Raw genomic sequence first — 60,948 nt, 5'->3', positions numbered from 1 at the left:
CAACATCCTTTCGTCACTGCTATACACACTTTTCTAAAGTGCTTTAAGGAGGCTAATATTGTAGAACTGTGTTGAATAAAGAGAGAAAAGACAGAAACCAGCGGTGACAGCAGATGCACACACATATAACTATAAATCTTTTTAATTAAGCCGTCTCTTTTTACTGAACTACTACTTGGGTTTCAGTGGCAGTCTATGGAAATCTTCATCAATGCAAAACCAGCATAATATGTGTGTGAAAGTCAATCATCTCCAAAGGTTTATTGAGAAAACAGTAAAGTAAAAGTCCAGCTCTATAAAAGTTATATTTGGGTTTATATTTATTATGCACCAACAATAGAGCTCTGTGTGCTGGTATGTTTTTTTTTTTTTATTATTTTTTTATTATCTTATTTAGATATCTTATTTTACATCATCTTCAAGCGCAGTCAAAAATTTGCTTCTTTATTTTAGTTTGAAGCATGAAATCTTAGCGCTTCTTGGACTGCATATTGTGTTTACAGATTTAAACATTTTCACAGTAAGGTTTTGTCTTGTTTGTACGTTAGTGGATCAAACAGCTCGTTATTTACTCAGTATGTATTTCTCACATTAGTGTGGAGTGAGAATCTGTTTTGTTGGACATGGATCAACTACACTGAGAATCTGATCTCAGTGAAATTTGTTTTTCAGTGCCGTTGAGCTGAAACTTGCCCCACCCCAACAGGTGCAGCAAAACTAACAGGAGATTCAACTGGATGTCAGCCAAGTACAACTATTAGTCCAAGCAGTTCTGCAGAACAACTGAACCTTTACCAACAGAAAATTACCTTTTATAATGTAAGACGTAGGTGTGTATGGGGTGTATATGGCCATGAAACATGCCCCTTTTTCCTTTCTACCATACTTTTGGTGTTATTTTTAATGGTGTCAGACCATTGCCTTATGTTTAGACAATGGTGTCCCATTCAGATAAGGCCGTTTTCATTGGTCTGCTGTATAGATGTCCCCTTAAGATGCCTGAAGTCCCCATTTGCTCATATGGTATGATTCATATGTAAGGCTTTTTAGTCTCCCACCTGACCCAGGACCACCACAAACTGATTACACTCTATGTATTCATCATAATGTACTCCATGTGTCACCCCCCCCCCCCAAGTCTCTCTATATCTCTATCGCTCTCTCTTTTCTTCTCCTTTACTCTCTCTCTCTCTCTCTCTTTAACCCCAACTGGTCAAGGCAGACAGCCATCCTTCAGGAGTCTGGGTCTGCTCGAGGTTTCTGCCCGTTAAAGGGAAGTTTTTCCTCGCCACTGTCACCAATCACAAGTGTTTGCTCCTGAAGGATTCTGTTGGGTCTCTGTAAACTTAATCTGATTCTGATTTGAATTGATAAAGCACTTTGTGACTCTGTCTGTGAAAAGTGCTCTATAAATAAAATTTACTTACTTACTTACTGCATCTAATGGAATCAAATGTCCCACTGTTTACTTTTTAAAAAAAAATACTATCCGCTGTCCTCATTGCTATCATGACATTCCTGTGAAATTGCATTCCTGTGTAAACATCATCACCTTACAATTGCTATGGTGCTTTGATTTGAACAACACATCTGCTCTGGTACTTTCTTTTGAATAGCTATATTCTGGCGGCTTTTATTTCCAAATTGTAGCTCGGATCCATATATCATGTGGTAGAACAAACTAGAGGTCTGCAGCCTGGTCTAGATGTTCTAGTGGAACCTGCATACAGATCTGCAGAAACAGCTCCTACATTTACCACATGGGAGTCTTTTCAACCAGCTGAGCTGAAACTTTAATCTAATAAAATGATGTACAAATACTACGAAAGACTTTAAATATGTAAATTGAACCGATCAAATGATAAAGAAAAGCCATAATGACCCATGAACTGTTTAATTGCAGTAATATTACCACACAAACATAGCACCATGGAATTAGGACAATATTAGAATCATGACCTTATTTATAGTACTTTAAGTAGAGTAAAAATCAGTAAATATATTTTTGTAGTTTCACTGTCTTCATCTTCACACTCATCAGTAGAACTGAACCTTGTTTTGTCTTCAATTACATTATAATAAAATCAAATTTTATGTCAAGCAGTTTTCACTTCTGACGTTGTCACTGTGAATAAAGTCCATCTAGTGACACCTAGTGGACTTTTTAGGGTCTCAACAAAATTACATTATTTTAAAAAAGATAACGTTCTCTGTTTTGTTTTGTTTTTTAAATACATACTCACAAAATGGAACTTTTCTCTGTAGGGTCAGTATCTGAGCCTCGGGCTGAATGAGATATGATGACAGATGAACAGGACATGAGTCACTACTGAACTAGAACAATTTCATTAAAGCAGACTTTAATTCTCTTTGTTAGACTTTGTTCTGAAAAACAAAATGAAATACACGTGTACTTCAGAGTGGAGACGTGCACTTCAGAGTGCAGATGTGCACTTCAGTGTACAGAAGTGTATTCAGAGTGCAGATGTGTACTTCAGAGTACAGACGTGTACTTCAGAGTACAGTTGTTCTGAATGAGCCTAGTCTTCCTCCATCCAAGATTTTGGGCACAAACGATCCCCAATCTAGACTGCATCTGTTCAACAGTGAAATGAAACACATGCAAAGGTTATGTTATAGAACCTTTAGGACCATGGACAAAGCAAGTCAACTAGAGAAGGAGCTGTCCATTTCGCCGTGGTGCTGAATGTAACGATTTTTGTGGTGTCATAATCACAGTTGAGTTCAGACATAACGAACCTGCAGCAATTAAGCAAAACAACACAGTACAAGGTGAACATAAACCACACCAGCCTTATTTTAAAATCCTCCAGTAATGTCACTAAATCAGATCAAACCTCAGCACTGAGGAAGGACTGAGTCCACAACTCCACCAAGAGATGGCACTAAGATACACTGAACCTGAGATGGAAACAGCACAGACACCGGCCAGTCAAAGCCCTGGGTTGACAGACGGTTTTTACTGATGACATTCACAGAAACATCTTATCTAAACAGGTGTTGCTGAAGTGGATTGGAAAAAAAGCCACAAACTTAAAACTATAGAGGTTAACACGTTTAATCTCACATTCTTTTAAAATGGATTCAACAAAGATGACTTGAAAAGAGAACTGACTAGGAACCAGTGCTGAAAATATCACAATTCTATCACCTCCAGGACCGGGCACCGAACACCATCAGATGGGTCGAGCTGGTACCGCTGACAGTCCTGACCTGCCGTTGAGCGGTTATGTCTGGATCCGGGATGGTCCTGCAGCGGAGGCCACGAGGCAACAGCAGTTTAGCGTCGCAGTCGGAGGAAGAAGGCATGTCTGCACTCTGTGCTATCCACAGGATAGTATTTATCGTAGAAGTCCAGGATGTACTCCTCAGCTTTGAAGCCAAACTTCTGATAGAGCAGCATGGCGGGGTTACTTGCCGACACATGGAGCGTCACATCTTTGCCCATACACGTCTGAAAAAAAAAACAACATATTCATGTTATACCCTGTTTGAAAGATTAGATTCTCTACAGTTGAGTCCAAGTTTATTTTACAGTATTCATGAACAACTAAACATATTAGTGAAAGAATCACCTGCAGAGAGATGGAAGCTAATGGGACTAATGTATGTAGTTCAGGTTGTATTTTATCCACAAAATAAAGAAGGAAGAGATTATTACTGTTAAATGAGGTGTCATTGATTGATTTTGTCCTTGTGGTTCTTCAAATATAAGCCTTGGAACTTGGTAAATAAGAGGAAATTAACACTAGTTACAGGGGTCATATTTTGCTAAATGCACTTTAATTAGTCTTCGGTACATTTATTTGTGTATTTGGACCCTAACTCAGGGATTAAAGCAAAAATTTTTCATCTGACTGAAAATTTTATTCTGGTCAAAATCATTGGCCACTTTTAAAAATGATGCAATACAATACTACTGTAGCGTACAAGTTTATATAGTCAAATTTGGCAATACTGTAAAACACACTGAATGGGGAGAGTGTACAGGTGTAGAAGATTAGTAATATGGATAGAAAAAATGTCACGAGTGGTATTGGTGGGGGGTCTGGGGGTCCTCCCCCAGAAAATTTTTAAAGCTTCAGGTCAATTTTGGTGCTCTCTGGTTAATTTTAAAGGGTATGAAAACCTTTGAAGCAAGTGAAAATAACTAGAAGAAAACCTTTCTGCAAAAAATGAGTGAAAAACTTTTTGTTTGACAATTTAGGAAGTCCTAAAACATAACTCCAACAGCACATGAATTTTGGGGAAAATGTCTGTGTAAATGTATCCCTAACCAACTAATCTTCAGCTTCTCAGATTGATGGCGGATCAGGATTTTTTTTACCATTGGAACCAAACAGAATTTTCTTGTGGCAAACTACGCACATGCACGCACCAGGCTGCTTCATTTTTTTGCACCATGATCTAATTGGAGTTCCATCGTCTCCTTTCTCATCAAGCCATGCCCACCTCCATCTATTTTTCACGCATCTCTCAATAGTTACCACTTCAGCACCTTCCTCTACAAACGTGTCCATGATGTATATGCTAGCCAAAATAATCTGTACGTGGTCAAACCTGCGTCCACAACCCCCTCCCGCCAATATCATGTTCTCTTTTGATTGGAAGAAATTACGTCAACTGAAACAGAAATTATATTCCGTTACATATACTCTCTGAGGGTATTTAAAATGCAGTGGCTTTGCAAATACCAAGGGTGTTACTCATTCATTCAGTTTTATCTTCGTAGTGTACCACACAGATAGAAATAAGATGCTAAACGGGTCAAAATAAAGCACCTATGCAGTCGGGCGCGTAACCGCGTAAGGCCGCGGCGCGCACAGCCGCACGCACGGCAAGGGCACACACACACACACACACACACACACACACACACACACTAGTCATATACCGGCAAGAGGAGATAAGCTATGAACCCAAACATGAAGGTACATGTAGATCAGTTCTGTCTTCTTCCCTTTTCGCTGTGGTTCTTTCATAATGAAAGCTACTTGTTAGCACTAAAGTTAGCGTCTGGAGGCTGAACTTCGGTAAAGCTGAACTTGTCCATGTGTTTCTGAGGCACAGAATGAGCAGCGTTTCCTTCCAAAGATAAATAGTCATCAATCTCTCCTCCCGACATAAAAATAAAGAAGTCATCTTATTATCATCACTGTTAAACCTATCAGACCCCTGTGCGTGGCGTGCCTGTGTTAAACACCTGCAGATTCAGGACAGCAGACCCAGGACAGGATCGCGGTGCCGACTGGACTCCGAGAAACACGTGGGGAAGTTACTTCAGTATGACTTTTTTCCCCCATCAATTTTTCCATTTGACGGAAATCCGTCGTGGTGACGGAGAACTTTAATCCCTGCCCTAACTTAAAAAAAAAACTTGAATTTGAACCCTCCAGGTGCTGCAAAGCTATCGTCGTAAAAATCGAGTGGATTTCTACAACCAGTTTTAATTCCTTCTTAATTTGTTACATTTTAAAACTAGTTACATCACGACATTTGCACATATAAAGTCAAGACTTCTGACGAACATTTCTCCGAGTATGACATAATGGTTTGTCAGCAGCGGTTGTAGTCCATACTGAAAATATGTCCAAACTGCAAGCCGATTACCTAAAATGTTCAGTTGTTGGTTGTATTATTGAACATAAGTGGCTGAATGGGACAGAGCAGCACAGTTAACAACCTGGAGGGGGTGGGGCGTGAAGTGGCTCATTTGCATTTAAAGGGCCACCACTCAAAACGACCTTTCTAATGTCATTACTCAGAAATAGGGTTGAAGATGGACCTGTGGAGTTGAATTAATGAAGAATTCAGACCCAAGTATAGCATTTACAGTTTATGTAGACCACAGGGAAATGTTTTAAAATGCATAATTCCATTTAAAAAAGCAAAATATCACTCCTTAAAGTGGACAGAACAGGTTAAACTAGGAAAAAATTTATTAAACATTCTATTTACAGCAGTAAATTTATCAGTTGTTAAAACTGGACTACTAGTGTCTGAAACAGAGTTTAACCTGAACATTTAAAGATCCGTTAAAACAAACTTCAGCCTTAAAGAGAAAAAGAGATTCATTATAATCTTATTACGATCTGATCGACTCAATGAATGGTCACATTCTCAGAATGTGGATTAACCCTTTGTAGATTAACAGTGGGTCATCAGTGGATATGGGTTTGACGTTGAGACCTGGACCATTTCAGACCTGGATTAGGTGGTAGATCATGAAGGTTCCGATGCCTGCTCTCCTCCACTCTGGATGAACCAACAGGAAGGAGATGTAGGCCTCATTATATTTGACGTCCGGGACCATGAAGCCGAAGCCGATCACCACCTTCTTATAGAGAACGACCACGCTGAAGTCAGGATACTGAAGACACTCGGACAGGTCCACACCTGGACAGGGACAGACATCACACATATCAACCCAGGTCAGAGATGAAAATGGGCGTGTCCACTGAGTGAATACCATTTCCAGCTGACCCGAAGTTGAGGAGTCAGATTTCAACTGTTAATGTGATCAAAAGGCTGTGACTCAGAGTAAAACTATTAAGAGTTAAAACATAATTCTAAACATGAAATAATATGATAAAATGAGAAACACAGTTATGGCTGCAGATGCTCCTTTACGTGGCACCAGCATCACTACAGATTAATTCATCAGAACAGTATGAAATACTGCATCTGAGGTTACATGACACCACTTTTAATTTGGCGTAGATTGAACCCTCTGTGTTTCGTCTGTTACCTATCAATAAAAGAGCATTGTCCGTTTGATGTGTGTTCCTCTGTAGAGACAAGGTTCATTTATTAAACATGTTCATTAATACAAATGGATTCATATTTGATTACATTTTGTTTTATTCATTCACTTGTTATTAACAAATTAACTCAAATTAGCAGTGACTTAAATCATTAAAGAGAATCACCTCTTCACGTTTACTATAGGAACTGCACAGTTAAAGGGGGAGGGGTCCATTACCTGGCCAGAAGCTGTCATGACACATTGCATTGACCGATGGGATGTGATTGGGCCGGACGTAGCAGTAGTCGATGGGGGCGTCGGCTTCACAGACCCAGTTTGGGTCCTTCCTGTGGGAGTACGATCTGATCTCCGCCAGCAGCCTCAGTTTCACTGGTCGACTTTCGTAATCCCTCCTGAAACGATACAATGACAAAGTTCCGGACCGGTCCAGGACAAGAGTCCAGAACATGAGTCCAGACCACCAGAAGGTCACCATGAGATGAAACAGAAACGTCCCTGATGTAGGACTTTAATATGAAGGGCGTTCTGGACCTGCTGTAGGGTTGAGGAACATTCAGTACCTAATGTAGGGCTTCAGAATCCGGGCCGTATATGGGCTCTTGATACTTTGGTCCAAACCTCCCTCTGCTCCCATGAGGCGGTGCCAGAAGGACACCGACTGCTGTTGGACACCTCTGTTGGACACGTTGGTCTGGACACAAACACATCAGACCTAAATCAATCACAGTGAACCAGTTGAAATCTTCCAACTGTGTCTTTCTGTTTCAGTTGAATCCAATAAATCTTTATGACACTGGGTCAAACTGAGGTAAACTGCTCGTTCTTTTACAGAGCAGGATTCAACCACATCTAAGTAAATGAAGACTTTCGATGATAAAGAATTTAACACATCGATTTTTTGTTCTGGTGTCATTTCAATGTATTTGGACAAACGCTAATAAGTGGAAAAATTTATTAGTAAGAACGGACTTCAGGTAAATATATTTAAGACCAACGACACAAGTGAAACATTAATGATGAAGTCAACAGTTTAAGACCCAGATTTGGTAATCCTCAATCTGAATCTGGAGCGCCTTCTCCACCAACACTTCCAGGAGCTTTTATTTCATTTACTTGGTAAAGAATTCCTGTTAATATGTGCAGTTTGTGTTTCCACATCAAACTTCAGGAAATTTATTCAGATCAGACTCAGGAGTTTCCAGTCATCAACTCATAGTCATACTGAATTTCTTCTGATAGTATTCCGAAAATATGACCATCCAGAGTGTATTCAGATGGACAGACAGATTATGACAATGACCTTGTAGGAGACGAATATGGGTCGAATGGACGTTGTCGTCGGCCATTTCTCATAGCTTCTCTTTTTTTGCTCCATTTTCTAAATGATCAAAACACAAACCAAGTGAATCTTGCAAAAATGCCATAAACCACTCTAAACCAATCTATCAGTTTTACTCCAATACACTAGTACTAGTACTGATTCTGGTCTCCATGTGGACCAGGTTTTACCTCCTGAACTAAAACCACTATTTTTGTTTGCGTGTTCTTGCATCTTCACCACTAGGTGTCCCAAAACAGTCTGAACCTTTACCTGGAATCGGTCGAGGACACGCAGCTCCTGGCTGTTGGTACGGTATTTCCCTGTGATTCCGCATCCCATCAGTAGCCCCACCTCCTGGGCACAGTAGATCCCTCCCACCAAGCTGAGGGCGGCACTGACGGCTCGGTCGATGTCCAGCAGGGGGAGCCCTCTCTGTCTCTTGGCCTGGCGGACCAGTAGCTTCCTGTGGAGGCGTTTGGCTTGTGGGGTGACAGCAAGTGCCAGAGGACAGGCATCCAGCCGCCGCAGGAGCATCTTCTCCTCGTACAAGCTGAGGGCAGTGAAGCGAGGTGTCTGTGGGACTCTGCCTCCTTCTGATTTGTCACAGTGAACCATCTTCCTCCGCTCAGGACTTGAACTGCCTCCAGCCAACAGAGGTGGACCTTCACCTTGACCCACCGGCTTCTCAAAGTCATCCTCACGCTCGCAGCCTTCCTCATCCTCGCTCTCAGCTTCACGTTTAATGTGCGGGGGCACTGGGCGGAGCTTCTTACGGGCAACGAGGTTGGCATTCGGGGGAGGTATGTACTCCATTCCTGGGTCGATCATGCCCTCCGTGTCCATCTCCTCGTCATCTAGATATTAAACATAAAGACAGTTGAATTTGAATCAGGACTGCAGTTCATCGATTTATCCAAAACAATGTCATTTAAAAATCAGGAAAAGGACATATTCATCATATTCATATTGACATTTCCTACCATCGGTGTGTATTTAACTATCAGTTAAAGAGGTTTTGATCAGCTCTTCACTTGTTTCTTGGTTTATTCATACTTTCCTCAAAGTCAGTTGAGACTTTGTGCAACTGGTTTATTTTTGTCCTGTGTTGAAAACATCAGTGATACTATGAAGATACTGGGAACACATCAACTGATGCACTTCACAAAAATCACCAGGTGCAGTTTGAAGAATCAGTGGAAAATATGGATGGACAGACACACAGACACACACACACACACACACCTGGTTTCTTAGTTGGTCGTGTCTTTAGGCTGTGATCTACAGATTATCTTTAACTTCAACACTGACAGAACAGCAGATGTTCACCTCTGCAACACATCTGTCCCACATGAACAACAGAACTAATAAAAACAGAGGTTTATGAATATGTGAAAATGAATCAATCAACGTCAAAAATGTAAAATGTCCAATGACCTTGGTTACACTATTTAGACAGTCTGTACGTATTTGGTGTGAGAAATTGACTATTAACTCAATCAGATACTGTTTTATTGTTATGAATAAGATCCTTAACATTATGTCACACGTATCATAACCTCATCGCTCAGACCTGGAGTGAAGGAGGCTATTCTGCTTTCAGGAGGTTTGCGTTGGAGTTTGGTTGGTTGTTGACATCAGTCAACTGTGTTTTTAAGATCATGGTATCAAGGGTTTTACAGTCTCAACTGAGAAGACTACAAAGATTTTTGTGTAAAAACTGACCGAGTCGTCTATTTGTTGACATGGAATTACCTCCAACACAGACCTCATTGATGCCAGAAAGACTGAACCTTTAACACACGTTTCAACTAGGTTTCATTTTCTGAAAAATAGGCCCTGGAATATTCCTACAAATTACAAACTTTTTTATAAAAAATAAGGCTCTAAAATATTCTCACTTTGGGATCAAATAACACACACACTTAAAACATTTGGTTTTCCTTTAGTTTTGATAAGTTTTGGCATTAGTTCAAGTGCTGTTAATTTGGCTTTTATCCGTTACTTTTAGAATCAGAATCAGCTTTAATGGCCAAACATGTGAACACATACAAGGAATTTGGGTTCGTTTTTTCTTTGCACATGTTTCAACATGAACCCAAAAACAACATAAACATAGATCTAAAATAGACAGACATTTGACTAGAGACAAGGACCACAATGGGATGAGATTTACAGTGGATATGTAATATGTACAGAGGGCAAATTAGAGTTTTATACAGTGAGTGGATGTGTACAGGGATACAGTCTATTAAAAATATGTTTATGTATATATTACTGTGATGCAAATTAGTCAGAGTTTTTATAGAGTGCAAAAAAGAACTTTGTGAGTGGGTGAATTGAAGTTAGGGGGATACTGACACTGGATGACTCATAAAGTGTAAAGTGCTAGTTAGTAAAGTGTGTTTTAATTTTTAAACCATTCTTGTTTCTGTACCGTGAAACAGGGCCTGTGGGGGCATGGCGTCAGGGATCAGATCAGCCTCTGACAGAAGACTGGGTGTGGCCGAGTGTGAGGCTGGTGTCCCCGGGGCAGAGAAGTCAGGTGACGGCGATGGTGAGGGGCTAGTGAGTGGCGTTCGATCTGAGGAGCTGAGGGAGGAGAAGTCTATAACTTCCCCTTTCTCCAGAACCAGGTCAGGACGGCGAGTGGTTCCAACGCCGCGGCTTCCAGTCAGTTTGACAGGCGTGGAGGAGGCACTGCGGTCAGTGTAACCGCTCACCGCCTCCTTCTGAGCCCGACGGATGTCTTTGGCCTCCTGAGTGCGCGAACGCTTCTCCTTCAGCTGCATGGCGTTTTCCACCGGGTTCCGGGCGCCGCGTTTCCTCAGACCCTCTACGGTGATGATCGGGTCCACGGTGGGTTTGGACGCTGGGGGCAGTCATTGACATCCTCATCATCACATAATTTAGTTGACAGTTAACAGTCATAAAAACTAATACTATAGACGAGGAGCCGTCTAGTGTCTGTTCAGATAAATATCGAGTCCTAATAAATTCGTAGAAGTGAATCATCTATTCAAGGACAATGTGGTGGCTGTTACCTTTGGCCTTGGTGGTGGACTTGTCAGCCTCTGGACGCAGGGTTGGAGGTCGATTCTGAACCAGCTTCCACCAGCCAGGCTCGCCGAACTCCTGCGCTCCAGACCGGAAGAAGGTGGGACTCCCCACAGACAGACATCCAGCGACAGTGCTCCACCATGTCGACGTCTTCTTCCTGAGGACAAGAAAGTGGAAACGCCTCTAAAAGACACGTCTACAGTCAGAAATAAAGGGGTGGGGCTACAGGACAAAACTGGATTGGATTCAACTCCTTCCTGAATTAATGCCCAACTGTGACGACACTTCAGAGGCGTCTGGGATGGTTTGGATGACGTAGCAATGCGACATGTTTTACTGTCAAGACAAATCTACAACGAATGCAGAGCAATGACCCCAACGATGACATCAGAAAACTGAGGTCAACTGTCATTATTATCTTATATGGTTTTAAATCTATAACCATCTGCATTGGATTACTTTGTTTTATTCAGTTTCCTTTGTAAAACACTTTGGACTTGGAAAAGGGTTAATAAATTATCATTATAATTAGTAGTATATATTATTACTAAGTGAAATGTCCTCAAAGCAAAGACATTTTATTCATGTTTTTGTTTCAAATACAGATAATGCTATTATCATTATCATCATTATTATTATTAGTAGTAGAAGCACTAATGGTAATAGTAGTATTATTAGTGGTATTATCAGTATTATTATGACCTTGTTCCTAGCAGGAAGTTCCAGTGGCGGCCGATAAAGGCGCAGATGTCCTCCTTCCACCTGAAGTATCCCTGTCGACCCGTCCCCTCCAGAGAGAGGTTGTACATCGCCAACATCACCACCTGAAACAGTCCACACTCGTCAACCCAGACACTGAACACGGGATCTGCTCTGGTCTCTGTCAACGTGTTTTTTTTTTTTTTAATTATTATTATTGGTTAAAAATGGTTGAAGCAGAACTCCATCAATGCTAGTTTTTATTCACCACAGTTCATCCATACCTGTTGCCAGGTGAGCCTCATCCTCTCAAAGCTCTCCTTTCCATCCTCTGAGCAGTCAGAGCAGATGAACTTGAAGAAGTTGTCTCCTTTGAGGTAACTGGGCTGCTCGCCACGAAGCTGAGCTGAAAACACAGAAACATCCCATTCAGCCAATGACAGAGCAGCAGCTGATGCATTCTGGAGACACCTCAGCTCACACGGCTTCTTCTGAAAAACCAAAAACTCTGCAGGTTGTACATCTGATCATGAAATCTAATGCAAACTTAACTGCTTCAAAGAAAGTGAATCAACCCTGTCTCAACCTGACCACACATTTTGACTCCAATTAGAACACAAATTGCCAGGAAGATGCTGTGATAACTAAAATTTTTGTAAAAGAAAATCATGTGGACAGTTTAAAAATGGAGGGAAACAATATCTGCATTAAAGTCAGGATTAGCCACAGCTACCCTTGTGAGACTAAAGGACTAAACAGTACAGATAATGGATGGATGGTATCTGCATTACTACTCATGGACTGGGTCTGTGTCTTACCAGCGGGGATCCACTTGTGGCAGCGGTCACAGTAGAACGCCATGTCCTCGCAGGCCCAGGCGCCGTCACCTTCCTCACCCACATCGCTGGTTAGCGAGTCCCCGCTCTGGTCATGTGACAGGTCTACCGAGCCTTGGTCCTCTGACTCCACAATGAGCAGCGTCTCGCCCTCCACCTCACCCTCCTCCAGACCCTCCGAGGCCGACGTGCACGCCGCCTCGTCATCAGCTCCGCCCAGCTGCTCGCTGCCGCTGTCCATGTCCAATCCGTGACTGACACACCTGCACAGTTAGAAAGGTCAACACTAACACAGGACTTGATGGTGTCTATCCCCACAATGTGTCACAAATCACAGATATTTTTTTCTTATTAATCTTCCATGTTCACTGATTAGAAGACTGAACTAGAACCTTAGCAGGGATGGATATCGGTATTATTTAGATGATACTACTACTCTATCAATACTGCTTATTGATCCAGTACTTTACTGTATTTTTTTCAGTTCCAAAGCATCTGGACGTTTGGTTTGAAGAGGCTTCAGTTCCCTGTAAGAAACAACCGGTTGATTATGAGGTGAAGGAGGAACGACATAATATATATGACGCACACTACCATTGGTAAAGGAGCTCACGGATGTTGGTTATGGATCTCCTGGATATTCACATCCTTGTCACCTCCCTCTGATAGACTCTGTTACACTTTGAATGTGCATTTACCTGCGTTAGTGGTGGGTGTGGTCCTGTGGGTGGAGCTCAGACTCTTTGCTCCGCCTCTCCGCCTCCAGTTGTCGGGTTAGAGTCCTCTGTTCCTCCAGAAGCCTCAGATTCTCCTTCTTTCTCTGGACTCGCTCCAGATCCCTGACCACACCCTCGTGGAGACGCTGCACAAATCATTAAACAAACATGATATAGATCGTGCACAGCAACACCAGCACCAAGAGCATTTGTCAGCATTTGTGCATCATGTCACCAATCATCGTACAAGTGAAGGTTTGTCATCAGACTGTGAATGTGCATTAATACATAGACTACACACCTAAGTGGGAGTGTTGTAAGGGTAACAGTCTGTTGAGAGATGTGATTTTTTTTTTAGAACCAGATGGTCTTTAAGGCATTTATTTAACCTACATGTATGTAATGAGTTAATTTTCTTCAGTCCTATGGAAAGTGACACAGCTGCATGTATTTCAAACATAATCCTACTGTTACTACTTAAGGACAGACTTCGATCAATATTAAGCTTGTTATACCAAATGTGTACATTCATATATTGAGGACTTGCAGCTGACGTCACTGGTCATGTGAATGTTGTTTACACCGCCATATTGGTAGGCACGCTATCTGGATCCAGAAAGTCAGAACTGTTGCTTTATATCGTGTTTTTCTTTGGACTCGTGTTTGCGCGTTTCGTCATTTGCGAGTATGTCTGCTTGTGATAAAGCCACCATAGATGAGTTTCAATGTTAACTAACAACAGTGATGCCCGCACAACTCGGAGGTAAAAACACGAGTACCAGCTACCAGCCGGCCCACATCAGCCGCGTACACCTCCAGGCTCTCCCTGGAACTCGTGAACAAGCTGATATGTTAGCGCTAAAACGGTCCATTATCTGTCTCTGTCCAAAAGCCGATCCCATCTTCTCCTTCATGGCCGCATAATTTGACTTGACCGCATCGGGAACGCTGTCCCATAGTAGAAAAGCAGACTTGCACAAACGGGTGGGGAGTATTGTCACCAGCTCCCCACTGAACTCACCGGTGTCGCCTGCCGTAGCTCCAACTGCCACTTCCAGCTGCTTCACCCTGCTGAGGAAACTCTGGCTGCCATCGCCGGCAAAGGGAGCAGGTAGATCCACAACCACTCTCTCTCTATAGGGTGATAGGTCAGGGGAAGCCCTCCTGGTAGGTTTAAAGGGGTCTTCACCACCGTAGCACATGATGACAATTCTTTTTTTCCACGCCGCTAAGCGCAACGGACACGCAGGCTAACTATACTGAGAAGCTACGCTAACCGCGGTAATAACTATAAACAACGGTCGGCAGAACAGAACCACTGCTGCCACCAATGGAACCGAGCGGTCTTTATGCCTAACTTATACTTGGTGAAAACTAAGTAATAAACGGCACACAGGAGTTTAGCAGGTCCATCGTTTAACACGTTGTACGATCCAAGGAAAGCTTGCCTACCAATATGGCGTCATGAACAGAAAACCACGTGATCATGTGACATATGTGCAACACCTCAATAAGTTTCTCTCAAACTCATAAACCAAATGTTTTATTACCTGTAATGAAAGAAAATTATCTTCAGTGTGGCTCATTCACAATCAGACCGCAAGCTTACAGAGATGACTTACAGAATAAAAACTGTTTAAGATTGATTCAATATCAACTGCTTAAACTAAGAACTAAAGAAAAAGTTCACTTGAGCAATAACACACTACAGCCATCCTAGTTAACTGAAGAACTCTTCCAAATCAGTAGTCCTAAGAAACTAACATCCAAACTGTATTCACTCATATCCACCTTAAATAGTACAGTAACGCTCCCAACAGTCAAGTGGGAAAATGATCTGGCCTTTTCTCCCAACCCCGATTTCTGGGAAGAAAATCTGTAAAAACACTTTCTCCATGACCACTAACACCACCTTACAGCTTATACAATATAAAACCATTCACAGAACTCACATCACTCAAAACAAAATGTTTAAAATGGGACTGGCCAACTCATATCTGTTTACATTGCACATCAGGGAGCACAGACAACTACTTTCATGCCATCTAGCTTTGCCAACCAGTACACACCCTTTGGATAAAGGTCACTGAAACACTATCCACCATCCTGAGTTCCAGAATCCCAGCATCAGCACCACTCTGTCTTCTTGGAGACATATCCAATGTACACCTCCCATCCAGATTCAAAAACCCATTACTCATTTCTCTAGGTGTCGCCAAAAAAGTAATCCTCCAAAACTGGAAATCCAAGAATTCATGTCATATCACTCACTGGACCAACCTCATGGCTGACTATATTTCAATGGAAAAGAATAATGCTCTCCAGAAGAAGCATATGTCAACCTTTGAGAACAACTGGAACCCATTCATGACTTTTTTTACAGCAAACACAGCCGAAAACTGCATATATCATCAGAACAGAACACAAACCCCCTTGCCCCTTCTACTATTAGCCCCCCCCCATAAAAATTGATTTAAGAATAAAAATATAAATTATGAATTAAAATCTACATCATACTCTTGTGAACGATTGAGTTGATGAATAAATAAATAGAGGCAGAAAAAATTTTCATTTAGATTCTTTATGGCAAAGAGAAGAAAAGAGTTTTTGTATGTATGTTTCCAGGTTAGAGAGACTTTATAAAAGTGACAAAAACCCATTACTCATTTCTCTAGGTGTCGCCAAAAAAGTAATCCTCCAAAACTGGAAATCCAAGAATTCATGTCATATCACTCACTGGACCAACCTCATGGCTGACTATATTTCAATGGAAAAGAATAATGCTCTCCAGAAGAAGCATATGTCAACCTTTGAGAACAACTGGAACCCATTCATGACTTTTTTTACAGCAAACACAGCCGAAAACTGCATATATCATCAGAACAGAACACAAACCCCCTTGCCCCTTCTACTATTAGCCCCCCCCCATAAAAATTGATTTAAGAATAAAAATATAAATTATGAATTAAAATCTACATCATACTCTTGTGAACGATTGAGTTGATGAATAAATAAATAGAGGCAGAAAAAATTTTCATTTAGATTCTTTATGGCAAAGAGAAGAAAAGAGTTTTTGTATGTATGTTTCCAGGTTAGAGAGACTTTATAAAAGTGACCTGATGACAGGAGCTGAAGGCAGTTGGACAGAGGATGCATTCTATATCAGTTTAGTCAAAATAAATGTTGGCAGCCATGCTTCCGTCAGTCTGCCCCAGGGCAGCTGTGGCTACAAACATAGTTTACCACCATCACAGTGTGAATGTGAGAGCGAATGAATAATGGATTAATAATGTAAAGTGCTTTGGGTGCCTTGAAAAGCACTTTAGAAATCTAATCCATTATTATTATTATTATCATCATTCATTCTGTTAAATTAACTTATTTGTTACATATACTGCACATCATAGGAATGTTCAACAGTACCATGTCTTGTTCTGTTTATTTATTTTGAGGAAACGATCGAGATCTGCATGTTACTCCATGTGTTTCAACCTGATACCCAGTGTCGTGTCTGGATTTAGGATCAACCACTCTGGACTGGGCTCTGGAGTACTACAAGAAATTATTAGATACATAAATAAAATCAAGAAATGATAAAAGGACCATTGTGACTGTAAAAGCTGAAGATGAAAAATCATCAGTATCCAAAAAAGTAATTTTACTTTGTGACAGTGTTTTAAAATAGAAGGAAACCTTGCTAATAGTATCTGTTAATTTAACATCTTTTGTCCATAATCAGGATACTTGTCTCAGTGGAATTATGCTATAACTGGTTGGCACTGAGGACTTTATTATTTTCGATTTGTGTATTTTGTACATTGATGTTATTGATCCTACTCATTACATTGTCTTTGTATAACTGCATGTGATGGTATATAACCATTTTGAACCTCTGACCACTTGCCTCCTACAAATCTTATATTTTATAGAAAGGCCCATATTTTATATAAAACTATTAACTCAGAATGGACTTTTTATGTTTAGATATGGCTCATTATCTAAATTCGGATGTTAGAAAACAATGAAAACAGTTTAAATTTCTCTCAAAAGTAGAACTTCCCTAGCTGCTGAAAAAATCTGCAGTTTCTTGTTGTGAAGGGATTAATCTTTTAATTTTAAGTGAAAGAGTCCGTTCGTTGACTCTGTGACCTCACTGTTAGCTCTGTTAGCCGCAACGTTAGCTCTGTCCGGCTCGGCTCGGCTCAGCTCGTCTTGGCTCACCTCTCTGTCCCAGGACTGTTTGAGGTGCACGGCTCCCACGGTGCTCAGAGTCAGAACCACAGAAACTCCCAGAACCACTTTGGAGGTTGTGGACATCACGTTACCTACAGCCGCTAACAGAGTTGCTTTCAGCAAAGCTGCGGCTCTTCTTCTACGCTACAATTACTTCTTCTTCGTGGGTTTGAGGTGTTTGTGTCTCATCAGCGCCCCCACTGGAGGTGAGTTGTATCTGTTCAACCGTCAGTCTTATCGTGTTGGGGCATTCCACTGAATGAGTGCCATTTCCGTCCCCAGGACATTATATGTATAAATGTGCATGAAAATGAACTCTAAAATACATTTAACTGTTAAGCAAAGTGTCCTGCACATTGATCTAATTGCAAATTTCAAATATTTATTGAAAACATTAATAAAAACTACCTAGAACACTGAAAAATAGCATCTGTTGCCTGTCCCCATTCTGTAATGCCACACTTTACTATGAAATATAATGATTAAAATACTTCAGAAATGTTTTTTTTTTTGTATTGTTGTGTGACTCCACATTCCATCTATGCTTTAAATATATTTTTTTCATGAGAAATCCATAATATTTTTGTGAAAATATACATTTTAGTCATGTCCCTGGGTTCTCACTCAGTCCTGTTACCTTAACACATTCTCCCCTCTGAAAAATTTTGAATATTCCACAAGTCCCATGTTCAGCAGGAAGTTACATCAGATGGATTTTCTGAAGGCCATGGGAAGATCAAAACTAAGTTCTTTCATTTTTTTCTATTATTTGATGATATTGTAACTGTGACTGAGAAAGTTAATCTCAACGCTTAGTCCTGTTACCAAAATTATTTCTTAGATGTTATTTGTTTATCATAAAAATTACATATTTTTTGCAAATCACAAGAATGTGCTCAGTGTCATCATGCTATTACCATGAATGCCATGTGGCTGTATTTCATGAACTTGCTAATTCTGTGCTAAAAAGTCATTCCTGTTACTTTCAGTCCTGTTACTCAAATAAAGAGTAACAGGACTGAGTAACAGTAATGGAAGTGAGTAGCATCCTCTGGTTTATTGATTTATTAGTGAATTTTAGTCAATATAATACTATTCACTTGATTTTAAAGTTTTACAGTTGAAATTATTATATTCATTTGGCTAGTTATGTTATAGTATATAGAGCAATCTGCACATGTCTGTGCAACCTCTGAATATTAATTAATTTGCATAAAATTTGAAATTTAAAATTGGTAATTTGGCCAGATATGGAAACAAATGCAGGGTTCTAATCCAGAGAATCTGAAAAAAATATTTTTTTGGACCACTCTAACACACACACACACACACACACACACTCCTGTTACTAAATAACTTTTTCTAAAAAATAAAGATAAACCACTGGATTTTTTCAATTATGTGTGGTCCATTCTTTGTCCAAGTATTTAATGAATTGCATCATAAAAATTTTGATAAATTTGAGGTTTGGGTCTCCTTTAAAATGAAAAAATGACTTTGCAGTTTTAAGAAAATTACAACTTGCATGCATATATAGTGATTTTTTAGTCACAAATATTAATTATTTTAACATGTGAGGAAGAAAATTTCTGATTTGAGAACACAGACAGCACCCTTTTGTTTGAGAGCACAGAAGGCACCCTTTTGTTTCATGTTCCCTGTCGAGCTAACCTGTTTAGCATTAACCAGTGATGTTTTGATATGTTAAGATGTCTCCACCAGGTCTGACAGACTTACCTTCTTTTTCCCTTAATGTGAATGCCCCCCTCCCTTCCTGGAGTGTGACCCCCTCCCCTTTCCCTTGAATGTAAATTCCCTTGGCTCCCTCCTGAAGTACAACCCCCTGTTTTTTCTTTATTTCTTTGTTTGTCTTTTGTTTTTCTATTGACTGCTTTGAAGTAACTGTATAAATACCAGCTGAAAACGTAGATTCGGGGTCAGACTACTGAAACAGACTCTGTCTGCATCGGTACTCTCACCATGTTCCGGAACACTAAATAAAGCTACACTCATCACAGCAAACTTTGAACCACGTTTTGTGATTTTTCTTCAACACATGTAACCAACCATTTCTTTAAAATGAACGCTTTGTTGAGAGAAAAACAACGAAATTAGCTGACAAGCTTTTAAGTGTGCTTTTAAATGTCACGAGTTTTGGTAACAGGACTGAGAAAAATGCAATCATATTCTGCTTAAAAACCTTGTAAAAAATCAAATAAAGTTGCCTGAGATGGACCAATACACATTTTGAGTAGTTAAATATGTGTTATTAGATTCAGTGTTGAAAAAAGATAAAAAATGAAGTTTAATTTGGAAGAGTTATAACAAGCAAATGGCACCCATTTGGTGGAATGGCCCTTTCATTTATGTACATGTATTTTTAAATATAGTTTTATGCCCTTCCTTGGTTTTCATTATATCGTTCATCAAGTCATATTTATATCTTTAAAATTAATCTGACTTTCTTCATATCCAAAGTCACTCTCATTCTATTCACACAAGAGAGAAATTAATTGACATAATACTTTATATAAAATTGGTTTTAGTCCAAACCAAACGCCAACACAATAGGGATTTTACAAAACAAATTGTCACTGACAGCCCCCAGTTCCCTTATGACTATTAACACCACTGTTGCCTTCTAACTCCTCCTTCTGCTCTTGGTATTTCTCAAGCTCCTTGTGTTCCTTCTTCCTGATTTTGCAATCACTCGGGATTGCCATACAACCCCTACCTCTGTCTTCTGATCCTATTCGACCATCACTATGTTAGGCTGATTGGCCATCACCATCTTGTCAGTCTGAATCTGGAAGTTCCACAGGATCTTGGCCTGTTTGTTCTTGATCACCTTTGGGGGTGTCTTCCATCTTGACCCTGGGACCTCCAGTCCATACTCAGTACTACAAATGTTCCTATCCACTATGCCTGCTACCTGGTTATACTGCTCCATGTATGTCTTGCCTGTCAGCATCTTCCACCCTGCTGTGATGTGCTGGACCGTCTCAGGGGCTTCTCTTCACCAGTGGTTCTCAAATCCGGTCCTTGAGAACCCCTATCCTGCATGTTTTAGCACACCTGGTTCGATTAATGAGCAGCTCATCATCAAGCTCTGCAGAAGACTGACAACGATGTAATGGCTTCCAGGTGTGCTGGAAGAGGGTTAGGGTTAGTATATCAAAAACATATCTAAATATCTAAAAGATGCAGGATAGGGGTCCTCAAGGACCAGATTTGAGAGCCACTGCTCTACACAGCCTGCACCTAGGGCAGGGGTCAGCAATCCTGGTCCTAAAGAGCCACTATCCTGCATGTTTTAGATGTTTCCCTCTTCCAGCACACCTGACTGTCATTATCAGGCTTCTGCAGAGCTTGATGATAGGCTTATCATTTGAATCAGGTGTGTTGGAAGAGGGATACATCTAAAACATGCAGGATAGTGGCTCTCTAGGACCAGGGTTGCTGACCCCTCTTACCTAGGGTCTTGTCTGGTGTGGTAGACCTACACCTGGGGTCTTGTCTGGTGTGGTAGACCCCGGCCGCTATTGCTCTGGTGTTCAGGGCCTGGTCTTATTCAGCCATGAGTAGTGTCTCTGTGTTGTCTTTCAGTCCAGCCTTTTCCAGCCAGTGGTATGTTTTCTTGATGTCAGCCACTTCCTCAATTTGCCGGTGGTACATGCCATGCAAGGACTTGTCCTTCCATGATAGCCCCACTGGCTCCTCCTACGTACTGAACTTCTGTTGCCTGAGGCATTCACTCAGCAGTAGGTCACTGGGAGCCATCCTTTTGATATATTCGTGGAGGTTTGCCGTTTGCTCCTGGATAGGAGCTCTTTCACTTAGTAGTCCTCCACTTCCTTTTGCTTTATGTACAGCCTCATGATGCTGGATTTAGGGTGAAACCCTCCATGCAGGGCTGGTTGTAGCCATTTTGGCGCCCTAGGCAAGATATGAATTTGAAATTAAATGAAAATATTGATAATATTTGTATAAACCTTTTAAATACCCTCAAATCTGGAAGATCCCATTAGTACTAAACACTAACATTTCATCTGAAAATGACTGAATATAAACCTTGTGATTTTTTTCCTTAAATCTTTTTTGGAGTTGACAGGTTAAGTCCACTGAACTTCTGAAATCAGTCCTCTTTAGTTAAAGGTTTTTGAGTTAAAGTGTTTTAGTTTTTCTCATCTGATGTTAAATACTGAGTGAAGACACAGACGATGTGTGTACATGTGCTGTCTGTAGATGGTGTTACATAACAGTGTGGATGGAACACAAAGGGTTAACTCTGGTCCTCGAAGACCCAGAACCAGGACCACATCGGATCTGGTTCCAGGGGAGGTGGGTCCAGTAGAAGACCTAACATATCCTGACATCCGTGACCTGTTGGTGTCCGGTGATGTTATTTGTCCTGCTTCTGCATTAATGAGACCCAGACATCTTCAGTGTGAAACATCATCTCCAAACAAACGACAAACACAGATTCATCAAACGTGATAAAACAGATGAACCTCAGTGAAACAGCTCATCTGACATTTATACATCCAGAGAAACACAGAACCAGCAGCGTTTACATCCCAAAGGGCAAAGACCTCAGTTACAATATGAAGCAAATGTAGAAACTTAAAGCTGTAATACCACCCACGGCTACTAGATGCTGCTGTTAAAGCCCTGAATAAACTGAACCAAAAAAAACTAAGTCATGTTTTTGCAGGAGTCAGTCTGGTCTAATCGCTTCATATCCAGGAGAAGCTGATTGACAGCTCATGGCTGCCGTTCAGAGTGAATTTAATGAAACTCATCTCCACTGTATCTGAGTGAACACATTCAGCAAGGATGGAGAATGTCTTCGTTACTCCATGTTTTATCAACTTTATTGTTTTACAATTTATTAAGCTATAACTATTGCTAACCGCATTGGCTCAAAGCTAATGCCTTGATTGTACCACCCTCCATGATATGCATTTGTTTTATTCTCCTGTTAATTCTGCTGCAGTGAACTGGGATGAAATACACATGTCTGAAGCTGAGTCATTTATACAATAATTAGTTTACACTGCATTTCATCACATAATGCTTTATTGTGAAATATAATGTAACCTCTGTTGAGAAGCTCCTTTTTTTGGACTGAAAAACAGAACAAACTGAACAGATGAAGCCTGTTTTATTGATCAAGTAACATAAACAGGACAAAGGTTTCACTGTACATACGACCTGGAGAGCAAATAAAAATAAATAGTGTCACAGCAATAAATTAAATGCATGAAATGGACCAATGAGGACGTCCGCTGGAAGTCATGTGAGATGAGAGGCTGAGTCATCAGTGCAGTTCGATAGCTATTTACACACATTTCACTTTTTACACTGTTTTTTTTTTCTCCATTTTCCGCAGACATTTCACTCGTTTCACCTTCAGTTTTTTCAGAAACAACTTAAAGACTAAAAAACAGAAGCAGCAGCTGCTGAAACAGCTGCATCACATGAATGATAGCTTTAAAACAGTATCAAATACAAAAATACTCCACACTCTGGGGACGGCCCATGGTCAACAAACGCACCAGCAGCTCCCGCCCATAGCCACCTGTTCATTGGCCAGTGGAGTCATATGACCCAACGAGTCATGACTGTATACAAGAAGCACAGGACGACATTGGATTAATCAGCATGTTAAAGATCTTAAAGACCCTGATTACTGACTATTTACAATTATTTACTGATTACTTTGTTTTTACATTTTATTTAATATTTTAGCTACACAACACAAATGACTGTCATTGTTAAGATTCGCAGCCCAATTAGTCAAGACATTTACATTTTATTTCAATTAATGAATGAAAATTGAATTTACGTCATTTTATGATTTGACTGATCCAAACATTTTCTTGAAAATGTAAAGGATTTTTATGTATTGCCATGAAAAAAACACATTTTTGTTAATCGTTTCGTATTTACTGGTTGATGGGATGAATGTGGCTCACTAGCACCCCCTAGACCATGCCACACATGATGTCCCCTTTATCTGCAGATTATTCTCTGCAACCCTGCTGATGGAACCAGGCCACATTTTTCTACAGTTTTCTTCCCATTTGCTCAACAATTTTATGAAAACATGACCAATGAGGATTAGAACCGGGGACCAGAGGATCGTGGGGTCGAGAGCTGCTGAGCAGACCTTTGACCTTTCAGCCATCCTCCTGTTTCAGCTTCATGTGCGTACAATCATGATGTCAGCGTCCGACAGCGACGAACGCAATCTATAGACACAAGCACTGCAGGTTCTCCAGCATGTAGCCTCCAAACCAAGACCTGGACCAGGATCAAGATTGGGGCCGGAACCGGAATTGGAACTAGGACTCTGACCCATGCCCAGACTCAGACCCGACCAGTGACTACAGCTTTCATAGTCCAGCTTTGTGTCCACACAGACACACTCACAATGAGACAGAATCAAATGAGCAACAAAAACTGATGTAAACATTATCTGAGGAAAACAAACACCTGAGACTATTTCATGACCAACGGTGGATCTGAAAACGTTCCCTCCGTTCATGATGCTCCCAGCCGAGCTCAGCTTCCTGTTTCCATGGAAACCCACTGCTGTGCTGAGGATTCTTTAATAATTTTTTGTAATTGTTTCTTCAAGCAGGGGGCAGAGCACAGACCTATTCTCAGACCAGGTGTACTAGAATAAATACTGGATTCTGACTGGCTGGAAGATGATTGTTACTTGATGTACTGGAGCCTGAAAAAGCAATGGTTTGACCCTTGAACTCATCAGTGGACAATAGTTGTATTTGCTGCCATTTTCCATCCAGTCACAGGAAACAGCCCGCGGCTGACATCATCACCAGACACCACAAGGCTCATGGGAAACTGGCAACTAAAACCCCCTCTGTTCTGAAGATAATCTGCATCAAAGCTGCAGCCCAAAGTTAAAGTACCTTCTAGCACTCAGTATGCTAACAGACAATGTGTTTTTGGTAGAGCTAACATGTCTGTGTTCATGTTAAACTGTATGTAAACTATGACTGTGTATTATTCTGACAGGAGCATCATTAAAACCAAATATTAGCTCACTGCTAATAAGCTAACAGTGTTTGTTATTGACCTGCTGTCATATTTTGGACATAAACATAAATGGCACCAAAATAATCGACTGATCATTCAGATAGGAGGTATTGTCAATCCATGCTCAGTGAGTTTTAGCCACATGAAGCCTTGAGTTGGTTGTTTTCATTTTAACAGTTAGTTTGAGATTAGCAGATTTGTTTGAACTCAGTGTGACCTTTAACTTGTAGCCCAACTGATGAACACATTCTCATCAATACAAGGTGTTCGATAAAAGGATCAAGGGAAAAAGACAAACTGACTTTAACTGATTTACGTCAAAAATGGCAGAAAAGTAGCTTGACCGCGTGATTGTGTTTTAGCGTAATAAGATAGAAGTCTCCAGTTCTTATTGGTTTCTTTGAAACCCATCCACCCAAGCCTTGCAAACGTTAGAATCAGTTAGCTCATTGACTAACGAGGTAAGGAGACATCAGACAGAGAAAGTTCATTTGTAGATTTGTCTCAGTGTTGAGTTTACCTGTGATTTTTATCGATGTACTGACCATCGAACGGAGGCTTTAGTTTAGGCTGCAGCTGCAAAGCACAAAACAGGATGGAACTTGCGTCTTTCTAAACATTTTCACCCCTAAATATTGGACACTTTTGAGAAGCACTGAGACTTTTTTGCCAGATGTTGTGGTGCTTTTGGTTACGTGGAGACATTTCTGAACGTTGGTGAACATCAAGCAACTGGACACAGACAGTGCACACTGCAAAACACATAAACAGAAAACAGTTCCCTTGAGAGTCCTGACAGTTTCAGGCATTGAGGGTAGATCATCCGATGAAAAGCTCTGCTCTTCTGCATCTACCCAAGCTCAAACTACCCTACAAGTTCTGAGAGTCTGTATGAGTGAAAAGAGTTTTGATTGCTAACCCTACAAAGACACAACATCCCCAGTCCCTTTAAGGTAGTTCAGGTGAAGTCAAAACGAGAATAGAAAGCGTCCATGCCTCGCTGTCTGGTGGTTGAGCCATCGAGGAGCAAAGTGTTACCAAAACACTTGTGTAGCAGGTAGATCAAGGTGGAAATCGAGGGGGTTGATTGGCCACTACAGCTCTGCAGTGATCATCCAGACAGCACGTTAAACTACATGCAGCAAAAGCTTCCAGGTGAGGCATCAACCATAACAGCGACAGTCCATGACCCACAGGTTCCACGAAAACAAAGCAAACAGGGAAAGGGAGTGCATAAGCGAGGCATCTACCACTACAAGAGTTGGCGGTTGGTGAGTTTGCGTTGTTTCTCTGATATTGGAGAGCGATGGCAACGGCAGCGAGAGTCCATCGGAGGCGTTGCATCCACCAGAAAAACATCTGTCTGCTTCGACTCACTAACCGTGCTGGGATCAGGAGTTGAACAAACTGAGAAGAAACACAAGTGCAAACAAATGTAGACGAAATCCAGCCCAGGCACGAGATTTAAACCCGCCCCCCACCCCAAATAAAAGAGAAAACTTTTGGCTTGGTGGTTATATACAGTGGCTTCCTGTGCAGAGTCTGATGTCACAGGTTCCATGAAGGTCTGGATGTTGGCGACCCAGCCGCCACGGTCAAAGGTCAGGGTCAAGTCTTCGAGCTGGGAGGGGGTGGAGCCAACCATGACATTATAGGGAAGGGTAAAGTGCCTCCCCCTTCATGGGACCAGTGGTCGATGGTGAGAGGTTTTACGTGAATCATGAAGTCAGTTACATCATCATCACATGATGTTTTCAGTTTAAAACAAATGAATAAAGTCAGAGTTTAACTGGTTAACTATCAAATGAAAATACGCCATCGATGAAAATCACAACATATCATAACTTCCTGTCCACGGTCTATTTACACCAGGCATGTCCAAAGTCCGGCCTGGGGGCCAATCACGGCCCGCGGTCAGATTTAATACGGCCCACAGCTTGGGTTTTAGAATGTATTATTCATGGCCCGCTTGGACTGTTGAACCTAGTACATGAATCATAAAAGGTTCAAAATGCAGTTTCTCCGTTCACCTCATGGTGGCAGCACCACTCTAACTATCTGGCTCTCTGACCTCGTCATGAACCCTTTTCGCTAAGTTCTAACCACGGCACCTGTAAATAAAAAAATAAAGTTGACAGTGAAGGCCGCCGCTTCCAGGAGAGATGGGACTTATAATTTTTTTCACTGAAAATCAAGGCGATTGTGTTTGCCTAATTTTTCAAGAGACTGTTGCCTTGTTTAAGGAATTCAATGTAAAGAGACACGAGCAGACAAAACATGCTAACGCATACGACAAGCTAGCAGGGAGTGAAGCAATTCAAGCTGCTTTAAACTCAACAGTGACTCTTCATGTGAACCTGGAGTTCGATGAATTCGCCACCAAGGTAGGCTACCAAGTTGCCAGGTTAGTTGCCTCTAACTGCTGGTGTTGTGTACTTGTAGATGTGACACAAAATATTACTTTCTGAATGATTTTGTGAAAGACAAGAGTAAGAGTCATATGTTTTCATCTTAAATGTTAACAGACTTTGCATTACTGAGTAATATATGAGTAATGATTACTCATATAAGTAATGTTTAAAATGAATGTGGGGTTAAGATTTTTACCAACTTGGAAGTTTAAGGTACTCCACACAGTTTGTTCTATGTTATCTGACTCCAGATGTAAAAGGAAGGCAGATTTTTATTTTTTTTTAATTTGTTCAGACCTGAGTGGCCTAGATTTGGTTACATTGCTATTTAAAAAAATGATATTGTGACAATGAAAATTAAATTGTTGTAGAACAGTGCTTTTATATGTAATTTTTACTGTTTAAAAAACATCCGAAGGGACCACTGGCCCCTGGCAATCTTCACATTATCAGATCTGGCCCTCTTGAAAAAAAGTTTGGACACCCCTGATTTACACGGACCTCTGCATCTACTACTGACCAGGCCTGATGTTTTTGATGGCATCTCACACTAAACCGACCACAAACTCTGGTTTTATTCACTTGCAACATTAACCTTTAAACTGAATGTAACTGATGGTGTGATTCAACCAAATCCCACCTTTGGTGACCATCCATATGTATCCTCCTTTAGGTCCCATGGGCCACGGCGGGAGGGGTGGGACTTGGCCTCTCCATTTGTACATGTTTGTTTTGTGTGTATGTGCACTGAATTGATGTCCAGTCAGCAGAGTTTTGTCACTGTTGTGTTGGAATGAACCCACGAGTGGCCCCACCCCTTCCCTTTAGCTCCGCCTCCAGCTACTGGCGGACCTCATTGGCAATCAGACTGTCCTCCCCTGACTGGAAATCCGCCTCATTGATGCTGTTCCCTCCGTTCAGCATTTCCTCATCCTGAGAAGAGCCCCGGTCCTCCTCGCCGCTGCCGCCACCGGGCTCGTCAGAGTTGGGGTCCTGGAGAACCTGGGCGATGTACATCTGCTGCTGCTGCTGCTGCTGCTGCTGCTGACACCAGAGAACATCAACCGTTAGACCGACGGCCGCGACAGGACACGAAACGCTTTAGATGAACGTTGACTACATTACTGCATGAGTTTAACATCATTATATGTCTTTAAATAAGAACCAATGAAATTGTCTCAGCAGGCTCATGACACATTCCCCTGAGCCAAAAGCAAATGATCTCACCTGGGATTTGGTGGTGGGGGAGGACGAAGGACGGGCTGGACGTCCGTTTTCAACGGTGTCGATGTCATTCTCCTTGGTGTCGATCTGAGGCGTAGGAACAGAGATGAAATAAATGAAATAAGCAGAAATAAATACAGACATGGTTAACATCCAATGAACCACACTGATAAGAGCTGCTGCACCCTTGTAATTATGAGCACTGAGGTACTTGAAGTGTCCGAAGCAGACGTGGGACAGACAGACCACAATGGTGACAATCAGCACCACCAGAGTGAACATGGAGGTCGGAGTCTCGAAACCTGACAATGCATTCAATTTGCATCTGTTAGCATTCAGCTGCTACAACTGGACCGATCCATGGCTGACACTACAGACGCGTTTCAAAAGGGGGGTTACCTGTCCGAACCGTGGAGAAGAACAGCAGCCAGAAGAGGCAAAGGATGGGCGCGGCCACCACCTGAGTGACGGCTCCAGAGTGGATCTTCTTGTCCAGTTTGAAGGCAGGTAGGCGTAGTACATGTTGTATCGATCCACAAGGTGTTTGAGCAGCATGTACATTAGACCTGCAGGGGGGACACAACACGTGGACACCCTGGTCATCCACCACTCACCCTCTGGTGTGTAGATGATCTGGATCTGGAGAACCTTACAGGACTAGAGGAAACACTGCAGGGCTTCCACCAGACCAGGACTTGACACATGCATTAAAGACATAAACTGTGATGTGACAGTGAGAGTCCAAACTGACCGAGGGGACAATGATGGGGCAGGTGATGCTGTAGGCCATTACCACGGTGAAGACATTCATCATCCAGGCGTACGCCGCTCCGAACTGGAACTCATAGGCCTGATGCTGCAGATACCGCACAGAGTTAAAAACACATGAACCAATGCTTCAGACTCAGATGAAGGAACATTTCAGCCAGCGTGTAGTCCAGGTATACAGCGGTATAACGGTGTATATCAACTATTTTTCAGTCAGCATTGTGTATACCCACTTCTAAATCCCCCTAATGCACACCATTCAGTAGTATCTGCAGCCAAATTGCCCATTTTTTTCTCCTAGGATGGTGAAGCCCCGACCCGCCCTACTCTGCCTCTATTGGCTAGTACTCGGTGTCTTCACTGATTAGATTGGTACACTTTAGGCATGAGGACTGATGAGCCAAGCAGAGGCAGAGTAGGGCGGGTCATTCCAAGGAAAATATTGCTACTAGCGCTGACCACCTCTGGAACCTGATTGGACACCTCAGGTGCCAGTGCCACCCCAGTTGATTGACAGGTCACTGCATGTCTCGTTGAAAAGATGTGTGATTATTGGAAATGTGAATGAGAAGGGCAGAATAAACGTCTATCAAATGAGGTGACACATATCGAGAGAACCTACTTCATGAATACCTAATTCTGAGGTAAGTTTTACGGAGGTTTCCAAATCGGTCACTGTTTTAAACTACAGGCAATATGACTGTACATTTAGAGGAGAAGAGATTTGTCACCAATAGTTAAACTGTGTGAGTCAGCTAACGTTATGAAAAGCTAAACTTTATCCTATGTTTGCCTCATGTTGAATCATTAGACGTGCATGCAGCTGCTTGTGTGACCAGTAATACCTAAAAAACTGCTCCTGATCAAATCATGATAATTTTATAATAGTGAGCAAATACTATTGACAGATTTTTGGGTAAACTAAATAAAGTAGTCTTACATGTCAGTTCTAAAATGGCATTTTTCTGGACTACTTTAAAAAAAGGCAAAATTGAGAGTATATACCCACTTCTCCAGGGACCACTACACCACTGATCTCAGCTCAACGTCCCCAAAATGTCCGCATCCACTTAAATCTGGTTGTTTAGTGTGTTTTTGCTACATCAGAGGTTTTCCAAGTGAAATACTCACCTGCTCCACAAACAGAGTTTTAAACAAGCCCTCTGTTTTTTATGTTTTCACAGTTTCATCAAAAACTAGAATCACAGCTGCAGCAAATACGGCACCATCTTCAGATTTATACAATCTAAGTAGAGGAATGTTTTTATTTTTGACTTTGTTCCATAAGGTTTCCTACATGCATTTGAGATTCAATTCTTGACCAAACAGACTGTGGTGAGGTCACATCCCTCCAGATGGTGTGAACATGTGATAGATAACCTCCAACAGGCCTGTGCTGTTGTGTATGTGTGAAGGTGTGTCTGGCAGTGGGAAGCACTGCCCTCACCCTCTTGACGTTGCGGCGGTCGGCAGCGGACCGGGCCAGGCAGAGCCGGATCATGTACATGAGTAGACCTGGGATCCTCAGCAGGTCCATGGCGTTCCCGATAAATGCAGAAGGCGATGACATAGTTCACGAAGAACGCTCCATTATCAGGGAGAAAGACACACCTGCAGGGGGCAGAGCAACAATATTAAACGCTGACATCAACGTTTTGATATGTTACTGATGAAATCATGGGCCTGGATGACAATAACTTATTTATTGTTTAACTCTGGTCACTTTATTTCAATTCATCTCACATTTATACATCTACGTTTTTTTTCCTCGAACACTTTCCATGCCGTTTCCTCATAAACATAGATTCTGAGGTTTGTTTTTCATAAATTTCTCACTATAACCTCCCAGAAAATCCACATTCTTTCTTATAATTCTCAGTTTTCAGTACTTTAATTTGAGGATATTTTCTCTGCGTAATGTGACTTTAAACTTTTCTTCATCTCCTTTTCGTTCATAAAACATTTGTAGTTTTCTATGTGAATCAATAAAGTTAACACGAGAAAGGTTTATCAACTCACTCAAATCTGACTTTGGCATCAGCAAGAAACTTCTTATCAAACAGCCATCGGAAGAAAAACATCCAGACTGGAAAACAGAGAGAGTTTGTGTTAGCAGAGGTCAGAGGTCACGCAGTTTCTTACACCAAATTATATTCCTGACCTGCTGAGTCCAAGCGACGGCAACAACAGAACCATGAAGATCAGGAAGGTGTAGCATTTGTGCATCGTCGTCCTGTTTTCCTCCAGACCTGCATGAAAACCAGTCAGGGTCAGAGGTAAAAAGATAAAGAGGATGAGGCTTCAGTCCTCGATCTGAATCTGAATGGAGGAGTATTTCTGAAAAACTGAGCAGTTGCTGGTGATTTAAGACAGTGAATAGAATCATTACCTTTGGTTTTAGTGGTTATTGAACATTAACCTTTTATCAAATACATTTACATTCTTCAAAGGGGGGGGGGCTTTTCAGACAACCCAGGATTCTTGGGAATGGGGCTATGTGCTGAAGAAGGCTCATTGGTGGATCGCACTGTCTGCGTTCCACACTTCTGTTCACCCTCCATGTTTATTCCAGTCCTGTCTGTAAATGTGTTTATTCCATTTCTACAAGATTCACTTGGTTTATGTTTTGATCATTGGTTAAATGGAGCAAAAGAAGAGAAGCTATGAAAAGTGGATGACAACGATGTCCATCTGACCAATATTCGTCTCCTACAAGGCCACTGCAAGAATGTGTCTGTCCATCTGAATACACTCTGAATAAGCCTGGACCTCGAACAATGTATTTACAGAATACGATCAAAAGAAATTCAACAGGACTTTGAGTCGGTGACTGGAAATGGCCGAGTTTGATCTGAAGAAAATTTACCAGAACTTTGAGGGGGAAACACAAACCACACAGATTACCAGGAATTCATTTATCAGGTAAATAAATACCTGGAAATAAAAGTTCTGTGAATGTTTGGTGGAAAAGGGGCGGATGAGTCAGGATCAGGTTTCAGGTCAGGTTTCACAGACTGGGGGCAGGGTTTGTTTACCTGGTCCAATGAGCTTCGAAGAACGCAGAGTATATACCGATGGGTCTGGCAGCAGAGCAGAGAACGCCCACAGCATCAGAGTGGGGAAGAACTGGTGATGATGGGGTTCTGAAACAAACAAAACAATAATACATAACCACAAGCAAAACCACCAACAAATAACAAATAAAGCAAACAAAAAAAAAAAAAGGAAAGAATAAACCACATATAATAAATAAAAGACAAGTAAACAGACTGGTCCCATTTAATCAGAATCATTTTGGAACTTCTAACAAATTCACTTTTCACTCAACGGTCCCCATCCAGAACGCTGAGTTTCCTTCAGCATAAATTAGGTTGTTCCTGTCATCTTTGGATTTACTCCTGTGCATTTTGATGTATTTTAATGTCATGGAGCTGAGGTTCGACCTCTTCGTCAGTGAAATGTTTGTCGTGAAAATCACAAAGAACCAACTGGTTTGGACGTCCTTCAAGTGTGAATAATAACAGTCTAAGACACTAATGTGAACATTGTTGATGGCAATTCTTACGTTAAGATACTCGACGGGTTTGGTGACATTGAACTTATCCATGGTGGTGATGATGATGGCAGGCGTGGTGAGGAAGAAGAGCAGGAGGAAAAGGATGCAGTTGATGATGAAGCAGCGGATCCACCAGGAGATCCCAACCCGCGACAGGTGCTCCCTGCATGATAAACCAGAGGGGATGCTGCATCAGCTCCTCCCATTAGCTGAGAATTAGGTGGGTGAGGTTGTGTGGATGAATGCTTACCAGCGGACATTCTGCGGGTCGGGCGCATATGAAACGCTCCAGTTGTAAACATGGAGGACTTCGCTGAACTGGGACGATTGCGGCTCCTGGCGGCACCGGCAGCCCTGGACCTGACAGGCATTGAAGTCCTTCAGGATGCTGAAAGACAGGGGGCGGGGCCAGTGGGAAGGCAGAGTTACAAGGGGGAGGATGCGGGGACAGTGGAGTCACTTTTAACAGTAAAAAAAAAGAACCATAATTCAGGACCACCCAGAAAGGAGCTGATTGGATGGTTTACTCTACATGGTTCATGGGTTCAAACATCGTCTGGTTTATTAGAGTCAACAGAACCTAAACGAAAACTAAAACTAGCACTCAAAAAACAAACAAACATTAAATAACAGAAAACATAATGAAGTACAATGAGATTGGTTTTGGTTTTTCTTCCAAAGGACAACAAAACCTAAAGAAAAACTCAGGTAGAAACATTAAACTCATACTAAACTGAATCTAAATCTTCTGATCACATCTGGACCATCAGGACTCGGGTCTACAATCCATGACAACTGAAACCAATAAACGTAAAGGTGTGGAGCGTGTTGGGGGCGGGGCTTACATGGCAGTCATGGCTTCATTCTGGAAGGTGACGAAGGCCATGCCCAGTGGTTTGGTGTGGACTTTCTCCTTCTCCTTCCTGTACTCCTCCTTCAGCTTGGCCTCCCTCTTGGTGTAGTAGCTCACCGCCTCCTCCTGCAACACAAACACACGCTGCTGACATGCTAAGAACACGCCAAGAACATGCCCATACCATGCCAAACCCATGCCAAAAACACAACACAGTAAACTCCTTGAATCTGTTATGGGTCAGAGAACTACCTGACCAATCGGCTGGTGTTGACGTTCAGAAGCATCCAATCAGAGGACACATTAGATGTTTAATGACCTGGACAGGAGGACTGGTCACATCCAATCAAAGAAAACCACTAATGATGGAATAAAACGACACCACAGTGACAAAAAGTGGAGTAAAAGTCCAGTGGGCGGAGCCTCCCAGTCAGCACTCAGGTAACAGCCACAGGTGTGTAGCTACGAGTCATGTGATGCCACTGATGTTACGTCACTGAGTCTGTTTACATCCATACTAATACTTTTATCCAGGGGTCACCAACCCCGGTCCACGAGATCTACTATCCTGCATGTTTTAGATGTTTCCCTCTTCCAGCACTCCTGATGGGTCATTATCAGGCTTCTGCAGAGCTTGATGATAGGCTTATCATTTGAATCGGGTGTGTTGGACGAGGGATACATCTAAACATGAAAGAAAGAAGGGAATATATGCACTTAACATGTTTACTAAACACCAACAGTTTGAACAAGACAACTTAAAACAACTGTTCTGTTATTTTTTTTTGTCCTCATATTTCCATCCAGAGGATCAACATGCTGTTTAGCATCTTCTATCTTTGTGGGTCGGTTCTGCTGCCTGTCAGTACCGGATCAACTGCCCATTTGCGCATGCGTGATGCTAACTCTACTTGGACAAACTGAACTAAATGCGTTGCCAGAGACGTTCAGTCACTCTGTGCTGCAGATGGGTTAATTGAGTCAAAATTTTAAATCAGATGAATCATGACAAGGGATTAATCTGCGTTAACTTGTTAATTTTGACAGTCCTAATAAGTGTATATGTAACAATCTTACTTTGTCTCCAAACACCCAACCTGATGTATCCCTCACAATCCTGTCCATCCTCCAAACAACACTTCTACATCTTCAGCATCACAGCAACCACCATGAGCATTAATTAAGTCAAAGTAGAGCAGGAATGTGTCTGGGCATCACCTCTTCACAGCCGGTGATGGCACAGCAGCACAGATGTCCACAGGGTTTGGGGTTGATCATAGTGGGAACATGTTCCTTCGCCATCAGGTCAGTGAAGAACTTCTTGCTGCGTTCAGTCTTCTTCCTGTTGGACAGAAACAGAGACCGGGTTCAGACAGACAGCCTGACATGGATGGACTTGCACTGGACCAGGACCGGACATGGACCTCACCTTTCGGCGTTCAGAGACATCAATTTGGCCACGTTGTAGCAGATCCGAGCCTCCAGGACAATGCAGTTCTCATACGCCTGTCTGAGGAGACAACAGGGTCAGGAAGAAGACGTCAGGACCTGCAGCTGGACCTGGACCAAGTCTCACACCACAGACCTGAACCTGGACAGGTCTCACACACAGACCTGAAGGTTTCTTTTTTTCCTTTGACAAATGAAATGCTTTTATCTGTGCGCTTTTTATTTTAACCATTTAATTTTTTTAACATGTTATTCAAAATTCTTTATGTGACTATGTTTAATCTTTATTCTTGTCCGTGTATTTATATCTTGCTTTTTAATTTTTTTTTTAAAGCACTTTGAATTACCCTGTGTGTGAACTGTACTGTACAAACAAACTTCCCTTGCCTTACGGTCTAGAGGTCTGAAGTGGTCCAGGTCCTCAATCAGATACAGATCAGTTTCAAAGTGACCTCAGCGAACAGTCAGATTTGAGCGGAGTCAATCACAGGCCACAAAGTTGTAAAATACAATATGCACCTGAATGCAGCAGTGAAATAATACCACATTTTAATTTAAGTTGTTGAATATACATCTTGTAGTTGTGTTAGGAGTATTTTTATTTGTTTTCTGGACCATGTTTCTGGACCATAGATCAGATGTGAATGGAGCAGTTACTTCAAATATGTCAATAAAACGATTTAGTTCTGATGTATCTCAAACAGGATTCATCTACTTTGAATTTTGGGTAAATTGATTTCAGACTAAAGATAAACTAATGGTAGAAAACACTGACTTTCAGATGCGGTGTATACATACATACATTTTATCATTCATTCATTCATTCATTTATTTATTTATTATTTATTTATTTAAGCTTTAGCTCTGAGTTCAAGTTTGAGCCTTTGGAGACTCAGATGAACCTGGATTTATTTTCCTCGAGTCTAAAAGGTCTTGGTTTTTGAGTTCACACCTTTAGATCTGTGTTTTTATGGGACTGATAGGACTCAAAGACGGCAGGACAAAGATATGGATTCATGATAAAAGCCAAAGGTTTACACTGTCCGAAGGGTTTTATTTTATGTTTCCATGTGTTTGGAGAAACACAGGTTTTAGTCTACGCCTGTGGTCAGATGAGGAGGTTTATTAAGGTTTTTGATGCCTCAGGTCTACATGGGTGTACCTGGACTGAAACAGCAACAGTTGTTCACTGTGATGACCTGATGTTTGGATCTGTATGCAGCGTTCGGGGTGAACTCAGGACTTACTCAAAGTGCTGTTTGATTTGACTCTCCTCTGCATATTTCGAGATGCCATTGATGAATAAAGTGCGTTTCACCTGCAAGACAGCAAAGTGGGATTAGTGTGAGCAGATGGTGCATCTGGTCCTGCAACGGGGCATGATGGGAGCGGCATTACCAGTCGTCCTCCTTGTAGTGCATCTTGGATGTGTTCTCCTCATGCTGTAGACGGTTAACAGCAGGTACATGAAGGCAAACGTCGTGTGGAGCCACAACAGGTTTGTCCTGAAACACAAAACAGAACCAGGTCCAGACCCGGTCAAACAACAGGTTCAGACAGCAAGTAAAAAACGGATCAGCCACAAGATAATCCCTGGGTAAATACAACATTAAAAAGATCTGGCAAGGCATAAGAAAAAATAATCATCTGGATATGACAGAGAAAATCCGGTGGTGTGATTACGACTCTGATTTTAAATGAACTACACACAATAAAAGATTAAAGTATGTGTAGAGAAATACTCTCCTCTTTCTGCAGGATTTTTACAGATGTCTACAAATGAGAAAATGGTTTGACGAAATATTCAGAGAACACTAACAATCCCATTCTAAAGATATTCCTAATGACTTATCACTAAAACATTAACAAAAATAGGACCAATGGCCCCGTAGCTTACCGACCAAATTAAAAGCTTTGGGAAATGTATCCAGATGCCATTTATTATCACCCAGTTATGTGTATTTATTATATTACAGAAATAGCCCATGTTTTGGTCATATTCCAATCAGATCAGTAAAAAATTCAAATTCCAACTTGATATCATTGATACTGATTTATTGTATTAATCCACTTCCTATCTCTTATAATGGGAAAATTTTCAAAGTGGCACCAAATCCAGAATCAGATCCAGATGGAAAAAATTTCAATACCTTGTGTTGACATCATCATACAGAAGCTGTAAACCAAGTTTGAAGTCAATCAGAACTGTAGTTTGGGAGATAAAGACGATAGAAATTTTTTCCCCATAAGAGCCCATGTTAAATTTTGCGTCAGTTCCAGATCCAGAAAGATCCTGATCAGCATGTGGACACTATGTTTTGGTCACCTCCCCATCAGGGCTGGACTGTTGAAATTTACACTTGATATCATTAATATTACTGAGTTATTGCATCAATCCACTTCCTATCGCTTATAATGGGGACATTTTTCAAAGTCGCACCAAATCCAGAATCGGATCAGGATCCAAATAATTTCAGTAACTTTTGTTGACATCATCATACAGAAGCTGTATACCAAGTTTGAAGTCAATCGGAATTGTAGTTTCGGAGAAGAAGACGATTGAAATTTTTGTAACAGACGACGCCGACGGACGCCACATGACGACAATAGCTTACGGCCTGTCGGCCGGTAAGCTAAAAATATTATTACATAGCTGTTCTGAGGACTATTAACACCCTCAGTGTAAAGCGAGATGGAACAGGAGGGAAATACAGTAACTGAGAGAGACTGAGATACGATTTACAAACTGCAATGGAAGACGACTCATTCTACCTGGAGAATCTGGATGGCAAAATATCAAGGGTTTTTTTTTTTTTCAGTACAGAAAAGATACCAAGATAGAGGAACAAATTGTTGCAGATGATAAAAGAACAAAAATTATTTTAAAAAAATAAATCATCGGCGTTCAGAGACATCAGTTTGGCCACGTTGTAGCAGATCCGAGCCTCCAGGACAATGCAGTTCTCATACGCCTGTCTGAGGAGACAACGGGGTCAGGAAGAAGACGTCAGGACCTGCAGCTGGACCTGGACCAGGTCTCACCACAGACCTGAAGGTTTCTTTTTTTCCTTTGACAACTGAAATACTTTTATCTGTGCACTTTTTATTTTAACCATTTTAATTTTTTTAACATGTTATTTAAAATTCTTTATGTGACTATTTTTAATCTTTATTCTTATCCGTGTATTTATAACTTGCTTTTAATTTTTTTTTAAAGCACTTTGAATTACCCTGTGTATGAACTATACTGTACAAACAAAAACAAAAAAAAATAAAATCATCAATAAAATGTGCAAACATGACAAAAATAATCAAGAAAATGAATAAATGATATAAAAGGAATACTGGAAATGAGCAAAATTATGTTAATGGCAAAAAAACCAAAAAGAGTGACCTTTGACACCTCAGGTTTCCTCTTAAAAGGACGTGTTTTCAGAACCACTCTTTTGTCTGGGTTCAGCTCTGGACCTCATTTGATAATGTCAAATTGTGAATTCATCATGAACTTGTAATAAACATTAAAAATACACATTTTACGACATTTTAGATATCCATCTCACTTTATCTGATCATCCAACAATCAACAACCAACACTGATCTGTGTAATATAAATGAAATTGCCAATATTTTACATCTGAAAATATGGTATAAAAATATTATAATTAAAATATTATTCCTATAAAAAATTAGTAAAAATATGATTAAAATAAATGAAATACTTATCACAGAGCTTGACATGTTATAATTTATGAAAATCTTTATCATATAATCTTTATTCATAAAAATAATTTCTGCTTCTGTATAAAAACAACTGATCAACTAATCACAGAGCTTCTGACTGCGTCACTAGGCAGACTCAATCATGGAGTCTGAGCTGCTGCAAGAAAACAGGACCAAGGGTCCTGTAGTCCAATGGCATATTTAAAGACATTAATTGCATTCGTTTGATGTATCAAGGTCACTCAAGGTCAAAGGTCATCGCACCAAATGAAAGTCCATATGTGGTTTCCTATCTATTGCCAATAATAATTATGTCAATATTTTCAAGTGTTCTCAAGTTATAGCACTTTGAAACAGGGATGGGGATTTTTAAAATTTTCAAAATTCATAAAAAAATTCAAATATCAATATTTCCCAATTCTTTGACGAAACTTGGTCAACCTTACCCCAAAGATGTTCCCCAACAAATATCAAGTCATTCTGACGGACGGTTTTGGAGACAAAGCTTCTTGAAAAATTGTTTATGGACAGACGATGGACAACAGATGGACGACAACTGATACCAGTAGACCACTGGACCCCCATTGGACCCTCTCGGGCCGTTGGACACACCAAACACTGATAGGTTCTACATTTCCTGTGACACCTGAACACAACACACGTGTTCATGACTACAGGTTTAGCAGGTTAGCTAACGAGCTAACACATGACCAGGTTGACAGTGCACACACAGAAACACACTGCATTACTTTTTCACAAGTTGGAAAAACAATGAACAAAAATGATCAAAAATGATAAACTTTTAAAAACAACAAGATTGATCAAAATAATCAAGAAAATGAAAAAAAAAAATTATGAAAGTAATGAACAAATGTTTGACCCAGTAAAGCCGGTTCTGTGGTCCAGTAAGACACCAGAACCAGCCGAATCTAGTCCTGGTTAATGAAGAGGTCATTAATGTTAAATAAAGTTAAAACCAGATCCAGACCAGTAGAACCTGAAGACCTTGTCCTACCTGCTTCTACTAGACCAGATCTGATCTCTAGACCAGATCTGATCTCTGAACCGTGGATCACAGTTGGTTGAATGTGTGTCATAATGCAGGTACAAATAAAGTCACGTGACCCGACCTGTGGCAGTGCATTTGAGGACACTCACCCTGACTTCAGGTTCGCTATGGTGGTGCGTCCAAAGCTGTAGGCGTTGTTTTCTGAAAAACAGGAAACACTCATCAGCAGCAAATCACAAACAGGAGGTATATCTTTAAAAATGTATCTGACGTTTAACACAACACAATGGATTAAAACAGGACATGTCACATTAACCCTTTCACCCCCAGGTCGTTAGCTGATTCAACAGAGCTCACGACTAGAAATGACAGGGTTAATTCACCTGCGTAGGTTCTATACTATCTGGATCCAGATCCTGGTGGTCTACCATCTGACACATCTAAGTCTACAGGACCAACGACATCTGATCCTTTACCTTCTTTGGAAGGAGGTCCAGGAGCTTCGTGGTTTAGGAACGCATCAACACTGAGAATACGGACTAAAACCAATGAGACAGAGGTAGAGACACTGAGACACACAGACACACCTGGACACACCTAAATACACCTGGACAGACACCTGGACACCAGTTTTTACCGGTATAACAATAAACCGCAGTAAAATTCCCAACAGTTAGTATTACTGTTTAAATTCTAATTATCATTAAAACCAGCCTCAATTGAAAACTCATGGTGATACTGCTCATTTCCTGGAGAAGCAGCAGCAGCACTCCAGGCGATCATGCGCAGTTTGCAATGTTTGGCCTGTGAAAACACGGCTGAAGGCAGCCACACGGACAGCACTCTGGAGATCGGGCTCCCCCGCACGGACCCAGTCCGCTCATTGTGACATTATGAATGATTTGACATGGAAAATGGTCAAACAAGCTTCACTATGACCTGTCTAACTACTTTTTTTTCCCACTTAAAAAAACACTCACGAATCAATAAGGAATCGGATTGGTAAGCAGAATCAACAATGGCACTGATATTGATAAAATCCTATGAATTTCCACCCCTAGTGCAGATATTTCTTATGGCCAAAAGGTGCCATCTTTAATGCACATGTGTATGTTTGATGTTTACATGTTAATATTTTAATATTTCTGCCAACAGAAGTACATTGTGCATGTTATTTTATTTGTTGTTGTTTTTGTTTTTTTTTTCAAAATGCAACTTGGTTAAATTATTGCACTACTTTTTGAACATTTTGAGCACATTTCAACAATACCGCGATACAAATGATATCCATGATAATTTTGGTCACAATAACCTCAATAATCTCTACTGGACACACCTTAATACACCTGGACAGACACCTGGACACATCTCAACACACCTCAATACACCTGGGCAGACACCTGGACACATGTAAATAGACACATGAACACACCTGGACACACCTTAATACACCTGAACAAACACCTGAAGACAACTGGAGACACCTGAACACACCTAGACAGATACCTGGATATACCTAAATACATCTGGACAGATACCTGGATACACCTAAATACACCTGAACAAACACCTGAAGACAACTGGAGACACCTGAACACACCTAAATACACCTGGACAGATACCTGGATACACCTAATACACCTGAACAAACAAATGAAGACAACTGGAGACACCTGAACAAACATCTGGACACACCTAAATACACCTCAAGACGCCTTGACACAAGTGAAAGACACCTATGGACCTGAACTCGGGTGATCTATCATCTAATCTAACATGTCCTTGTCTTCACAGACAAATTTTGGAAGCTTCCCTCTTCACGTGTCCTCCATCAGGTGGAACCTCATTGATCATCACACTCACATCGTTAGTATCATTACATTTCTGGCTGTTGATGATGACATCTGTAAGTACAGCTCTTACCCAACAGGTCTCCAGAAAAATTTATGGGCAAGACAATGCCAACGGAGAGGACGCCAACAACGACTAGTAGCCCGATGATGTGACGCTGGAAGGACAGGTAGTGGACGGCGTCCTCACCACACTTCTCCCGGATCTCCTCATCCCTGAGACAGAAGAAGACCATCGGTCAAACAGGACTGGGTCTGGGTCTGGGTCCGGGTCCAGCCCCAGCCCCAAACCCAGGCCCTGGTCCAGGTCAAGGTCAGGTTCCAGACCAGGGTCTGGGTCTGACTCAACCCATTGAATGATCCAGCTGAAACCCTCATAGACTGATACTCACTTTATTCTGAAGATGGCTGTCAGCCACGAGCAGAATCCCTGAAATTACAAACAAAAACCAGTCAGTTCCACATCTGCAGCTTCATCTGATGGTGATGTGTGATGTCACACACTGAAGGTGTGAGCTCAGCTGAGTGGGTGGGGCTTTAAAGTGTGAGCTGCTCTGTGTTAAAGTGATTAGTGACGGATTAAATCCAAAGTGAAGTGGCTGATCTTCATCGACAGGAACATGACTCCACACATTTCATTGTAACTAAAACCACAACCAAACATCAGACCTTCACCTCACTGAACTGAACAATGTCTTAGAGAAGAGTGGATCAAAACTCCTCCACAGTGATAACACAGACTGAGTCAAACAGGAAACGATGCCTTCAAGTTCCTGCTGCTGAAGGTGGATCTGTAAACCATCGGACCAGGAGGTGGACATGGTTTTTATGTATGGTAAATGTTTTTCTCATGACTGTCAGTGTTACTATGTAAATGACAGGAAGTGCATTTGTCTCTCCAACATTTTGTGGTAGAATCAGGACAATTTGTATTGACACACAAACTAACTAGAACTGTGAGTTACTATTTTACCATAATTCTCACTTGTATGTTTCATTAAATGACCGTATACATATTTCTTTTAATTCAATGGGTTTAGAGTTTGAAAAGCCTCACAATGTGTTTACTCTGTTTGGAAGAAGTGTGACTTTACTCCAACATAAGGCACCAGAGTGTCGACACAATGGTGACAATGATGAAGATGACGATTGGTTCATGAAGGTGAGTCTCTTACGTTGTCTCTTTGTTCGAAGTCGACAGAACTTGAAACCGATGTTAGCCGCTCGTATCGGTCCGGCGTCTCTGAGTGCATCGCCGAGGCAACGCTATAGACACACAGGCACACACACACACTGTTAGGCACAAGCAGAGTAACCTTTGACCCCTAAGGTGTCCTCTTAAAGGGACATGTTTTCAGAGCCAGTATTTTGTCTGGATTCGGCTCTGGACCTCATTTGATAACATCAAAGTGTGAATTCATCATAAACTTATTATAAACATTAAAAATAGAAATACTTTGACATTTTACAGCATTTTAGATATCCATGAAAATGAAAGTTAAAATGAACCTACATCGCATATATCTCAATTTATCTGTTTGATCATCCACAATCAACAACCAACACTGATCTGTGTAATATAAATGAAATTGTCAATGTTTTACATCTGAAAATATGGTACAAAAATATTATAATCAAAATATTATTCCTATAAAAAATTAGTAAAAATATGATTAAAATAAATGAAATACTTATCACAGAGCTTTTGACTGAGTTGCTATAGGCAGACTCAGTCAGAGTCTGAGCTGCTGAGGCTCATGGTAACGTAGTTCTCTAAAGGCCAGAGGAAAAACTACAAGTACACACCAAACACTGATAGGTTCTACATTTCCTGTAACACCTGAACACAACACACACGTGTCCACGGCTACAGGTTTAGCAGGTTAGCTAACGAGCTAACACATGACCAGATCGACAGAGCACACACAGACACACACTGCGTTACCTTTTCACCGGTTCATAGTTTTCTCTTTCTCGTCTTCGGCTGAATTTATGTTAAAAATGAAACAGTGTCAGTTACAGTCAGCGATTAACAAACCAAGGGTAATTAGTGCCACGTTTAAGGACTGTACGGATTCAAAGAACTCAGAAAAAATGTGTTCACTGTCGTCTTATCACTGCCTCTTCTGAAGACTGGACATCTGTGATCAGAGCAGGTTTCAGATTACTATCTGATGAATAAGAACTGATTTTTTTGGTTGCTGAAGCTCAACTTGGATTGTATATTTTTTGGTTGAGTCAGTTTTGACTCAGTTAAACAGTGAAATAAACACAGATGAATGAAAACCAGTGAAGATGATGCAGTTAATATCTTCACTGTACTTTAACTTGTTCCTCTGAGTTGAACATGTTCTTTAAATTCACCAACGAAGGGTAAACTGAAGGCATCTGAACTGGACAGATATGAAAAGCATATGTTCATTGTTACTGAAAAATGAGTCAAACTCATGATGAGAATAAAAACTGGTTGATTTCAACCTGATACTCATCGTAATTCAACAGAGCTGCATCATTTGTCAAAGTGAACTAATCATTGACATTTATAAGCCAAACCAGATGGTTTCCATATATTTCACTGATAAAAGAGCTGATGCCTCATTAAGAACAAGAATATTTGACCTGATTGTCAAAGATGAAGCTGTTTTACTCCTTAAAAACCTATTCAGACTCAATTCACTGATGTCAAATAAACTGAAGACCTGATTTATAAACAGAAAAACTGAACTATAGTCAAACACTTTATCAAAGTAACTTCATTCAATGGCTTTTTCCTTCTGAAAACATGATTATATTTTATGTTCATTGAGTTTTGTCTCTGTTTATCGTTGAGAATCTTCCACAAGTTTGACAAAAACTCAGACTATAAATTGTATGACTTAAAATAAACAATTTGTAATCACAGTCGTCCTCATTCTGCGTATTAAAACCAATCAACAGGTTGGACTTTTGAGTATTTCTAAAGGTTAACACATCACATTTCAGTGTCAGTATCACGCTGCACTAATAACCCTCCAAACACACAAAACGACAAACTGAAATGAAGAAACCAGTGATGTTAGTCAACCAATCACAGCACAGAACCCTGTTAATGAGAGCAGAGGAGGAAAAGGAGGAGGAAGATGTTAGAGGACAAACCAAACATGGAGGAAGCTGCAACGTACTATTCCCGTTCCTCCAGGTCGCTGAAACGCTTCTTCAGTCTTCAGGAAACAAATGAGACGACACGAGTTCAAATCATGTCCAACAACAACAAAATATTTCATCCACAGGTTTGGAGGAAAAAAAAGAACAATAACATAACGATACGATACGACTTAACCAGGAACCTCACCTGTCAGCATCGGTAACAAGAGCCACGACCATAGTCCCACGCCACCTTCCGCAGGATGGAGAAGACAAAGAGCAGCACCTGGAGGAAGAGGTAGTGTCATATTAGTCAAATGTTCAGTCCATTAAACCATTCAAACATCAAATCAGAAACATCCGATTGAAAATAATGAACATGAATTGACTCCTAACATCCTGATGCTTAATCCAGTTAATCATCAATTCACTGTTTCATCATCATTTATGAAATCACACGCACAACGAAGCTGAATAAAAATAATTCACCTCAGATGAATTAAACCTTAAGCCTAAAGTAATAGTAAACTCAGGACAGTCATGAAGTATTTTGAGCTGCATTACTTGGTTCTGATGAGGTTCAGTACTTTGTGAAAACAACACAAGGTTCTGAACACTGAAAAATCGTGTTCAGTGAACATGAACACGAGGAACATGACAGGTTTGAGGAGAGTGAATGGACCTTTAATAGGGTCGACCCATCTCCTCCAGCTGGAAACTGCACCATTGATTTTTCCAAAAGGTCAGTGAACATAACCTCAGGGAAAAACCCTCTGAAACTCCCACAATGCACCCTGTTAGAGCGGCGTTGTGCATGGTCTTCAGCTGGACTGGAGTCAGTTTAAAGGTTCAGTTTTAACCCCAGAGGCCGAGACACTGCTAAATATAAACTTCTGTCTGGTCTTAATCCTGCCCATGAAGAACTCATTCTCAGCTTTTGCTTCTTCTTAGAGGCATCAATGAAACCCACTCCATGAGGTTTGAGGAGCATAGCCCCACCCCCTGTTGCCTAATTGGTTCAACGGTTAAACATCTAGGCTACAGTCCACCAATCGACACAGGTTTGGCCTTTTGAGACTCAACAGGTCTCTGTGGACTGACGCTGTAGGACAGAACATGAAAGCATCACTCATATGAGACTAAGAATGGAAGATGGAATAAACAGGACAGAGGGATGAGGACAAAGAGACCAGAACGTCCCAGATCAGAGGGAGTATAAGAAGGGGGAGTTTTATCCAAACAAGGGGTTAATAACCAGTTATTAGGAGGAAAACACTGAAACAACTGGCAACGGAACAAAGATCCAAGCTGTAACACATATTGAACGACACAAGTTTACATGAAGGAGACACATCTACAGTTGTTTACAGAACCTGGCCCGGGTCTGAAGAAACAACATGAAGACACAAAGGACACAATGGTCCACACCATCACATCTCCAACCAGTCCTTGAACATGGGTCAGAGTTCAGTACTTTGGGTTTTGGATGTCTCTATGTTGTTTTTTAGGACCCAGAGGTGGCCATATGATTCCAACACCAGTCGATGGGGGGTGGGACCTTTCTGTGTGGAGTTTGCATGTTCTCCCCATGTCTGTGTGGGTTCTCTCCGGGTACTCCGGCTTCCTCCCACCATTCAAAGACATGCACTAATAGGTTAACTGGTTAATCTAAATTGCCCATAGGTGTGAATGTGAGAGTGATTGTTTGTCTCTGTATGTCAGCCCTGCGATGAACTGGCGACTTGTCCAGGGTCTACCCCGCCTTCACCCCTATGTAGCTGGGATAGGCTCCAAGCAACCCCCGTGACCCTAGTGAGGATAAAGCGGGTTCAGAAAATGAATGAATGAAAGGTGGCCATATTTGGAGAAAAGAGGCCCAGGAGTCAAAAGTGAGCTATTACTAAGTGCTAGCTGACTTGCTCTGTAAAATGGTAAACTTCAAAAACATTGTGTAACAAAGTCGTCTTATATCTTGTTAGTGGAACATGTTAAATAATACTACAGCGGAGCTGTCTGAGTTTTATTCAATGAACACAAGCTCTGAAAGTCTGATCCCACCGAAAGACTTAGAAAATGACACAGCTTCAATTAGACTGGGGATCTGATTAATGGAGGAAACATCTACAGGTAGACAGGTAGGGTGTGTGGCTAATTTTGAATCAATTTTCACGGGTTGTGATGTTGAAATCCTCCGAGTCAGTGTTTCCAGGTAACCATCGTCATGTGGGTGTCAGACTCCAGAATCTGACCATTATCTTTCAGAGCAGAGTTTCCTCAGGTCAGAAATTAGGGAAGAATAGGACTCGAACAGGTCACATGACAGAGGCGGCTAAAACAGCATCTGTACAGATTCAGGTCCAAATACAGGTCAGCTGTATTGATCCCCAAAGGAAATTCTTCTTCCATCTGCTGAAGAAATAAAACATAAAACTAAAGATGTTCTCCCAGACTGAGGTGCTGTTCAGTCTGATGCAGCAGATGAATGAGGTGCTGAATTGTCCACTGCATGATGTTCTCCACTGTTCCCAGATCATCCAGTCTGTGTGTCCTTGTCCACTGCTCTACTGTCAGTGCAGCATTCCTCAAGACTTTTATGTTGTTTTTATCTGGTTGAATAAGACCTAATTTTCTTTAGTTTTAGTTGATTTCAGTGATTTTAGTTGATAGTTTTGGTTGAATTCAGTCACTACCATTGACTCATCTTATTTACAATTCAAACCATAATTCACTGTTTGGCTTCTTTAGCATTCAGTGAGGACCAGAAATCAGCCTTCTACATTTAGACGCCCCAATTGTTTGAAACAGTCGCTTTAAATCAGGGACGTCAAACTCATTTTAGTTCAGGTTGCACATGCAGCTCAATATGATCTCAAGCGCATCAGACCAGTAAAATAAAAGGCATAATAACCTAGAAATAATGACAGCTCCAAAAATGTGTCTTTGTTTTAGTGTAAAAAAGTAAGTTTAAACTAGACATTCACATTTCCTGAAGGAATGTAATCCATGTGTTTGCCTCCAGCCGGATTTGTTGACTTGGGGCTAGGTGCGATGTAAAAGCAAAAATAGCACCAAAGAAGGACCATTTATAAATAAAGAACTGCATATATTTGAATGACAGTTATGTTACTCCACATAGTATTTGTATGTACAACTTATTTATGACAAAAAATATTTGCTATAACTGCAACACCACAACAGGAAAGAGACAAAAAATATGGATCAGCTGAATTATTGACACTGTTTTTCAACACCTAAATTTACAAATCACAAAACAGCAGAAACAAAAAAACACAACTCATTGACTGGGGTTTCAAATTGGGAAAGCAACAAAAGAAACTGTACAAAAACCATGAAAAGGGGTCAACCCAATGACGGGCCCTTTAAGGGGTTCTAAAAGTAGACTCAAAATACAATTTACAATCACCCACTGAGTCTATCATAGAGAGAGATCAAACAAAAAGATGGGCCTTAAACAGGATTTAAAATGGGACTCAGTGGTCAGGATGGGGGGTGGGGCAAACTGAGGTGGGAGGGACAATGTCCTTTTAAAGACTTCAACTGACTAATTATAGCCAGGTGAGGAGAAACATGGCAGGTGCACCTGATAACCACTAATGACCTGTGGACAAGATCCAACCAAGAAAGAAAACACCTGTGGTACCTGTGTCTGAAACAAATGTCACTGAAAACATGTGAATTCACAAAGTCAATTAATAGTTGACAGTAAGCCTATCTCTTGTCCACCCCTCTACCATGTGTCGTTGTGGAATTTTCTGGAAAAGTCAAAACACAGAGCCAATGAAAACCTGTTTATAAAAATTCCTCCTTATGGAGGAGACATGAGTGTCCACATTAAATTCATTAAAAAACCACCTCTCAAACAAACTGATGTCAATTCATAACTGTTTATCCTATCTCATCTGTATTAGTCTGTTATTTTACTGTATGTGGCCCGTGAACAAAAATTTGTTTTTAATCCTTGATTGTTAATGTCTTCTGTGTAAATTTTTAATTTTACAAATTCATCTTTTGGGCCCACAGGCCGCACGTTTAACACCTGTTTTAGGCAAACTAGATCCAGTGACACTTTCTGGTTCTTCTGTTTCAATTTCCAGACTAATGTGGACCAATAGTGGGGAAAAAAGTAACAACCACTTAAAGCTATACTGACCGATGTGGCATTTCTCACAGCACTTAGTAAAAATTTCAACATGAACAACCCGCCTCCCTCCAAAGCCCCTCCCACTTTCCCTTGCCTGAGCTCTGACGCTCTCCTCCTCTTACCTGATGTGCGCTGTGGAAGTCCGGTCCGCTTTGGCATGGCTGCAGACCCTCCCTCAGTAATCAGATACATCATTCACCTGCCGCGGTTCCTGTTTCATCAGTAGACCCTGTATTTAAGGGTCTGGTCTGTGCAGCACTGGGTCAGTGTCTTCACTGCACCTCATCACCTGGGTGATGAGGTGCCTAGGCGATGGGCCTGTGCACTGTGAACGCGCAGGCTCCGCGAATTTTCCGTGGACATTTGAGGCTTCATAGTCCATACATTTATCACCCTACATTGTGTGACACCAAGTACATGTACCTGTATGAGTCTCGACGGTCATAAAAGCTGACCTTTGTGCAGACCTGTCTGTGGAGTCCAGTACACTCAACTTCCGGATTTTTATCTCCATCCTTCATTCACTGGACTTTGACAGCTGCAGTCGGAGTCTTCTGTTTGTTCCCCTTGGTTGTTGTTTCTGTTAATAAATCCGTTTTTTCCCTACCACATGTGCATTTCAGTCCTATCCATTCACATCCTAGGCAAGAGACTGTGGTCAGTGACAGGAGAAGCAGCGTGAGTGAAGTGTCAGATTCAGAGGTACCCATATCGGATGCGGGGACGGCGATAATGGATCAGATGCAGGACAGCGGTAATGGATGATTGACAGGAGGCTCAGCCAGGTTCGGCCAATTATTTCATTCAAACCGAATAAAATGATTGGACAGAATTTCATCAGAAATATAAGCAATATATGAAAATTAAACATTTTTGAGTTTCAATACCTGGTGGATTCTTTTTACAATTTAGTTTGACACACGCTTATTAGGAGTATTTTAAGATGACGAGAAAAGTGTAAAAATGCCACATCATATGGTATAGCTTTAAAGAAGACTACATGACAAGACAAATGATGATCTTAAGGTCATTAAACATCAGGATGTCGGTGGATCTGCGATATTCAGGGTGTAATTTTGTTCATTTGGCCCACAACTGAGACCAAGATCAGACCATGACCAGGTGGTGACACTGGTCCAGGTTCTGGCTCTACTACAGTGACATTTAATGACCAGGTTCTGAAAACTAATAGTTAACATGACCCGGTTAATGGATGATTAACCACTGTAAAACATCTGCAGATTATTCAGTGTCTCCTGTAGCCAAAGGGAACGGGTGACTGTGGCACCGCCCCCCTGTACTTGTGTGTTACTGAGCATGTGCAGACTCACCAGGAAGCACATGAAGTCAAGTGCGAGCACGGTGGGGACGCCTCCGAAAGGCAGCCCCTGCAGCACCGTGCTCCGGATCCGAGCCGAGTAACAGTAGTCCTTAGAACCGCTCTGAGACGAGCAGTTGTCCTGACCGCTGCACGCCTGCCCGCTGCCGAATATCGCCATGGTAACGATCAGCACTGGGAGCATGCTCACTGCCGCATCTTCGCTGAGAATCTGAGGAAGGAGACCATGAAAAGAGGAAAGGATACAAGAAGACGAGGAGAGGACAGGTCAGAGACTGACCATATGACCAGATCTGTACCGTTTTACACATTTTTGGACCATTTTGACTGGCTATACATTAATACAACCCTTATATCCCAATTTTAATAATATGTATGTCGTAAGTCCATAATAACTATTAAAAAGACTGAATACATATTTAAATACATAAATGTCATAGCTGTATCCCTATAAACCATAAATGAAACAAAGATGCACAAAATCCTTTCAAACAACAGAAAACTTATTTATCACACTGGAAGAAGAATCCAAGGCACTCTCTTTCAACATTAAAATACCTTTATTATCATGGCATGGTCATATCTAGACCTAAAAAACTTCAACGCGTTTCAGCTTCAAGCCTTCATCAGGAAGTCAAACAGGAGCCTGAAAAACTGTAGGTTCCTATATAGTAGGGTCAACCAATAGGAACCTGCCAGCTGGGCATGAAGGTAATGGCCTGCAGAGGGTGTCCACATGTAAAAGGCCAGCATGGTGTTACTGCAGGTCAAAATAGAAATATTTACAAGTATACATGAATAAAAAACAGTGCAAAATTTATATATTAAGATTAAACCAGTGTAAAGTCTTTAAAACAAGAAAGAGATAATACATTATAAGAAAACAGAAAAGTCCAACTCTTCATTCAGTCCAGGGGGTACAGTGGCTTAGAGTTTAAAAATCAAGAAAGCTTCTCGTTGGTTTAATGTCTTTTGCCTGTCCCCCTTTCTTAAGGAGAATGGAATGTGGTCGATGCCAATAGCTTGTAGTGTAGATGGGTTGCTGTTGTGGAGTTCCAGGTAGTGTTTTGCCATTGGGTAGTTTGTGTTTCCAGTTCTTATTACATATTTGTGTTCTGACAGTCTGTCCTGTAAACGTCTTTTTGTCCGGCGGATGTAGAACACTTTGCAGGTCGGACATTCCAGTCTGTAAATGAGGACTGTTGTTTTGCAGTTAATAAAATGATTGATTGTGTATTGTTCATGTGATGTAGAGTCCATGAAAGTTTTGGTCTGTATGACATTTGTACAGTGATTGCAGTGGCCGCATTTGTAGCTCCCTTTAGGTTTCTGACCCAGCCATGATGGTGGAGTTCTGGGTTGGAGATGGCTGTGGACCAGTTTGTCCTGCAGTGTAGGACATCTCCTAAAGGTGATGAGTGGAGGCTGTGGAAAAATTCGTCTGAGTTGTTCGTCGCTCTGAATGATGTCCCAGTTTTTATTAATTATTCTTTTGACTTGGTCCGCTTCTGTACTATATGCAGTGACAAATACTGTTCTGTTTTGTGTTTGTTTAGGGGGATTCCTTTCTAGTAAGGTGTGTCTGTCCAGATGTTTAGCTCTTGTGTAAGCTACTTGTAATGTGGCATTCTTGTAGCCCCTTGCCTGAAACCATGCAAACCTCCCCCGATTTACTCACAAAATCTGCATCTTGGTCGCAGATTCTCCGCACCCTCTGAAATTGGCCATAAGGGATGTTTTCTTTAAGCCATTTGGGATGAAAGCTATTGGCATGTAGAACAGTGTTTCTGTCAGTGGGTTTTCTGAAAATGGATGTGTGTAACATCCCTAAATTGTCTTTATAAATAGTGAGGTCCAGAAAATTAATGATATCTTTACTGTAGTCCAATGACAACTTAATGTTTGGGTTAATGTTATTAAGGGAGCCATGGAAAGCTTTAAGTTCTGCCTCTGACCCTGACCAAAACAAGCATACATCATCAATGTAACGTCCCCACCAGACAATGTGCTTTAAAAGCTGTTCTTTTCCTGATTAAACACAAAATCTTCCCATTTACCTAGGTAGAGTCCTGCATAAGATGGGGAATAGCAAGCACTCATTGCACATCCTTTCGTCTGTCTGAAAACCTTATCCATAAAAATGAATATATTATTGTTCAAAGTCCATTCTGTAAGAGTTAAAAGAAAATCATTAGGTGGCATTTCAGACTCAGGATGGTTTTTAAGGTAATGTTTAAGTGCTTCTAGCCCTTGTGTATGTTCTATGGTTGTATACAGTGATTCAACATCCAAGGTGGCTAGCAGTGACTCTGTGCCAATATTGTCCAGGTCTTTGATTTTTTTTGAGAACATCAGTAGTGTCTTGAACATAAGCAGGAAGTGAAGGTAAAAACAGTTTGATTAAATAATCAATACATTTAGCCGCTGGCTCAGTAAGGCTATCATTGCCTGAAATAACAGGTCTACCTGGGGGATTGGTCATATCCTTGTGAATTTTGGGAAGCATGGAAAAGGATGCCATTCTAGGGTTTTCATTGTAGAGGAATCCCAATTCTGCTTCAGTTATCCACTCTTTTTCCTTGGCCTGTGTGAGCATTTCTTTAAGTTCAACTTTCAAGGCCTCAGTGGGATTATATAGACAAACACAAAACGCCAAGCTCTCACTCACTGTCAGTTGCTGCGTGCGCCCAACACAAATTCTTCGAAAGAATTACAGTCAAGATAATGCATGCACATACATATGACATAAGACATTATAAACACAGTACACAAGGTCACATGATGGAACTTTTTCAATGGATTCAGTTGTGGGAGGGGGACAGGAAGAGAGGAAGAATGTTGTGAGGCAGACGGAGGTGGGAGGGGAGGAGGGGGATGGATTAAATGCTTGTATGTGGCGAGTCCTTGAAAATTTTGATAATTTTTGATATCCACTCATTTTTCTAATTTCTAACACCAATTCAAATAACATGTCCATTGTGCCCATTTTGCAGGGAGACAGGATGTGCATCAAAATGAACTATTTACAACAGTGACGTCAAGTCTCTAAGGATGACAGATACTTATGAACAATATATCTTTAATAAGACCATAAAAAGCGACACTACAACACAAGAGTAGTGTTTACCACCCAAAAACTACAAGTCTGGAAAATGAGGTCACTTCCTGTTGTGTCATAGACAGCAAACCCATCAGTGGAAGGAAACAGTGCGAATATGGAAGCAGAGCTCCAACTCTTTTACAAGAAAAAAAATTCATCTGTCTGACTAGGTTGGAATTCTACCATCTGAAAATGGATACACAACTCAGAGCACCAATGCTCCAGGTCATAAAGGGTTAACATCAAACAACTGGACCTGGACCCTGGTGAGGCTCCTCATGGAAACCTCTGGACCTGCAGAGGGTTTACGAAACTTCCTGTTCTTCACCTCCTTCATGAGTCTGAACCAGAGACTCCAGAAAGATCACCTGACTATTTACATGAAGGCATGTTTCTGAGGCATCAGTGAAGTCATGTGACCATCACTTTTTCCATCTATTTAACATACATTGGCTTTAAAAAGTTCAGCAGTTGGAGGATACATGTGACCAGGATAGAACCAAGAAAACACTGAGCCATCAGACCTCAAACCTCATCCTGGATCACACCATAGATCTGAAATCCATAGATCTGAAATCTGCTGGTCACCAGGCGTCAGGTGGTCCTGTGCGACGTTCACTGTCTCTTATATGAGTCCTTTGACATTCTCTGAGATTCAGAATGCCATAAAAACTCAACTCAAGCTCAACAACGTTACACCAGGGGGTAACTACATTTCCCAGCCTGCCTCAGAAAACAGCTGTACCTCCCTGCTCTGTGACCCACTGCTCCTGTTGCCACGGAAACCCTGGCAGTGAAGTCTGACCCAGTTTTTACAGCTCGATGGTGGTCTGTTGGTAACCAACAGTGACGGCACTCTAACTAATGATGTCACTGTTACATCACATCACAGAACTCCGCCTCCATCCAAACAAAGAGACAAGATATCATCAGCATCACCATGGAAATGACACATTTAACATTCTCAATAATCAGACGTGTAAATCCTAGAAATCAGTTTGATCCAGTGACAGTGAGTGTAGGTCATGAAATCACTGAACTGAGATCAGTTTCTGTCTGATGTTTAGTGTCAGATGGAGGAAAGCAGTGACAGGAGCTGATCCCAGGTCTGCAGACAGTCTGGTTCCATCACGCATCACAGAATTCACAGATGGAGAGACGCAGCAGCGGTCATATGACATCACACACACTCCCTGCCTCTGTTGTCATGGTGCAGCATGACTCATCTGAAGGATGACTGGGACACAAGCTGCACAGAGCATCACACAGCACCTGAACACATCACACAGCACCTGAATGTATCACACACAGAACTCACACACAGCACCTAAATGCAGCTCCCAGCATCTGAATGCATCATGGAGTACTAGGATGCATCATAGAGCACATGAATGCATCACACATCACCTGAATGCATCTCACAGCTCCTGAACACATCACAGACACCAGAATGCGGAAGAGACCCCATGACATCTGAATGCAACACACAGCACCAGAATTTATCATAGAGCACTTGAGCACACTGCAGGATACCTGAATACATCACAAAAAGAGCACTAAATGCATCACAATAGACCACCCAAATGCACCACACAGTCAAACAGTGAGTAAATTCTGAATAAACTATCAGAAACCTTCCAGTGTGTGATCTGAATTTCCTGTGGACGTTAAATGTGTCTGTTTTTTTCTTGGAGTGAACAGGTCTCAGATCAGTTGCATCATGCTGATCCCGGACAAACCACCATCTGTGAGCTGAAGATAAGACTCGTGAACATACACAACTTGTACATGTATGTAAACAGGCATCCATATGTGTAGGGTTCAATGACGTCACACAACTGACACTGGGTTTTCCTACTCTGTTAGTTGGTAGACTTGTAAATGTTTGTATAGTTCATCCATGTTGGATTTTTCCTTTCAGTGTTACAGATGATTTATGATTTTCGTGATGATTTATGATTTTCTGTCATGAACTCAGTTTTCTTTGTAAAATCTAAACCCTGTACCTGAATGTGTCACTGTGTCATTATCCAGTAAAAACAGACAAACTACATACACACGCACACACACACACACACACATATACATATATACATCAATCACTGTGACTGAATGAAAGACCTGATGTGGCTTCAGGAGACCAACTGTTGTTTTTCCTGTCGTCTTTCCACTTGTGGTCATCTCAGTGGTTATCAGTTGACTGCACTCATCTTTCCATCTGTGACCTGAACCACCTCTGGAGCTACAACCAAACCATCAGCAGGCTTCGATGAGTTTTGGATCTGGGCTCTTATGGTTAATGTCATATTTAGGGACCATCTGACCCTGCTACTCCTGGATCAGGAGACACTAGAAGTGAAACAAATGTTCTACAACTATCTGGGACCAGACTGTGGACGTTTATCATCAACCACATGATTTATCTGTGTAAACCACACTCTTCACTGCCTGACATCGTCAATTCACTCAAACTCTGCAGGTTAAAGGCACTAAACCCAAACCCACATTAGATTAAAAGACAAACAAACCGTCTCATCAGGATCCAAACTCTGAAAGTCATTATAACCTGAACATCTCAGTCTGTCTGTAAATGTGAAAAATGTCACAAATAAAGAGTTAAAGACTGAACTCACTGCCTTTCACATCACTAAATCTGAGTCTTAAAAGAACAGTCATCCAAAATGAAAAAAAGAATCAGGAAATTGAGCGAAAATCAGCAAAGAAGACAAACAGACGACTCAAAAAACATGTTCCACAACCTGTTAAAAGCAGATGCAAAAACTGGACTGTCCTTCTGTGTCTTTGACATAGTAAAAGTAATAGCTTTTCGGTTTTGTCCCGTATGAACTTGTCTTCTGTTCTGAGATTTGTCCGTTTCTTATCATTGAATTAAACTGATCTGAGTTCAGTAAAACATGAACTTAGTGACATAAATGACATGAAGCAGAAGAAGTTCAAGGGATAACCTACTGATCTGCTGCTACGATGCGTTCAAGGCCTCTGTGTTGCTAAGTCTGTCAGACAGCGAGTTGTGCATCTGATAAGAAGCCACTGTTAGACTGTGATCATCTGACCGAGGCTCCCGTCAACACCAGTGCTGCCACCCGTCACCATCACTGTGGTTTCATTTACCCAAACAGTTTAAAGCCGCACACTGATCTTGTATCTCAAATGAGAAGGTCTCATAAATCTGATGTTCTACACCACATTCAACCTGTTGAACAATAACTCACTGTTCACTTCATTTACTGTCATTTGAAGTTTGGAAACCCACCATCCCATAACTGCTAACATCTGTTCTCTCGACCAACAATCAGCTATAAACTAAACTAATCTGAGGGTTCTGGTGGCCCAGGCCGATGTCCAGTTCAGATTCATACCAGTTTCCTTCAGTCGTATAATTATTAACTCATTGAACCCATTTACATTCACACTAAAACTCATATCATTATTTGGTTTGTGGAATTTTCATATTATTAGTGATCATGTAAACAGTGTAATCTGATGTGTTTTATCAGAAAACAGCAGTAATCTGATTATGAAAAATCCGATTAACACAAAAAGTGACACTCCAACACTCCGATGTCTTCATGCATGTATACCTGTTAATCTGATTTATTTCATTCTTTTACATCTGCACATGTGGAAAAACAATTAAATCATAGAAAACAGAAGTGATGTTGAAGACAATAACAGGCAGTTTGATTCTGCCATTACTACATTCATACGAACTGCAAAAGAAATACAATAATGGACTGAAACTTCTAAACCAGAGTTTATCGATTATCGTATTTCTGAAGTGCATGTAAATGCATCCGATCTGATTATTGCAATTACCTTATTACTAACAGTTACTGGATTGACATGGTCATGTAAACGGACTCAGGGAAATAAAATTTGTGGTTCATATGGTCTGGATTGAACCAGTTCCAGATGCAGCCCTTTGTCATTGTGTTCTTCTGTGTTTCCCAAAGACTGAACCTGAGGAATTTGAGCCACCATCGGGATCAACAGGGGTCAGTAAAGGCAGTGCTGCTTCACAGTCCACTCTCTGGTGTTGGATTTCACAGCATTGCCCACAAACAACAACAACAACCCAGAGGCTGAATTTAATGTCAGCACAAACAGGAAATGGGGCAGAAACAAATCCACCAGATCCAGGTTCACCAGGGACAGGTTTGGTAGAATAGAACCTGCACCAGCTCAGGCGCCATCTGAACTAGACTCCTCTCAGATCCAGTTGATGATCTCCTGCTCCACTGACCTGGTCAGAACCAGAACAGTGGTCCTACACCCGACCCAGTCTCTGGAAACAAATCACGGGATAATGTGAATAGAACCCGTTCATTTTTAATCAAACGTCAGTGTCATATTTGGATCCTGATACGACTACAACCATATCTGTCAGAAGAGACAATTATTTGCATTGAATGCTAATGTAAAATTTTAAAAAAAAAATCCTATTTGTCTTTAATTAATCATGAGACATGAATAGAATTAGTGAGATGTTCCACTCAGGTACAACGTCTGAATGAAGTACAACTGTGCCAGTTCTACATGAACAACAGAACAAGAAGAAGATGCTCAGATAATGTTATTAAAGAGCAGCGGTGGTTACATGACCCCCCCCCATGACCCCCAGCAGCTTCTCGACTTGTGAACACCTAAGCATCATCATTTCCAGTCCTGTATCCTGAAGGTCACACGATACGACTCTACAAAGTGCCAGACTCAGACTCATCGCGGTCCAGGTCCGGCCTCATCTCCTCTGGACCCAAACCCAGATGGTTCTGGACCCCCACAGACCCACATCCACACCGAATCCTGCTCTGGTTCTGATCCGTCTCCTCTACAGTCCATGTGGTTTTGTTTATGTCAACGTTCGTCAACTCTTCCAGAATATGAAGAAAACCAGTCCATGTCAGGTTATCATTCCCTGCTGTAGGAGATCCAATAGATGCCACTATGTGACCCCTTCTGGGCCTAGCGACCCTGTTTGTGAACCACATGGTTCATGGGTCTGCTCTGAAGTGTTGGTTTTATTGTATTTAACCTGCACAGGTTGGGTTCAGTGTAGAGTCAGTGTGAGTCCGTGATGTTTTGGTCCATTTGAGCCTGATGTCCCCAGATGCTTTAGAGTTACATTAGAATTAAAAACATTTGGATTCATTGTAAAACTCTGTTGGACAAAGGAGGCCACAGTATATGAATGAATGAACAGGTCAGTGTCACAGATGGATGTACAGTTAGGAACATGTGGACTAGTATTTACTTCACATACATATATGGACCACATATGGACCAAAATAATGCACAAATACAACACAAAGCATCATACATACACACACACTAAACACACACAAACCACAGCAAAATACAGGAAAACTGGAACAGCTCTGGATGGAACTGGACTGGATTAAAACTGATTCAGATCATGGACCAGATCAATCAGACCTAGTCCAGATTCAGTCTTTGTGGTTCAGGTTGATGCAGATCTGTCAATGTGAACATTTCCTGATGAGTGGATGTGGATAAATCTCCACACACAGAGGATGACTTTATGCAACATCATTAAAATCTAAATTTTATTCAGGTTCTGTGATAAATAAAAAGTAACTGAACAGTTTGATATTTGATCACATCAAAAGCTGAATTTAAAGGAAGAATAAAACTTACAAACTGACTGAAATGTCTCCAGTTTCATCTAAACATGAACTTCATTTCTGAAGCTACATCAGTTTATTTTTTTCTATTTATCATCAAACAATTAAAGCAGATTTAAACGTTTCATGTCTTCAATAGACCAATTCATCGAATAGGTTCTTATTAAATTGTCTTCATTCTGTTCTTCAAATGTAAAGTTACTTTATTCGGTCTGAGGGTTTTGTTATTTTTTAAAATGTTTTGTCCCTGATCTTAAGGCCTGGTGGACCCAGACCTAGACCTGGACTCTGCTCAGTTTTATCCAGTTTAGCATCTAAATGTCATTAAACATCTCAGAGACAGAAGTGTTCCTTGTGAAAATATTAATATTTATCAGATTTTTTGCTAAAAAATGTGACTAAAACAGATGAGACGACGTGGATCTGATCTGGACCTGGATATGACGTTGGACCAGGATCGTACATGGACTTGGATCTGAAGATCAGGTCTAACTGTTTATTAAATGGATGCTGATGCTGGATCCATATGACATGTGACTGGTCTGACCTGGTTCCTGTTGGTCAACCACCCCCCACCCCCGGCCCTGCTGCACCTGCAGTCCGGCCTCAGCATCCGGACGCCGCGTCCGACTGCGACCACGTCCCGACGGAGGCCGATGCCGTAAAAGCTGCGGCCCCGGACGGACGGGCGGACGGTCCGTGTGTCCTCTGCGCACACATTATGTAACACCCCCCCACACACACACACACACACACCCACACCCCTTTTATCCTCCTCCCTTCTACAAACACCAGAGCCGTGCGGAGGCTGATGGATGCTGTCCGGCGGACCGGTCTCCTGAGCCCCGGCCCAGGCCGGCGGAGGCGCTGCGGCCGCGGCCTGCGGCCCCTCAGTAGATCATACAAAGCGGCTTTCGGAGTCCCGCAGGATGAAGCCGCGGCACCGATAAACCAATTAACATAAAGCTGTACCTGACCATCCGAAGATCCGCCGCCCAGTCCGATCCTCCGCACAAAACCAGCCGCCGACCACTCACTGCTCCCCCGCCGCCTGGGCCGCGTCCCACCGCGGCTCCGCCATCCGAGAAAAGGCTGATTCAGGCCCCACGAAACCGAAGAACTGCCGGTTCACACAGCCGATCCCGCCGCCAGAGCGTGTCCCTCCGCCGGCCGCACAGTGCGCTGCAAGCCGATGCTCCTCCGCCGGTGTCGGTGCAAAATGGAGGCGGTATGTCTGGGACTGGAGAGGACGGGGGGGGGGGGGGGTGGGGGGTGGGGGCCCGGCAGGGGGCGACATGGAGCCGGGGAACACTGGATCCAGGCCGCGGAAGAAAAAAGCAAAAAACAAAAAAACAACTTGTTTAAAAGAAATAAAACCTGGGATTAAAGAGTAAAACCAACACCAGCAATAAGAGGTTAATGTTTTATCAGATGTAATTTAATGAACAGATCTGTTTGACAATAATATGGATTAAACACAGGATTGGAAGAACGAATGGAAAACAGATGAACTATTAATTATGGCAAATAACATTTATGAACTGAAGTCACTGGGTTTTAAAGGTTTTGTTTTATCTGGTTTCACTGGTCGATAATTTAAAAAAAACAAAAAACGCCAGAATAAAGTAGTGAAACTTTGCCCCGTTTAAGTCTCTAATAAATATAAATTCATTCCAAATGCTGGCTGGTTGCGAAATGTGAAATAGTGAGAATTAACGATAGAATGTGTATCAAATCTTTCTTCAGTGACCTCCGATCTAAAGTCAGTGAGTTCCACATTAAAACCAGTCAGTATTAGAGCCTGTTGAGGTGGCTTTTGTCTAGATCTACAGAAAACAGAGCATACTTCACAGAACCCTGCAAAGAAACACATGATCCATTAAGAACAAATCAAACTACATAATGAACTAATCTTTAGCTGACTAAATTTACCGACATAATGTACAAATGTAAGGGATGAAACAAGCTTTAAATATTTAGGAGTTGTGTCATTTTCCCGTTTCA

At 41.4% G+C, this 60,948-nt stretch overlaps 2 protein-coding genes and 1 pseudogene across 5 annotated transcripts; all 3 read right to left on the bottom strand.

Moving 5' to 3' along the window:
• Positions 1 to 3,063: 3,063 nt before the first annotated feature.
• On the bottom strand, positions 3,064 to 12,969 carry LOC115433285 (cysteine-rich protein 2-binding protein-like). 2 transcript variants are annotated; one of them, XM_030154643.1, is made up of 11 exons: positions 12,683 to 12,969; positions 12,149 to 12,270; positions 11,868 to 11,989; positions 11,150 to 11,322; positions 10,543 to 10,977; positions 8,379 to 8,962; positions 8,088 to 8,165; positions 7,348 to 7,478; positions 7,004 to 7,179; positions 6,227 to 6,417; positions 3,064 to 3,475 (listed from the first exon to the last, which is right to left on the bottom strand). In XM_030154643.1, the coding sequence occupies exons 1-11, from the start codon at positions 12,939 to 12,941 to the stop codon at positions 3,302 to 3,304; spliced, it is 2,445 nt and encodes an 814-aa protein (XP_030010503.1). In that variant the 5' UTR covers positions 12,942 to 12,969; the 3' UTR covers positions 3,064 to 3,301. The 2 variants fall into 2 exon arrangements, with proteins under 2 accessions (XP_030010503.1, XP_030010585.1); XM_030154725.1 differs by lacking the exon at positions 8,088 to 8,165 and having other exon boundaries at positions 12,683 to 12,957.
• On the bottom strand, positions 12,842 to 17,799 carry LOC115433535 (protein PET117 homolog, mitochondrial-like). 3 transcript variants are annotated; one of them, XR_003937392.1, is made up of 4 exons: positions 17,638 to 17,799; positions 13,399 to 13,562; positions 13,171 to 13,227; positions 12,892 to 12,963 (listed from the first exon to the last, which is right to left on the bottom strand). XR_003937392.1 is itself a non-coding variant. In XM_030155139.1 (3 exons), exons 1-2 carry the CDS (start codon positions 17,731 to 17,733, stop codon positions 13,404 to 13,406), a joined length of 255 nt encoding a protein of 84 aa, XP_030010999.1. In that variant the 5' UTR covers positions 17,734 to 17,799; the 3' UTR covers positions 12,842 to 12,948; positions 13,399 to 13,403. The 3 variants fall into 3 exon arrangements, 2 of the variants coding, with proteins under 2 accessions (XP_030010999.1, XP_030010899.1); XM_030155139.1 differs by lacking the exon at positions 13,171 to 13,227 and having other exon boundaries at positions 12,842 to 12,948; XM_030155039.1 differs by lacking the exon at positions 12,892 to 12,963 and having other exon boundaries at positions 13,133 to 13,227.
• Positions 17,800 to 27,520: 9,721 nt separating this feature from the next.
• LOC115433728 (CSC1-like protein 2) lies at positions 27,521 to 60,145 on the bottom strand (annotated as a pseudogene).
• Between the last annotated feature and the right edge of the window lie 803 nt (positions 60,146 to 60,948).

The sequence above is a fragment of the Sphaeramia orbicularis genome, chromosome 1, assembly GCF_902148855.1.
Source record: "Sphaeramia orbicularis chromosome 1, fSphaOr1.1, whole genome shotgun sequence".
In the NCBI taxonomy this organism is placed as follows: domain Eukaryota; kingdom Metazoa; phylum Chordata; class Actinopteri; order Kurtiformes; family Apogonidae; genus Sphaeramia; species Sphaeramia orbicularis.
This window is presented reverse-complemented; position numbering and strand designations above follow the sequence as displayed.

What these genes read in the sequence shown, in the direction of transcription:
- LOC115433285 (XM_030154643.1), bottom strand. Translation starts at nt 12,941, where the DNA reads ATGGACAGCGGCAGCGAGCAGCTGGGCGGAGCTGATGACGAGGCGGCG. An exon ending in CCCACAGGCCCTGTTTCACG is followed by an intron (nt 8,963 to 10,542) that starts GTACAGAAACAA and finishes TTTAATATCTAG; the next exon opens with ATGACGAGGAGATGGACACG. An exon ending in TCATGACAGCTTCTGGCCAG is followed by an intron (nt 6,418 to 7,003) that starts GTAATGGACCCC and finishes GTCCCTGTCCAG; the next exon opens with GTGTGGACCTGTCCGAGTGT.
- LOC115433535 (XM_030155139.1), bottom strand. Translation starts at nt 17,733, where the DNA reads ATGTCCACAACCTCCAAAGTGGTTCTGGGAGTTTCTGTGGTTCTGACT. An exon ending in AACAGTCCTGGGACAGAGAG is followed by an intron (nt 13,563 to 17,637) that starts GTGAGCCAAGAC and finishes TGATTTGTGCAG; the next exon opens with CGTCTCCACGAGGGTGTGGT.